The sequence below is a fragment of the Carcharhinus amblyrhynchos genome, chromosome 4 (genome assembly GCF_965287045.1).
Source record: "Carcharhinus amblyrhynchos chromosome 4, sCarAmb.v2.hapA, whole genome shotgun sequence".
Lineage (NCBI taxonomy): Eukaryota > Metazoa > Chordata > Chondrichthyes > Carcharhiniformes > Carcharhinidae > Carcharhinus > Carcharhinus amblyrhynchos.
In genome coordinates this window covers 97,156,239-97,228,327 of record NC_137327.1, presented here as the reverse complement: position 1 = coordinate 97,228,327, position 72,089 = coordinate 97,156,239, and the positions used below count along the sequence as shown (strand labels likewise).

General features: G+C 42.1%; 1 protein-coding gene across 4 annotated transcripts; it reads right to left on the bottom strand.

Annotated features, from left to right (window-relative positions):
- Positions 1-28,459: 28,459 nt before the first annotated feature.
- kctd12b (potassium channel tetramerisation domain containing 12b) lies at positions 28,460-71,471 on the bottom strand. Of its 4 annotated transcripts, none has more exons than XM_080187612.1 (4): positions 70,519-71,471; positions 52,422-52,475; positions 30,343-30,606; positions 28,460-30,080 (listed from the first exon to the last, which is right to left on the bottom strand). In XM_080187612.1, the coding sequence occupies exons 1-4, from the start codon at positions 71,348-71,350 to the stop codon at positions 29,011-29,013; spliced, it is 2,220 nt and encodes a 739-aa protein (XP_080043738.1). In that variant the 5' UTR covers positions 71,351-71,471; the 3' UTR covers positions 28,460-29,010. The 4 variants fall into 4 exon arrangements, 3 of the variants coding, with proteins under 3 accessions (XP_080043738.1, XP_080043739.1, XP_080043741.1); XR_013886526.1 differs by lacking the exon at positions 28,460-30,080 and adding an exon at positions 32,711-33,015 and having other exon boundaries at positions 30,495-30,606; XM_080187613.1 differs by lacking the exon at positions 52,422-52,475.
- Positions 71,472-72,089: the final 618 nt, after the last annotated feature.

Below are 72,089 nucleotides of genomic sequence, written 5' to 3'. Positions count from 1 at the left end.
GCCTCACAGTGCTCAGGGACTTGGGTTCAATTCCAGCCTGTCTGTGTGGAGTTTGCATGTTCTCCCCATGTCTCCATGGATTTCTGAGTGATCCAGTTTCCTCCCATGCTCCAAAGATGTATAGGCTAGGTTGATTGGCCATGCTCCATTGCTGTTAGTGTCAGGGAGATTAACAGGGTAAATATGTGAGGTTATGGGACAGGACCTGGGTGGGACCGTTGTCAGTGCAGGCTCAATGGGCCAAAGGGCCAAAGGCCTCTTTCTGCATTGCAGGAATTCTATGATTCTATGAACTTGTCTGTTCAAATTTCTCCTCTGTCTTTTATTTGAATATGCTTTTATTTAACTGTTATTTTTAAAATATCTTAGAATTTCCATCAATTAGTGCAGCTGCTCTCCAGACACTGCTTAGACAATCCTCTTATGGTGCCCAGATCAGCTGCTATTCCCTCAGTGCAGACAGCATTAACCTTTTGTTCTTACTTAAAAATAGTATTTTAGTCACGTGCATTTAATTTGAAGGATAACAACATGAAGAAGCAATTTTGTTATTACACAAACACTATATTTATCTGAATGTGAGCATTCATCACTTAAATCACTATGATGTAGAATACACTCCACTGGGTTCAACTAAAATCATATTTATGAACAATTACATTGAAATATTTCTGAAGGCTTTGGTGAATGATCAAAAATCCCACAGGAATAGAGAAATACCATCACACTTAACTCTCAGAGTATTTTCCCAGCCTGTATTCAAACAGATGGCTTTATTTATTAATTCCACTTACTGTGTTCTATTTTTTATCCTGTTGGTTCACCTAAAGAAAGGCTACTGGGTCAAACAGGAACGAAGGCAATTCTAATGTCTTACTGAGTGAATTGTTTTTTAATAGTTCCATTCTAATTCTCTGCTTGTACCTAGTGATGCATTTAGGCAGACCTTGGTTTAGTTCCATAGATAGTAATTCCCAGAACAGGTCACTAGTCTGTCACCAGGGGCTTACAGCTTGAGGGGATGCCACTCCACATCAAATGGGGCAGAACAGGGGCAAGACTTTCCGACTGTTAATGCCGGCAGGATTTTCTGGTCCCTCTGTAGTGAACGAAGATTCAACTGAGTGCTAAATTCTTCGTCCTCACTCACAGCGGCGGCGGGTATGAGCAGCTGAAAAATTCCAGCCCAGGAGTGTCTCCCGTTCTTACTGCCAGTCATTGGAGTATGCATAAGGATTTGCAAGTTGACACCCAAGCTGTTTGACCACATTATAAACTCACCTCCATCAAGTCCTGGAGTGGGACTCAAACCCGAGGCTTCTGGCCCAGAGGCAGTGATGCCAGCAATTACACGATATGACCTCCTGATTGTTAATATGCTACCGTGCCAGGCGGATTGGGAACATTCTGAGTTTGTTCCCTGGTATGTTCTGAGTTTGGGGAGTGGTTGGAAATTATAATTAGTTTTAAATCTCCTGATTTAGGACAGGAGATTAAAATCAGTGGGAGTTTGTGTTCCTGCACGCTGCTGTGTGATGTTCACTATTTCTAAAGACCTCCAGAGTTGGCATGGCTCCACAAAATTCTGGCCCTAAGTTTGTATACACATTACGCCATGGCGGCACACCATGTGTACACAATGGTATGTCGGCACAGTGGTTAGCACTGCTGCCTCACAGTGCCAGGGACTTGTGTTTGACTCCCAGCTTAGATCATAGAGTCATAGAGGTTTACAGCATGGAAAAGGCCCTTCGGCCCAACTTGCACACGCAGCCCCTTTCTTTAACCCCTATGCTAGTCCCAATTGTCCGCATTTGGCTCATATTCTTCTACAGCCACCTTACCTTTCTGTGTGGAGTTTGCACATTCTCCCCTTGTCTGCGTGGGTTTCCTTCAAGCGCTCTGGTTTCCTCCCACAGTCCAAAGATGTGCGAGTTAGATGGATTGGCCATGGTAAATTGCCCCTTAATATCAAGAGGACTAATAGGGTCAATATGCAGGGCCATCAGGAAGGAAATTAGACGAGTAAATTGGAAGGAGGTGTTGTCAGGGAAAAGTACCGAAGGTGGCAGATTTTCAAGGAATGTTTGTCTAGAGTCCTGCACGACAATGTTCCGATGAGATAGGGAGGTTTTGGTAGGTTACGGGAACAGTGGTGCATGAGAGTTGTAATGAACCTAGTCAAAAAGAAAAGTAAAGTGTACAAAAGGTTCAGAAAGTTAGGGGATGTTAGGGATCTAGAAGAGTGCACGGCTTGTAGGAAGGAACTTAAGAAGGAAATTAGGAAAGCCAGTACAGGTCATGAAAAGGCCTTGGCAGGTAAGATTAAGGAGAGCCCTAAGGTGTTCTACAAATATGTGAAGAGTGAAAGGATGAGATATGAGGGAATAGGAACTATAAAATATGAAAGTGGGAAAGTTTGTACAGAATCGGTAGAAATAGCAGAGGAGCTTAATGAATACTTTACCTCAGCATTCATGGTGAAAAAAGATCTGGGTGGTTGTACTGCAGGCTTGCGGCAGACTGAAAAGATTGAGTATGTGAACATTAAGAAAAAGGATGTGTTGGAAGTTTTGAATAGCATCAAGATAGATAAATCGCCAGGACCGGATGGGATGTACCCCAGGCTACTGTGGGAGGCCAGGGAAGCGATTACAGAATCTCTGGCGATGATCTTTGCATCGTCAATGGAGACGGGAGAGGTTCCAGATGATTGGAGGATTGCGAATGTGGTTCCTATACTCAAAAAAGGGAATAGGGATAGTCCAGGAAATTACCGACCGGTGAGTCTAACCTCTGTGGTTGGTAAGTTGATGGAGAAGATTCTGAGGGACAGGATTTATGAGCATTTAGAGAAGCTTAGTATGCTCAATAGTAATCAGCATGGCTTTGTCAAAGGCAGATCGTGCCTTACGAGCCTGGTTGAGTTCTTTGAAAACGTGACTAAATACATTGACGAAGGAAGAGTAGTAGATGTGATTTATATGGACTTCAGCAAGGCGTTTGATAAGGTCCCCCATGCAAGACTTCTTGAAAAAGTGAGAGGGCATGGGATCCAAGGGGCTGTTGCCTTGTGGATCCAGAACTGGCTTGCCTGCAGAAGGCAGAGAGTGGTTGTGGATGGGTCTATTTCTGCATGGAGGTCGGTCACCAGTGGACTGCCCCAGGGATCTGTTCTGGGACCCTTGCTGTTTATAATTTTCATAAATGACCTGGATGAGGAAGTGGAGGGATGGGTTGGTAAGTTTGCTGACGACACAAAGGTTGGTAGTGTTGTGGATAGTTTGGAGGGATGTCAGAAGTTGCCGCATGACATAGCTAGGATGCAAGGCTGGGCAGAGAAGTGGCAGATGGATTTCAACCCAGATAAATGTGTGGTTGTCCATTTTGGCAGGTCAAATGGGATGAAGGAATACAATATCAAGGATAAGACTCTTAGCAGTGTAGAGGATCAGAAGGACCTTGGGTTCCGGGTCCATAGGACTCTTAAATCGGCCTCACAGGCAGAGGATGTGGTTAAGGAGGCATATGGTGCACTGGCCTTCATCAATCGAGGGATTGAGTTTAGGAGTTGGGAGATAATGTTGCAGCTTTATAAGACCGTGGTCAGCCCCACTTGGAGTACTGTGCTTAGTTCTGGTCACCTCATTACAGGAAGGATGTGGAAGCTATTGAAAGGGTGCAGAGGAGATTTACAAGGATGTTGCCTGGATTGGGTGGCATGCCTTATGAGGATAGGCTGAGGGAGCTCGGTCTTTTCTCCTTAGAGAGACGAAGGATGAGAGGTGACCTGGTAGAAGTGTATAAGATGTGGAGAGGTATAGATCGGATGGATTCTCAGAGGCTTTTTCCCAGGGCTGGAATGGTTGCTAAGAGGGGACACAGGTTTAAGGTGCTGGGGAGTAAGTACAGAGGAGATATCAGGGGTAAGTTTTTCACCCAGAGAGCAGTGGGTGAGGGGAATTAACTGCTGTCGCTAGTGGTGGAGGCAAATTTGATAGGGTCTTTTAAGAGACTTCTGGATGAGTACATGGGACTTAATAGAATTGAGGGTTATAGGTAAGCCTAGTAGGTAGGGATATCATCAGCGCAACTTGTGGGCCAAAGGGCCTGTTTGTGCTGTAGTTTTTCTATGTTCTATGTTCTAAAGTACTCCATATTTAATAACTTATTAGGGGCCTATTAGGGACAGAAAGGATAATGTGTTTGGGGATGCAGAGGATATGGATAATGTTCTGAATGAAGAAGCTATCTTCACAAAAGAGCAGGCCAATGATGACATTGGGACAGCATGGTGGCATATTGGTTAGCATTGCTCCCTCACAGCACCAGGGACCCAGTTCGATTGGGTCATTGTCTGTATGGTGTTTGCACATTCTCCCTGTATCTGCGTGGGTTTCCTCTGGGTGCTCTGGTTTCTTCCCACAGTCCAAAGATGTGCAGGTTAGGTGGATTGGCCATGCTAAATTGCCCCTTAGTGTCAGGGTAAGTAGCTAGGTTAAGTGCATGGGCTTACAGGGATAGGGGCTGGGTGGGATTTTTGTCAGTGCAGACTCGATGGGCCGAATGGCCTCCTTCTGCACTGTATGATTCTATGATTGTTGTTAAGGAATAGGGATGATAAATATTGCATGTGATAAACATTGTAACAGGGGAAAAATTAAACATTACCTTTGTACCTTTGAAGGCAGATAAATTAATAGGCTCAAAAAACGTATATTCCATGTTGCTAAAAGAAGCAGAGGAGGAATTAATGGAGATTCTGATCATCATATTTTAATACTTCTAAGTTCCAGAAGTGGTACCAAAGGATTGGAGAATGGCCAATGTTGTGCCATTGTTTAAAAATGGAGGAAGGGATCATCTGAGTAATTATGGTTAGCATAAATTCAGTTGTGGGCAAGTTACAGGAAACAATTTTTTTTAGAGGCCATATAAACTTTATTTAGACTAATCAAGGGAAGCTAGCATGGATTTGGTAGGAAATGATCATATCTGACTAAATTGATTGAACTTTTTGAGGAGATGGCAAGTAAAGTTGATGAGAAAAGTGCACTGGATCCAATCTACATGGATTTAGCAAGGCTTTTGACAAAGTTCCATACGACAGGCAAAGTAAAAGCCCTTATGGTCCAGGGGAAACTGGCAAATTATGTCCAAAATTGGCTTAGTTACAGGAAACAAAAAGTACTGTTTGACAGGTGTTTTTGTAACTAGCGGATTGTTACCATTGGGTTTACAGAGCCCCTTATCAATCTTGTGTTTTATCATTTATAGTAATAACTTAGATTTTAATGTAGGGACCCCAATAACGAAGTTTGCAGCTTATTTCAAAATTGGCCAAGTAGGTTGATAGTGATAAGGAAAGTTTCAGATTGCAGGGAGTAATAAATGGTCTGATCGATTGCGCTAAAAAATAGAAAATCAAATCCAATCCAGAGAAGTTTGAGGTAATGCATTTTGGCAGGTGCAACAAGGCAAGGGAATATAATGGGAGGACACTGAGCGGTGTGGAGGAACAGAGGGATTTTGGTAGTTTTGTCCACGGATCTTTAAAGGTAGCAAGACAGGTCAAGGTGGTTCAGAATATAGCATGCTTTGCTTTATTAGCCAAAGCATAGAACAAAAGGATTTCATTATGCTAAAACTGTACATAGCACTTGTTAGATCACCTGAGTACCTCATACAGTTCTGGTCATCACATTACAGGAAAGGTATGATTGCATTGAAGGGGATATTGCCAGAACTGAAATGTTCAGCTATGAGGATATTCTGGGATTGTTTTCCCTGGGACAGAGTAGGCTGAAGGGTGACTTAATGAGATGTAAAATAAAATCATTCAAAGCCTAATAGGAAAAATAGGGATGACCTTAGCAAAGAGATAAAAAAGCAGAGACTATGGGTGGGCTTTTCTGGCTGTGCTTGTCCCAAAACTGAAAAATTTTGCCTGAGATAGATCTTTGCATGGTCCTTGTCCTGCCCACTATGATTCCCATGGTGGGTGAGATGGGAAAATTCAGCTCTCTAGGTTTCAAATAATTAATCAAAAGGATTAGAGGGGAGCTAAGGAAATAATTTTTCACCTGTGTGGTGATTAAGGATCAGAACTCACTGCCTGAAAGAAAGGTAAATTCAGAAGCATTTGCCACATTTAAAAAACAACTTAGATGAGTGTTTGAAGAGCTGTGACCCGCAGGGTTGTAGACATAATGCAGGACGGTGGCATTAGGCTGAGTTGCTCTTTATCGACCAGCTCAACCACAATGGGCTGAATGGCCTCCTTCTGTTTTGATAAATTTTCAATGATTTCTCTGAGACTTGTAAACTTTGTATGTGTACGTTCTCAAAGACGTTGATAATCAGGTTCTAAAAATGTTTTTCAAGCACAAAGACGCATTTCATCTGACTCACAGCTGGAGGTTTTCTTTGATTTAATGGGAACATTGCAAGCCCCTGTTTTGTGCTTGGGTAGATTGAAATGGCACTTCCATTATTGGCATGTGTTAAAATTTACAGGCTGCGATGTAATACCTAATTAGTGGCAGACAACTACCTCATTATTGGCTGAAATGTTAAGATTACAACAATTGGGCTTCAAGAAATTACTGAACTTCAAAGGACAAATATTCTTAATATATGGGAACCTTGCAGTGTTCTTAGGCTTTTGCTCACTGATCTATAATATGTACAGAAAAGGTGGAGTTGATTTCCATCCACTTTCACACTATGATGCTGCCCTTGCCATAAGTAGTGGGATAAATTATGATTTAAAAAAAGAAGTGCATAGGCCATTCTAACAGTCTGGCGTGAGGCTGTAAATAGCATTCGATTGCAGATGGGTTATGGAATTAGGGTGGTGTGAAAATACCTAAGAGGGGAAAATCAGGAAGACAGGAGTAAAACATAGACAGCTAAGGAGCCAGGATTGTTGAGAAAGTAGGGCTGAAAAATGCCTAGGGAAGAAAAGCCCTGGTGCAGATATAAAATTTGCTGCTACTTAAAGGGACACTGGCAGTGCTAGATGAAGCAAGCAAAGCTAGCAGAAATATTGAGCAAGTGAGCAATAATTTTTGATACTACCTATGTCCTTTGCTGGATTGCATTTTTGACAACATATATTGATGCTATCAGCTTTTTCAAGAATGAAAAGTATCAAGTCAAACTCATGGCTCAGATCACTCAGATTCTGCTTTCACCCAGCCAGAACCTGCAGATCTCATGCAGTGACTTCAGAGACCAACCTGGAGCCTCAATGGTTCTGTTTTCACTGAATGAGTAATTATTGAAGAACTCTAACCATAATGAAGTGGAGCTAAGCTAATATGGGATTCTACTTTTAGGGGTGGTTCTCATGGTTGGTGTGGATGCTATCTCCAAAGTGTTAGAAAGTTCCTCAGCTATGTAAGATGAGCATGATTTGTTAAAGTGACATAACAAGAAAACTGAAGTCATTATTATGATCTGGTCACTATGGTTACAATTAATGAGAAGGAACATATTCCAACAATGCAACCTTTCTCAATTGGCTTGTTGGAAAGTAGATCCAGTAGATGGTAATTTCACAATGCAAATAGAGCTATTTATCATGTTGGAAACCAACATGATAAAGGAATTATTTTTCATGATTATCATTTACAAAGTCAACTCTGCCGAATTAGGGCCAGCAACTTCCTGGTTAATGTGATATAATGACAAGACAGGAGCTTTAATATCATTTTCTTTGTACTTTGTTGCTTAGCAATCAATAGCCTGCTGCAGATTTTCCTTCATCTACTGTTTGTATGGCAGCTGTAGCAAATCCTTTCATCATTGGAATTGGAAGGAAGGGAATCTGTATGTGTACATATAGATATACTTACATTTATTAAAATGCTCTAGCCTTTAATAAAACTGAAGGTTGAGCTTTCCAACAATGCTTGTGAGGAAGATTCCTTCAACCAGACATGTAGACCTGGAATTTATGAGCCCCCTCCCCCTTCTCAAGGGTACATAGGATGGGTGATAAATGCTGGTCTAGCCAGCGACTTCCACATCCGGTTAACGAAAAAAAAAATTTCTGGCCGAATGAGAGTCATGACAGAACATTTTCTCACCATAAACTTGAGTTGAATGCTATTATGTTTATGTTGCTATATTAGCTGGAAGATCATCTCCTGCCGTGATTTCTGACAATGGATCATGGGACCACCATTGCATTGCCAGGAGGAGAGAGGTCTTCGTGGGATCAGGAGGTCTTCCTGTGAAGACAATTGGAGCCAATTGATGCTGGAGATAATGCTAACTGTGCAGCTCTGGATGGAGTAGTATACAAAATTCAATGACCAAAATCCAATCAGCGAATGTTTCTTTAACTGCCACATCTTTATAAATGAGCCATCACCCTGACGCACAGCATAATTCACTCCCTTTTTTCATTCACCTACCAACAATCCCCACAAACATGATTTGTACTTCAGATTCATACCACCACATCACTTTCATCCTCACGCACTGCATTGCATTGTTGCAAGCATCACACATGCATCTCACAGTTTGCATGCACGTAATTTATTTAACCATGAAAGCCACATCAGCCAAACAGATTGCACTAAACTCACCGACACACTTTGTTCTCTCAGAGCACAATAAGTGGGAGAGGAGAAGGAGATATAATAAAACAAATGCTATCACCCAATCTCATATTCACAGCCTAGCTCAGATATAGATACTGAAAGTACTTTAGAGGGTGGCTTAGTAGTGAGTTCTACACATGGTGTAACACTAGGCATGAGTCGACTGCAATCAGGGCAGGACAAAGGTAGCCCAAGTGTCAGCTTGATAGAGGGCAAGGTTACTCCTGAGTTCCACTACAGAACATTAGCAATAGCTTCTTCAGCTAATGACTTACAAAATAATACCTAGCATGGACCAGAACAGAAAGGTGCCTTGACGTAGATGCTAATTTTGATTCAAAATGTCACAAAGAGTATATGAAACCAATTTGTATGGGTTAGCCAAGGTGCCAGAAGGTGATCAATACTACAGAATTATAGCCCAGGAAGGTACCAGTAACGATAATCACAATGACTACAAAATTATTCTAGTATTTGTAGGGAAGAATATTTTTCAAAACTTTCAGTGTGGCATTCTCAATGGGAGGCCATAAGATGACTGGTGTACATGCAGAATGGAAATAAATGGGTTATCAGCAGGGTTTGGATTTCAAGTTGAGGTACAATGGAGGATCTTTAGTCTGAAAATATCTGTGCTGTATCTAACCTGGCTGTGTTTGATGCTGCATATCTGAAATCCTAGCACTAACATTCACCACAAACACAAAGAATCTTGTCCGTGTGAATGGAGGATTTACCCATTTACCTTTGACCCTAGAAGTAAAATTGACATTAAAATCTGAGGGATTAATACTGCCAATAACCACAGCTGTACTGCTAAATGATGCCTGCTGTGGAATCAGTGGTGTTTAAGTAGGTGCTTGTCAATATGTCAATATGAAGTTTCCAGTTCCGTTAGTGACATGTTTAATGGTGGATGGTGGGGGGAGAACGACAATGCAATGGGAACCAAAAATCAGTTTCCCGTCAGCATAAAATGATGGCAGGATTGTGCATTTCTGCCTGTCATGGTGAGTCCCTATCCACAACAGAGGCATGAAACCATTTTGCATCCTGTTAATGGATGCAGATGAAGTCTTGGCCCAATCATTGGCACTGCCAGCAGGATTTTACAGAGTGTGGCATGCACATGTCAAGACTTACCTGCAGAAGGCACAGAGCAACTTGCAAGGATTGGAAGTTGGAGGCTCGACTACCGTGGACCATGGAATACCACATGCAGCAGTGGGTGAGTGGAACCTCAACCAGATGAATCTTCTCTGCACAGCAGCAACTTCTAGTTGGTGAATCTTCAAGCAGGAGAGGGCGACTGTAGGAGGTACTGCTGGGCGATGATGGACTGTGCTGGGTGGTGATGGTCTGTGCTGGACGGTGATGGTCTGTGCTGGACGATAATGGTCTGTGCTGGGCAGTGATGGTCTGTGCTGGGCGGTGATGACCTGTGCTGGACAATGATGGTCTGTGCTGGACGGTGATGGTCTGTGCTGGACGGTGGTGGTCTGTGCTGGACAGTGGTGGTCTGTGCTGGACAGTGATGGTCTGTGCTGGACAGTGGTGGTCTGTGCTGGGCGATGATGGTCTGTGCTGGGCGGTGATGGTCTGTGCTGGACAGTGATGGTCTGTGCTGGACGGTGATGGTCTGTGCTGGGCGGTGATGGTCTGTGCTGGACGGTGATGGTCTGTGCTGGGCGATGATGGTCTGTGCTGGGCGGTGATGGTCTGTGCTGGGCGGTGATGGTCTGTGCTAGGCGATGATGGACTGTGCTGGGCAATGATGGTCTATGCTAGGTGATAATGGTCTGTGCTGGGCGGTGATGGTCTGTGCTGGGCGATGATGGTCTGTGCTGGGCGGTGATGGTCTGTGCTGGACGGTGATGGTCTGTGCTGGGCGGTGATGGTCTGTGCTGGACGGTGATGGTTTGTGCTGGGCGGTGATGGTCTGTGCTGGACGGTGATGGTCTGTGCTGGGCGATGATGGTCTGTGCTGGACGATGATGGACTGTGCTGGGCGGTGATGGTCTGTGCTGGGCGGTGATGGTCTGTGCTGGGCGATGATGGTCTGTGCTGGACGGTGATGGTCTGTGCTGGACGATGATGGTCTGTGCTGGACGGTGATGGTCTGTGCTGGGCGATGATGGTCTGTGCTGGGCGATGATGGTCTGTGCTGGGCGATGATGGTCTGTGCTGGGCGGTGATGGTCTGTGCTGGGCGGTGATGGTCTGTGTGGGCGATGATGGACTGTGCTGGGCGATGATGGTCTATGCTAGGTGATAATGGTCTGTGTTGGGCGGTGATGGACTGTGCTGGGCAATGATGGTATGTGCTGGGCAGTGATGGTCTGTGCTGGGCGGTGATGGTCTATGCTAGGTGATAATGGTCTGTGCTGGGCGGTGATGGTCTGTGCTGGGCGGTGATGGTCTGTGCTGGGCGATGATGGTCTGTGCTGGGCGATGATGGACTGTGCTGGGCGATGATGGTCTATGCTAGGTGATAATGGTCTGTGCTGGGCGGTGATGGTCTGTGCTGGGCGGTGATGGTCTGTGCTGGGCGGTGATGGTCTATGCTAGGTGATAATGGCCTGTGCTGGGCGGTGATGGTCTGTGCTGGGCGGTGATGGTCTGTGCTGGGCGATGATGGACTGTGCTGGGCGATGATGGTCTATGCTAGGTGATAATGGTCTGTGCTGGGCGGTGATGGTCTGTGCTGGGCGGTGATGGTCTGTGCTGGGCGGTGATGGTCTGTGCTGGGCAGTGATGTTCTGTGCTGGGCGATGATGGTCTGCGCTGGGCGGTGATGGTCTGTGCTGGGCGGTGATGGTCTGTGCTGGGCGGTGATGGCCTGTGCTGGACGGTGATGGTCTGTGCTGGGCGGTGATGGTCTGTGCTGGACGGTGATGGTTTGTGCTGGGCGGTGATGGTCTGTGCTGGACGGTGATGGTCTGTGCTGGACGGTGATGGTCTGTGCTGGACGGTGATGGTCTGTGCTGGACGATGATGGACTGTGCTGGGCGGTGATGGTCTGTGCTGGGCGGTGATGGTCTGTGCTGGGCGATGATGGTCTGTGCTGGACGATGATGGTCTGTGCTGGGCGGTGATGGTCTGTGCTGGGCGGTGATGGTCTGTGCTGGGCGGTGATGGTCTGTGCTGGGCGGTGATGGTCTGTGCTGGGCGATGATGGTCTGTGCTGGGCGGTGATGGTCTGTGCGGGCGATGATGGACTGTGCTGGGCGATGATGGTCTATGCTAGGTGATAATGGTCTGTGTTGGGCGGTGATGGACTGTGCTGGGCAATGATGGTATGTGCTGGGCGGTGATGGTCTGTGCTGGGCGGTGATGGTCTGTGCTGGACGATGATGGTCTGTGCTGGGCGGTGATGGTCTGTGCTGGGCGGTGATGGTCTGTGCGGGCGATGATGGACTGTGCTGGGCGATGATGGTCTATGCTAGGTGATAATGGTCTGTGTTGGGCGGTGATGGACTGTGCTGGGCAATGATGGTATGTGCGGGGCGGTGATGGTCTGTGCTGGGCGGTGATGGTCTATGCTAGGTGATAATGGTCTGTGCTGGGCGGTGATGGTCTGTGCTGGGCGGTGATGGTCTGTGCTGGGCGATGATGGTCTGTGCTGGGCGATGATGGACTGTGCTGGGCGATGATGGTCTATGCTAGGTGATAATAGTCTGTGCTGGGCGGTGATGGTCTGTGCTGGGCGGTGATGGTCTGTGCTGGGCGGTGATGGTCTGTGCGGGCGATGATGGTCTATGCTAGGTGATAATGGCCTGTGCTGGGCAGTGATGGTCTGTGCTGGGCGGTGATGGTCTGTGCTGGGCAGTGATGTTCTGTGCTGGGCGATGATGGTCTGCGCTGGGCGGTGATGGTCTGTGCTGGGCGGTGATGGTCTGTGCTGTGCGGTAATGGTCTGTACTGGGTATTGATGGTCAATGCCGGGCATTGATTGTCTGTGCTGGGCATTGATTGTCTGTGCTGGATATTGATGGTCTGTGCTGGGCTGTGCTGGGCTATGCTGGGTAGTGAGGGTCTGTACTGGGTGGTGAGGGTCAGTGCCAGGTGGTGAGGGTCAGTACTGGGTGGTGAGGGTCTGTGCCAGGTGGTGAGGGTCTGTGCCAGGAGATGAGAGCTTGTGCTGGGCGGTCAGGACATGTGCTGGATTGTGATGGTCTGTGCTGGAATGTGAGAGGGATTGGGCAGGAGGAGAAGAATGAAGAGATGGGATAGGTGAGGGGAAGGTTGGGACTGGTAGAGAAAAGAGAAAATGTGTGAGTTAGTATAGTGTGGGAAGGTGGTAAGGGCAGTGCTGGAGTGCAACAGGTCAGGTGAATGGGGGGGTGGCAGCTATGGAATTGAAAATGGCCTTGAGGATGAAGAGGGAAAAGGAGTTCAGAGGGAGGGCTCTGTAGTGTCATTTTGATGAGTCCTGATGGGGTACACGCAGAGAATTGTCAACAGGAATGGGTGATGAGGGTTGAAGTGGGCAGCGTGAGCCAATAGTGTGGAAACAATGAGTGTTCGACAACAGTAGGTGAAGGGTGCTGGAGAGAATACGGAATGAGAAGTCAACTCTTGGGGTCTGCTGATTGTGTATTGGAGTTGATCATAGCATGTGTTGTGCTGGGACGCTCAAGACAATAATACACAGGACTGCGGTGGGCAGGGGAGGGAGTGGTGCTTTTTTGGAAGGTTGGTGCATTTACTTAGGTTGAAGAATGGCACCGATATCAGAAAGCATAGTGCAAATATGCTAATGGTTAGAGAGCTTGTTCAAGAATGTTAATTTGAAGTCTTGGTGAAAGATAATACTTCAAAAAAATCAAAAAGATAAATCAGTATACCTACCAACATTGACTCTGCTAAAACCTGGTTAGCTGTCTAAGAGTTAATCAGATTTGCTGGCATCTTCTGATATCTATTTTGCTAGCAAAGGATGTCATGCCTGTGTTTTAACCCTATGCAGTAAATCTGTTGCAACTCAGGTCTGCCATTTTATGCCTTTTTGCCAGTAATGGCTTTGCTTAACTATTTAACTGCATCAGTAATGCAGCAGCCATTTTGTGCCATGATATTGGTTTGAAGGTGAGGAAATATCCGCCTCAGTGGGAAAATGGTGTCCAGTTGCAGTGAATAAATTAATCTCCCTGATTCCCATTCAAGATTAGATTTGTGAGATATTGCTAGATTCTTGTTAGCCTTTAGCTAAGGTGAGACAGGCCTTTCAATGAGATAAAAACTGGTGCTGATATCAAGCTAATCTACTGGTTTATTTTCTCAAAATGAAATAAAGGTATAATTCTTGCTTATTAAACTTGCAAAAGCCAGATGGTAAAATAGGAAACCTGTGTTAGCCTCATGAGTTCCAAAGGGAATCATGAATTGATCGCCCTGTGGGAGGCGTTGAACACGGGTTCCATGGGTAACAGGCTACGGCCTGCCCAGGTGGAATGAGTCACAAGCTCTTTATAAGGCAAACGCTGGGACTATTGTCCTGGTTGGGATTTATGTATGTATGCCATGAACTAGTGGCTTTAATTTGCGTTTAACAATAAACACTGTTCCTTTCCAGTCGGGCTTCCTGAGTTAATACTCAACCTTATGTCAATCTTTTGCTACATGCTAGATTTATTTACAGATAATAAATTACAGTTACAAATTACAAATATCTGCCTTCTGTCTAATCCACACCCAGCGCCGCAGATGTCTCTCTCCATCATCTCTTTTAAATAAAACAAAGTCAATAAGATAAACTAATGAACAGGAGTGAGAACCCCTGGTGGGGCTGTCACCCGGTAATAGTCTCTGTTTATGAAAACAAAAGCCAATAAATCTAATCTGTGAGAGAGGAGGGCTCTCACTCAAAGCTCAGAGAGTGAGTGAATAAATCACTTATAAAGATCACTATCAGTGAGTGAAAGAACAGCAGCAATCTCAAAGTTGATCTTTGACTGTTAATGGATCTAGCTCTCTGACACAGCTTTCTGACCATCTGTCTTCTCCAGCTATTCTGCTTTCTCTTTTTATTCTACCTGGCCTCTATATCTCCTTGGAGCAAAGGAGATTTAGGGCAGATTTGATAAAAGTGTACAGGTTATGACAAATTTCAACAAAGTAGACAAGTAAAGTCTGTACATCAACTAGGGGACATAGATTTAAGGTTTGGGGCGGAAATGAGGAAAATCTTCTTTACACTGCAAGTGATGATGATTTGGGAATAGCTGTCCATGAGGATGCTGGAAGCAGGAACTATCAATAATTTCAAAAGGAAATTGGATAGCCATTTGAAGGAATAAAACTGGCAGGTTTAAGTGGATCGAGTGGGGATTGTGACCGACTGGGTTGTTCTGTGGAGAGTTGGCATGGACTGATGGGTCAAATAGCCTCCCTCTGAGCTGTAAATTATAGGGAAAGTTCTCCCATCTGGGACTAAGGCCAAAAGTGGGGGTAGGTTCAGGGAGTGTTTTCTGCTGTGGAGGCGGACGAGAAAACACATCATATCTTGCGGCTCTCACGTCATTAATTATGCATCCAGGGATCTTCAACTCTCTTCTGTGGTGGTGGGTTTGATAGCATGCATCCCCATATTTAAAAGGCACCTGGACATCCACAATATCAGACCAAAACCAGAAAGATGTCTGCAAGGTCATCCGTTGGTCCATCGCTGCCCTTCAGCAAGACCTCCCTGGCATCCGTCTAGGCCACATGAAGGAATGTTCTGCACCTGCCTAATTGGAAGAAGAGGCCAAGCAGGCAAACCAATGCTGGCATGGGTGCAGGTGGCCAATGCTGCCAGTAACCACATAAGACAACACAGCACAAGAGGAGGATTAACAACCTTTTGCTCCGTCAGGGTAAGTCTCATGATGGTCACATACATGAAAAAGACTCCAACACATCAGAGTCTCAGGACCAGTGATAACAGCATGTCCTGTCTCACAGCCACACTCATTGCAGCCACTTGCAGTGGAGTGAGAATTGTTCTCCTTCACCCTTCAGCAGAGGCAAGAGTACAATCACTGAGCCTTGACTCAGCGAGCCAAGGTTAACTAGATGTTAACTTTATGACAAACAAGCAGATAATTAAATAGCCTGTGAATAGATGTTTTAAAGAAAGCTGAAAATAAACATGGGGATTTGCATGGTATAATGAGAGAAGAAATAGTAATTAACTTCATAAAGAAGGAGGAACAAATCTATGTTTTAAAATAGAAATACAGAGGAATGTTCTGAGCAAAGAAGTGTCACCAAGAGTTGATGTTCTAACCTATAAATTTACTGTAGCTCTGTGACAGTCCTTCAAACCTATCAGGTTAAAACAATTTTAAATGCTTAAATATTCTTCACATTATAATCATGAGGGAGTTTTAACTCCATAAAATCTATGAGGATGAATTAGGGTTAGCTAGCATAACAGAAGTCTGTTGCCATTATTAAAATTGTCATGTACTTAAACGGTTCAATGAATGTATATTTGATCTATTTTAAATAAGCAGATGGAAATTACTATAACCTAAGGACTGCTGTCAATCAAATAACATTTTAGTTCCCTATAGAAATATATCCCCATTGACTAATTCTTGGAGATTTCATCAGGCTCTCACTATAACTCTACATGTGTCAGGCAGAACACACTGAAAACACTGGCGACCCAGCTTTGTTGGGCAATTGCCCCTAATGAAATTTTCCTTTCCTCCAAAACTTTACTTTTAGGTGTTTTGTAAAATCAGTAGGCAACTTCAGGGGTGGAGTTGAGGGCAGGAAATTCCTACATCGAAATTTACTGATTCCCCAGCCCAGATGGAACACAGCATGAAACTGGAGGCTTGTACATCAATCTGATTGAAGTAATCTGATCTCCATATGATTACAAGGATTGAGAAGTTTCTTTAAAGATTGAGGGAAGGTCAGGTCAACCCTTTCACATGCAGGTAGGCACCATATCTTCCTGTTGAGTGGAACAGTGGATACTGGAGATGTTGGCTTTTTGCCAAGTTAAAATATTTTTTGCTTATGATATACTTGGTATTGTTAAATTAAAATAGAATATTTACTGAGACTTCTGAGGTAGGAAGCTATTAGTTTTTTGGAACACATCTTACTGTGGGCTACATCTTATCACAAGGCTGTACAAGAGATAGCAAAATCATGTAACATTGCAGCACTTTCTGTGATGATGTATCTGATAAGCATATACAATCAGAATGAATCCCTTATATTACATTTCCCCTAAGTCTTTGACTTCCATTGCTAGATTGCAAAGATCCAATAAACCATAACTTCAACTCTGGTATGTTGGAGTTCTTAACTTTTTTTCCTTCTCAGGTCCTCATTTTTCCTCCTTTCCTTTGATAAGGACATTACTGTGGTGTATTCAAAGAACAAAAAAAAACAAAGAACAGTACAGCACAGGAACAGGCCCTTTGACCCTCCAAGCCTGTGCTGATCACATTGTCCTAACTAGACTAACAGCCTGCATCCCTCTATTCCCCATTTGTTCATATATCTATCCAGATAAATCTTAAATGTTGCTCATGTGTCTGCCTCAACCACCTCACTTGGCACTGCATTTCAGGCCCCCACCATTCTCTATGTAAAAAAATTACCCCACACATCTGCACTGAACATTTCCCCGCTTACCTTAAACTTGTGCCGCCTTGTAATTGTTGTTTCTATACCCATCATAATTTTATTAAGTTCTATCTGGTCACTCCTCAATCTCCATCTTTCCAGGGAAACAATCCCAGTTTATTCAATCTCTCCTGATAGCTAATACCTCCCATACCAAGCAACATCCTGATAAACCTTTTCTGTACTCTGTCCAAAGCCTCCACAACCCAAGACATTCCCATAGTGGGGATGGAAAGGAAGATGACATCAATGGTCCTCTTGTCTCTCAATGTCCTTGGTATAATCTTAGCATATTGAACTCTCAGAATAATCACTCTCTTATCATAGATGAGAACGTCATCAACTACACTCAGATATCCCCTGGGTTCAGTGTACTGTCTGAGAATGGAATTTTGTGGCATGTATGCTGGCCATTCTTCGATGGAATATTTTCTAACCTGAGCACATTCTTCATCAGATTTCTGTCCATCTCTGATTTCATTTAGTCATTGAGTTGTTGCTTGCAACATTTTTATTGTTATCTGTGCAAAGGATTCTATATCTTCAACAAGAGCTACATCATCCTGATTGACCTTGTAATTAGGATATGGGACAATGCATCTGCAATACTCTGCTGCTTTCCCAGGGCATACTCTCTCTTTGTATCAAACTTCAACATCCTTAATCTGAATCTTTGCAACCAAGGTGTCATTTTTGCTAACTTCTTGTTAGAGTCTTACTAAGGGCTAGGGGCTGTCACTATTCTGAAGTAGAGAGCAAGAATATAAGCCAGAATTCTCCGACCTTTCCTGCAGCTGAGATTCCCCAGTCTCGCTAATGTGAACAGAGATTTGGCTGAGCACCAAATTCTCCATTCTTACAGGCAGCGATAGCGGAATGAGTGAGACCAGAGAATTTGGGCAATTATCTGTGAACTTCTTCAAGCCCATATATCAACTCTTTCTCTACCTCTGTCAGCAAATGGGATGTGTAGTAAACTGATCTGTACTTTCCATCCATTTGCAACTGACTAATAAACACAGCAATACTTTCCCTTAATGTTGTGTCTGCTTGTTAAATTTAGCCTGCTCAACAATAGGATTCTTTCTCAGATTGGTGTGGGTATTATATGCGCAACTTTGCAACAAAGCCCGGTGCAGTGTGATATCTATCAAATCTGTCCAAAGATGCGCAGGTTAGGTTGGTTGGCCATGCTAAATTGCCCCTTAGTTTCCCACAATGCATAGGTTAAAGGGATTAGCAGGGTAAATATGTGAGGTTATGGGGATAGGGCCTGGGTGGGATTGTTGTTGGTGTAGATTCAGTGGGGCAAATGGCCTCCTTCTGCACTGTAGGGATTCTATGATTCTATAAATCTATGGCACCAATTTAGCCATGCTTCTGCTTGGTTGCAGCCTGTGACCAGCTCAAAACCTCCCAACAATAGTAGAGAATTTTCTACAACTGTTCTTTCACGACTGCCACCACATGTTTACCATATTGCATAATTAGAAGTAGCCCCTTATACTACACTGATAGCCCTAGGAAATCTGCTGATGCCAAGACTGGAGGGCATTGATAGGCACTGCGGACGTGAAATAGGTGGGATTGCAATATAGAGTTTTGAATTACTTTCTTTTAAAAATCTTGCATACTCAAGATGAAATTGAGAATAGGAGTCTCCAGTTGCAGATGCCCCAAGACCAGAAATCTCCATCCAAGGTCAATGGGCCTTTAAATGGTGCGCCAAATTTTCTGTCTCGCCCACTACGATTCCCACAGCAGGCGAGGTGGGAAAAGTTTGGGCCTGAAATCTGGGTAAAATTAAGACACAATTACATGTTAGAATCAGAACTTGTTTTCCAAAGTCAAAGTAGAAAGTTAGAGGTGAGCTATATTGTAGGCTTAGGAGCGAATTATGTTTGCAGATTAAATTTATCCTGAATTTAATGGAAGGCTTTCACTAATTATTGTAGATTGCCAATGATTAGACTTTCACAATAAACCTTTGCAGCTGCCATACATTTAAACAATCTCTTCGTTGGTGCTGATACTGAGTATTATTTCATATTAACTGTGTTTCTACGAGTGCCTCCGGCTACAGTGTATATCAACTAGCAATAAGCATACAAATTATGTGTACAGTATGTGTATTAACAATTTGTCACACCAATACTCATTTAGAAGCAGTCATTACTCAGTAATTATTTATTCCCCATAAATCATAGCATTCGTATGAAAGGGTCTCTCCACTGAGGCTGTTGAAAAGGAACAAATAGATGGTAAGATTTGCTTCATTCAGTTTTTGCCTTTTCAATGTAAATATTAAAACGTGTGAAATAAAAACCAGAAAATCTAGGAAATAGCCATAGGCCATTTAAATACTTTGATTGGCCTCTGTGTGGGAAAGCAAACCTTGTCAGATAGATTTATAAATGTACATATTCATTCAAGCTGCTTGTTTTAATCATCAGTTCAATGCTAATTTAGTTCACTTGAGAGTCTCCAGACTTGTCACTAAAAGCTTTGTTGAAAATTTTCAGTCAATAAAATATGTGTATATCAAACTAGAATACGAAAGCATAGGGATAAGAAATAGTTCTGCCAACCTAATGAAGCTAACCCTTCTTGTGCTTTAACACTCCCACTGCAGTTGCCAGCCTCATTTGTATCTTCTCAATGATTTGTCTTCCAAAAATGTATCATTCTTGGCATTCAGTAGTAACTTTGCACATCCATTTTCCTCATCTATGTCAAGCTCCTCTGTCTTTCAAAATTGATCCTTGTTTCCTCTCTCTGCTACTTCAAAAGCCTTTTAAATTAACAAGCCCTTTAGGCCTCCTCAGCAGTTCCTAATCTTTCTATCTGAGAACTATGAAAGTGGAAGTTGTTTTGGCTAGAATCGAGACAATTTTCCCAAAAGCTACTTAGAACTATTTCCCAGATATTAAGATGTGTCTTCCTATTCCTACCTTCTTATATTAATCTTCTGGACTAATCCACCTTAACCATGTATCACTTGTTATCACTCAGTGAAATCCCCTCTTAATTGCCTTCTTTTAAGACCATGAAGCTGGAGTTTCGACAATGTTCTCTCATTGCACATCCCCTTTAAAATTATTTTGGTAACTCTTCTCAGCTACTTTTCTAATGTTTGTTCCTGTGCTTTGGGGGTGTGGTTATCAGTTATAAGCATACACTGATCATTGAAGAAGAATGAGGAATTTGACGTAATTAAGGTTTCAATTGAATGCTACACTTCTACCTTGACTTTTTACTTCATTTCAATGATAGATGGCTGACTGCATTAAGAAAGCAGATCCTGCAGTCACTCCAGTTTCACTTTTTCCCTCTCTTTGATTACTGCTAAAACGTTTTAAGCAAGATCTTCAATTGTGCAAACAAAATGTACAGCTTGACTCATGTGGTTCAGCCCCCAATTCACTAAAATTTTCTGATGCTACAGATCATTATCAGCACCATTCATGGCTGAATAGAGAAGTTAAGGATAGTACCAAATTGGAAGAAACAAATCTGTAAAGATTAGTGGAGGGTCAGAAGATTAGTCAACATAAAGTTTAAAGTTTGTTTCTTAGTGTCATAAGTAGACTTACATCAACACTGCAAGTAAGTTACAGTGAAAATTCCCTAGGCTCTACGGTTTTAAAAGGAGGCAATTGAGAGGAGATTGGTACACGGTACAGATAGAGTAATCCAGAAGATTAATACAGGCAGGTAGGAATAGGGAGATAGTTCAAAGTAGATTTTGGGAAAATTGTCTCTATTCTAGCAAAAACAACTTCCACCTTCATAGTTCTCAGAGAGGAAGATCTGAATTAGGAACTGCTGAGGAGGCTGAAAATCACCACACTCCAATGCCTGTTAGGGTACGCTGAGTAAGAATTTAGCATGGCCAGTGCACCTAACCAGCACATCTTTTGGACTGCGGGAGGAAATCGGAGCACCCAGAGGAAACCCATGCAAACACGGGGAGGAAGTGCAGACTCCACACAGACAGTGACCCAAGCCGGGAATCAAACCTGTGTTCCTGGCACTGTGAGGCAGCAATGCTAACCACTGTGCCACCATGCCACCCATGTGCCACCGTGCTGCCCATAATTTAAGAACCAACAAAATTATAAAGAGGGCAAAAGAAGAATATGAGAGAAAGCTAGCTAATAATAAAAAATTAGATAGACTTAGAAAAGTTCCCAAAGATATTTGATGATCAAGATTTGAACAGAAGGGAGGAACTTAAAACAATCACCATCAGCAGGAGAAAGGTGCTGGGAAAACTGTTAGACCTAAAGAATGACAATTCCCTTGGATAAGATGACCTGCATCCTAAGATCTTAAAAGAAGTGGCTGCAGGAATAGTGGATGCAATGTTTACGGGAGTGGGTGCATGAGTCACATGACCCCCTGCACCCTATCAGGAGGAAGTATTCAAACCGTCACCTACCAGGTTCTGGTAGGAGGGAACCTTTAGTGTGAACTCAGGAGTTGGGGGAACTAGACCTGTATCTGCATTGAGCTTATTTATATAGTTTTATCTTTACTTCAATAAATCACTATTGTGATTCCAGGCTTCCTCATTGTGCAATCTCAGGCTACAATATTGGCAAAGAGGATAAATCAAACTACAGTCGCTAAGGCATCAACATCTGGAGGGGGAAGGGTGAGTTCCTGAAAGAAAAGTCTGCGAGAAGTAAAAAGTTTTTGCACCAACCATAGTCGAGTGACCATGCCACTGTTTGAGAAAATCAGTCCATTTGATCAGGTGGTTGAAAGTTGAGGCAAGTATATCAAAAGACTTTGATACTTTTTCCAAAGCCATCAAAATAACTTCTGATGAAAAGCAGAAAGTTATTTTACTCACGGTTTGCGACCCTCGCACTTAAAATCTCGTAAGAGGCCTTGCATCTCCAGAGACGCTAGATATTAAATCCTTTGACCAGTTAGTCACGCGAATCAGGGATCACTATAACTTCATTATTAAGCAGCGATATAAATTCCACTCAGCCACTAGGACTCAGGGAGACAGTTTGCTAGACTTTGCCAAATGGCCTAACATCCATCCTTAAGTGGTATATTACACAGTCATCTCATACGCTGCATTAACAGTTTGAACATTCAATAGAAGCTACTCGCAGAAACTAATATTTCCCTGGATAAAGTGGTTGAATTGGCTCAAGCGACTGCGTGCACTGAACGAAGAGCTGCTGAATTGCTTGATGGGCAGGACAAGTTATACAAAATTTGGTGGGAACCACTGGCCGTTTGCTTACCAGTAGTGAGGGCCCAGTGGAGCCTAAGAGAAGGAAGAGAAGTCATCAGCCACAGGAGCTTCACAAGTGCTTTCATTGTGGGGAGACCATCCTCAACACAGATGCAAATGTGAACAGTTAATAGCCGGGATTTTACGCCCTCGCTGTCATTTATCTGTCATAACCAATCCTGCCCCATGACGCTTGGCTTCTGACCTTTAACAACAATCATGGGTAATTGAGCAGATTCATGCTGATATGAAACCAGTGCAGTTGTGGTACCTAACTCGAGGGTTTCCCCCATATAAGTGGCTAACTTGGTCGCAATACTGCTTAACCTTAAGGGTTTTATTCCTTCTCTGAGTACTTGTAGATCTGTTCACACACCACTGTGCACTTGTATCAACCTCCATACTCAATGATTGCCTGGGCATGATAAAGACTATTTCAATGGGAACCATGTTATTCAACTGAGAGTCATAGAGGCATACAGCACAGAAAAGGCCCTTCGGCCCATCAGGTCTGCACCAGTAATAACTACCACTAAATGCACACTAATCCCAATTTCCTGCACTTGTCCCATACCCTTGATGTTATGATATTGCAAATGTTCATCCAGGTATTTTTTAAAGGCTGTTAGGCTTCCAGTCTTCACTACCTTTGCAAACAGTACATTCCAGATTCCCACCTCCCTCTGAATGAAAAGGCTTTTTTCTCAAATCCCCTCTGAATCTACTGCCTTTTAGCCTGAAACTATGCTCCTATGTGATTGACCCCTCAACCAAGGGGAACAGCTACTCACCTGTCCATACCTCTCATAATTTATACACTTCAATATGTCTCCCCTTAGACTTCTCTACTCTAAAGGAAACATTCCAAGCCTATCTAGTCTCTCCTTATAGCCCAAATGCTCCATCCCAGGCAACATCCTGGTGAAACTCCTCTGTCCTTCCTCTAGTGCTATCATGCCCTTCCTATAGTGAGGTGACCAGAACTGCACATAGTACTTCAGCTTTAGACTACCCAATGCTCTGTACAACTGCAACATTACCTCCTTACTCTTATACTTTATACCAAGACTGATGAAAGTAAGTGACCCATGTGTCTTTTTTATTATTCTATTCATATCCTCTGCTGACCTCAGGGATTTATGAATAATTACCCAAGATCCATCTGTCCCTCTGAATTACCCAGTGTCCAGCCATTCATTGAATACTCCCTCAACTTGTTTCTTCTTCCAAAGTGCATCACTCTTACTTATCAGGGTTAAATACCTTTTGCCATTGCTCTGTCCATCTGACCAACCCATCTATATCTTCCTGTAACCTACAACCATCTTCTTCACTATTAACCACCCTACCAATCTTGGTGTCATCTTCAACTTGCTTAACATTTCCCAACATTATCATCTATATCATTTATGGATATAACCAACAATAAGGGATCCAGCACTGATCTTTGTGATATGCCACTGTATACAGGCCTCCAGTCACTCAAACAGCCTTCTACCACTACTCTTTGTGCCCTCTTTCTAAGCCTGTTTCTGATCCATCTTGTCAAGTTTCCCTGAATTCTATGAGCTTTAACTTTCTCAATCAGTCACCCCTTATTGGACTTTGTCAAAAGCTTAACCATGTTTAACCAATTTAACCATGTTTAACTAACTTAACCATGTTTAACTTATAAATCTCAGATTCTTCTTCAGAATCTTCCTCTACTTCATTGACTGGAGTCAGGTTTTTTTTAATTGGGTGCATGCTGTCTGCCTCAGTACTGTGCTTGAATGTGCCCCTTTTGTGTTACAATTGAATCAAACAAAATCTTTGCAATTGCATTTGTCTTGGGAGGTGATATCCCCCACATCAGTAGCACTACTCAAATTCCCTGGGCTGATGGCCAATTTTTTCCCTTTGTTTCTGTCCATAATCCAGCTCCTGGGATCTCTGTTCCACCTCCTCTGTCCCTGCCACTTGAGGACGTCATCCAGCAGCTGTTTCCCTCCAAAGTTGATTCGCCTTCCTGCACAGTTTGGCTCAAAAGTACCATTTTCAGCGCTTTTGGTGGCTTGAGATAATTCTATTGTTTTGACCAGGAATATTTTTGTTTCTGCTAAAGGCTTCCTTTGGACATTCAGGTTATTAGCACCACAAACCAAGCAATGATGTAACATGTCACTCAACGATAAGCCAAATTTACAGTGCTTGGTCATTTGCTACAAATGCAAAAATTGTCTCCCCTGGATCCCTGATGGCAAAATTGAATTTATAACATTGCAATATAATAGAGGATCAAGGTTTGTAATGCTCTTTCACTAATGCCACTAACTGGACTTGGTATCTTGAGCATCTGGAGTTTATAAGTTTGGGGACCCCATATCATAAGCAAGATGGCTTTTTGTTTGTGTTCCCCAGAAATCTCATTAGCAATGAAAAGTGCTGAAACCTTTCAGCGTATTGGCCCGTCTTCAATCCCTTGGTCATAAGGATCAATTTTCCTATGGGTGACATTTTTTTTCATTCACAGTTAAGCATAGACCTCTTTCCTGTTCTGGAGATCGATGGCATACCCTTATGGCATTGTTGCCACTTCTTCTGCCCAGACCCTGGAAATTGGTCTCCCCGGCATTTTGTTCTAAATCAGAACAAATCTCAGTCAGAAATGAGTAAATGCTGTTTGCTCCACTACTGAGTTCTCAGAGTGCCAGCAGTGCAGGCTCTGCTTGGACAAATGCCACTATCACATAAAACAGCAAGCAGCATCTTATTTATATGCTACCTGCCTCTCTGGCAAAAGGCATGGTTAGGTTGTGAATCTTGTCACCTGCATCTAAAAAGCAATGCAAACCATACTTTACCCCGAAATGTTTAGATTCCTGTGGGTTTGTTTCCCAAAACTAAAAGTTAAGTTCTATGGAAATAATCAAACAATGTGTCTGGAAATGTTTCTTCCATAAAACCGACCTGGCAAACTCCTCCCAATGCTGTCCTGTTATCATTTCCTCTATACTGCCAAACCACAAGATCCTTTCCCCTTGAGTATCCCAACTCCAATCACCTCCCAAGGCTGCCAATCTGTGGAATTCTTATGCTTCATACTTTGGCGCTCATGAACAAGTGCAAAATGCTCAATATTCCACTTGAAGTCCTGCTAAGTGTCTGGTATCTGATCCCAACTTGAACATCTTGCGTACTATCTTGCCCTGTGTTCTGGGCTTTCAAACATTAAAAAAAGAAACTTACAGTAATAAAGCCTATTAATTTGCTATTAAATATGCAGTACCTGGAGTTTTCCATAATGTTTGGTCCAGTTGGTTTGTTTAGATCAGTTTGTGCAAATGATTTGCACTTCCATGTTTTAACTTTTTTAATTTATTTGCTACCATCCAAGGGTATTCCACACTCAATTTAAAAACTATAGTGGCAGGATGAGTAACCCTTACATCTGTAGGCGACCTGATAATGAAAAGGCAGGACAGAGGAAAAATGAAAGGGATTTTCATGTTGCAGTAGATAGCAGATGATCATAGTTATAAAGAATGCAGGTCTCCTAACATTCCTCACCTTGTCCTATCCAAGGCCTATTTGAGCATTTGTGAATTTTGTCTTTGCCATACATGCTGCATCAGGGAGGTGTATCTGCAGGTTGGAATTAGATTGTGATGTATCATGCATGCAGAAAATTAAACTTTTAGTGCCAGAAATAGAAGGAGCATATGGAGTGCAGAACATACATGCCAATTTGGATGTCTTAGCTGGACACCGTTCCTTGCACCCACTTTCTGCTGCTGAACATTCATTTTTCCGTGTGTCAAACAGTGGATTAAGTGTTGAATCATTCCATCACTTTATTTGTTTCATCGTTCCATACTGGGTTTCACTCTTACCTAACACATCTTCTCTTTTCCCTCACCCCTACAGCATAGTCAAAAATGGCAAATGTTTAAGATTAATTCTCTGTTTGTTAAATTCTGTGTTTTATAAATGCAAAGAGTGTTTGTCTCCATTATTAGGTATTTATCATTAATGCTCTGAAGTTAACCTACTGATCAGATATTTCACTTCTCCCATTAGGCAAGTTCATTAAATAAGCTGAACAGGTGGATGTGAATAATTATTCTAATCAACAAGCAACAACATGAAATTGGGAGCAATCAGGTCACTGTGCTATTGTAACTTAGCACTAGCTATACAATAAAAGTCTAAAGTTATCCTGAAAATTGTTTTCTTTATCATGATTAGCTTTGTTTTCAATTCAAATTGTGATTACATTTAATGTGCAGTCCATTGTTATTGTCAACAGAAGAGGTTAAGTTAGTCCATAACTTTCAATCATTCCACTCTTCTTAATTTCTGAATTAAGAAAGAAATTCTTTCTTTCACTTCAGCTGGCCCTATCAAAAAACTACAACTAAAACATCAAACAAGTGGGAGTAGCTTGGTCATTTGCCCAGTCTAATTTGTCTTTCTAATAAGCAAGATTTCCAAACAGAAATATACTTGTTATGTAAAATGCCAGCATTAGATTATATTCAATAAAATCATGAATCAAATAGAGAATGCTGGAAATATTTAGGGGGAGAGGCAGCATCTATGGAGAGAGGGCATAGTTATTGTTTCCGTTTTGAAAATTATCATCCTTGTTTCCAATTTGCACTATGGCCTCATTCCTCCACAACTCTGTAACCTCTTCCAGCCCCACAACACTCCCATTCTCAACTTTTGAACATCCTCAACTTTGATTGCTGCAGCATTTTACATCATGCCTTCGTCTTAAGTTCTGGAATTCCCTTTTAAGTGCAGGATTTTCCCTATGGTGCTGGGAAACAGAGTCAGGGCTGTTTCCAGCCTCAATCCTCTCCATTCTAAACTAAATTAAAATATTATTTTACCTTACCAGATCATTTTAGACCTTGTTGTTTTGTTTCAGATTTATGAATCCTTATTCCTTGACCATAACTCATTAATAGGATCGTATGAAATTACTCTCTCCATTATTTTAACATATACATCTGTGAAACAATCCTCCAACATTTAAATTGATGATCTTGTAATGTTTGTAAAGGGATCAAAAGAGAACAAATATAGTCAGTAAAGGGAATAAAAAAGACAAGCTAGATTTTAAAATGATTTGCATATAACTGGTGACTATTTGAATTTGCAATGACTACAATATTTGTACAGTTTTCACCTTTGTTAAAGTAGTAAACAACCTAATAAGAAGTTTAAAAAAGAGAATATTTATATTTGGTAGGTAGCAGGGGAAATGAAGAAGGCATATTCTAAGGAAATGACCATTGTTGTTGCAGGAGACAAATACACATGCTTGACATCAAGAGTCATGTTCATCAAAATTATGCCCAGTGGAGGATTCCCTATTAGATGTATTCCAAATGTAGCTGGATGATTCTTGGCTGGGAGAGTTAAGGTAATAAGGAATTACTTCTGACAAGCCAAGTGGTCTTTTACTTTTAACAGCTCCTGTAATCATTCTGTGATTGGCCAGTTCTACTCAAAGGTGTGTTAGGCTGACAACCAAATTTAAACAAGTGTATAAATACATCAAAAAAATTGAATATTCAGCCCACCGGCAGTGCCTATTAAATGTTTAATTTCTTCCAGTAAGGGAAAGTTACTTCAAAATTATTACATTAAAAAATATAGTTGAGCTTTTAATGCTTTATTTTTAATAAATCACAACAGAAAGTGTCAGAGAAAAACCACTAACATCAACCATTGCCACACAACAGGAGTTTGCTTAAAATTAAATTTCTGTTCTGTTAAACCCAGTCACTAAATATTAAACTAGGATTTGCTGAGTTCCAGTATATTTGTTTTTTTGTCAGTTTTAAACAGAAAATAACAAGATTAGAACCTATACAGTTAATAAAGCTGTGTCTACAACCTTCTGAATTTATAAGTTTCCACCTTGTATTTGGACCTGTGACAGACTTGGTGAGAAATATCTTTCATTTTGGAGACATTTAAGTCAATTTTGCAAAATTGCACACCAGCAATTTTATTAAATTATCCAATAATTGAGTATACATGCTGTCTGCTTTTTCTTTTTTGGAGTCTAGTTCTGTATCCTATCAGCTTGTGTCCTTACAACAGGAAGTTTGAACACAGAATGCCATGTCAAATTCGCACTATTTAACAATTGTTAAATAGACTAGATAACCACAGTAAATGGAGCTGTGATGGAACTGGAGCTGATACACCTAATTTCAAACAATCGTCAGTGAACAGACAGTTATGTAGATGATAACATGTACTTGAATATAACGTAAAGCGTAGTGGACATCAGATGGTAAGAAAACCATAAAGATGCTATGCAACATCTCCTGGTCTACTTATTCTTTATATATGTAACATCCAACCACTCTGAAGGATGACAATATTTGACAATAGTGATATTTATATTACCAACTTTTCAACTGTCAATTCTGCAGAAGTAATTTGGCAAGTCAGTTAGATAAGGTATTACAATTGCTTCAGTATTCATCTTATTTCTGATAATGGGTTAAACATCATATTTCTTTAGCAATTCATTTTGCCAGTGCCTCTGCTTCTTTAAAAATGTCGAGGGTATTTTAAGCTTTTTTAAATCTTCTATGCATTTCTGTAGCTCTGCTTCCAATGTCTGTTTCTCATCATTATTTTTATTTTGATCCAATTCTGTGGTTTTATTTAAATTGCTTTGATTTGTGTTTGCTCCTTTGTTGATGTTCTGCTTTTGCAGCTTTTTGTCTTCATCCTCTTGCATTATTTGCACATTAAGTTCTACAGTGGTTGCTCGGTGTGGTGGCTCTTGGAGATTTTTGTTCATGACTTCTAGTCCAGTGGTTACCCCATCCTCTTGCATTCTTTGCACATTATCAACTTCTAGAGTGGTTGCTCGCTGTAGGGGTTCTTGAAGACTTTTGCTCATTGCTTCTGGCCCACTGTTTACCTCAACCTCTTGCATTCTTTGCATACCATCAACTTCTAGAGCAGCTGCCCGCTGTAGTGGTGCCTGGAAGCTTTTGTTCATGGTTCCTGGCTCAGTGTTTACCTCATCATTTTGTATTCTCTGCACCGCATTAAATTCTAGGCTGGTTGCTCGTTGTGAAGGCTCCTGAAGACTTTTGTTCATGACTTCTGGCCCAGCATTTACCTCATCCTCTTGCATTCTTTGCACATCATCAACTTCTAGAGCGACTGCTCGCTGTAGGGGTGCTTGGAAACTTTTGCTTGTGGTTTCAGGCCCAGTCTTTACCTCCTCCTTTGGCATTCTTTTCACATTATCAAGTTCTAGAGTGGTTGCTCGCTGTAGGGGTACCTGGAGACTTTTGTTCATGGCTTCTGGTCCAGTGTTTACTTCTCCATCTTGCAATCTTTGCACATCATCAACTTCTAGAGTGGTTGCTCGCTGAAGAGGCTCCTGGGGACTTTTGTTCATAGTTTCTAACCCAGAGTTTACCTTAGTACGGCTCTCCAAACTAGATGTAACAATGTTATTGCAGTTTGTTGAGCCCTCTGTATCCTTTACAGTTTTATTGACTATTCCCTGTTCTTCAGTCCCTCTAGTCAAATCAGGTGATGTATTTTCAGCTGCAATAAAACACAAGATATATACGGCATTATAGAAATCAGTAGGTCAGTCTATTCAAATAATTATTTATGTTAAAGGGGAAAACTTCTGTGAAATAATTCCTAAATTTTAATAAATTGCCATCTTTGCCTGCATTATTTTTGAAGAATTTGTGAAGAATAACTTTCAACGAAATACATAAACATTTGTTCAAAAATAACATTGTTGAGAAAATGCAAGCTTGGCTATTCTAGATTTCTCATCAATTTCTCACTTCCTCACCTTCTTCAGAGTGCACCATAAGTACTTTGTCTTCATTCTCCAGTGCTTCTTGCATGTTATCTAGTTCTTCTGTGTGTGATTGCTGTGAGAATCCATGAGAACTTTCATTCATAACTTTTGACCCAGTGTTTGCTTCAAAGCAGCTATCCTTATGGGATGAGGAAACGTCATTACAGCTTATTGTATCCTCTGCATCCTTATTAGTTTTGATGACTTCATTCTCTTCTTCTGGAATTATAGTCAGATCAGGTGAAGTTTCCTCAACTATTGTAAAACACAAACATAAATATTGCATTTTAGAGAATAATACACCAAATGATTAAATGACAGTTGTTTTTTGTCTATATTTTTAAAGTGTTCGAGTAGAATAATCTTGGGCTGGAACTTTACAAATACATGTTCAAAGTGAAAAGTTGAAAATATCTGGTTGCTAAAGGCAATGAATCCACAATAAAATTTTATGCTTGTACTTTCAGTTATTGGATGAAATTGATTTCAATGGAGAACAAACCCAGGTGAAGTGTACAATTGGCTGCTGTTATGCAATCATTTGTTTTTCTCTACTGCCAAAGGCCAATTTCATCCCCATTTTTTTCTTCATGTTTCAGTGGTCTTTTTCTACAGAACAGGGCATAAAGTAAGTTTTGCAATGAGGGATTCCCCTCTGCCTTTGCTCCTATACCTTTCAGTACACTATACCTGAGGAAAAAGATGAAGCTGAGTTCTACCTACATTTCTCTGAGGAGTAGCAGTAGTCTGAAAAGCATTCAGAGAACAACATTTTGCTAGCCACAAGAAATGCTGATATGGGAAATGGCCTGACTACCACATCTAGCTACTGTACTAACCGTCCTCTGTACATCTTCCCCTTTTCCCACTAACATGCTATCATATGAGAACCATGCGTGCTATTCATGCTTCACCCAAACCCTAACAAGATCAATGTCAATACACACAACAACTTCAGTACAATCAGAATTTAAATCAAAGATTCAAATTAAGTGGTTTTAATTACCATTTTTCCCTTTGGTGCTAGTATGTTAAGTGTAAACTCTTAATCTAAAACTAATGCTCCTCCAGCAGTTCCAAAAATGGCCAGAGTGTGTGACATGTCTTGTGGCTGTGTATTGACAAGAGCCTCCTGGGCCGAAGGGGATCTTGCCTCATGATAACTATGTTTTGAGTGTATGTGTTACAGTAGCACCTCTTGTGCCGCTTCAAGAGCAAGTTGCTCTGGTGCCTTTTCAGCCACATATGTAAACAGTAAAGGGGGATGCCTGACCTGCATAGGTTATAATCCTAGAAAAGCACTATGATTCATGCCACATCAGTACTACTTAGTACCATCACAGATCTGCACAAAAGTAGTATGATTGGTACCAAGTAGAAAAATAGAGTCTTCTGACTATTATTGTGAAATACAAAACATTTTCTAACTTTTCATTCCAAGTGGAGGTGTTTTCGGTGATTGACAATCCAATGTATTTAATTGAACTGACTGCACCTGGTTCTAGTTCTGATTTCTTTTAGCTGTTTGCCAACTCAACGCTGTCAGAATTGGAATTATCTCCTCTGAAGTTAGCAGAAAGTATCAAAGGAATGTATGAACAGGGTTAAGCTATTCTTGAGCATGTTTCCCTATTCAATTCTCAATTTGCTAATCTCTATCCCATCTCTATTTAATTTTAAGAAGATGTCCACTTATTATGGACTCTCCCACCAGAGAAAATAACCTTTACGCATATATCCCATTGTTTTATCATTTTTAGAACCTCAATTAAATCAGCCCTTAACCTTAGAAATAAAAGGGATTACAAATCATGTTTATAAAACCTGTCTTAAAACGCTGCTAACATTCTGGTCCATCTATAATGAACCATCTCCAATGTCAAAATACAATGCTCCAGATGAGGTCTGACCAAGGCTCCTTCATTTTTCAACTCTAATTCCCCAAGATAAAGACAAATATTTCATCAGCCAGCCTTTCAAATTACTTTTTGAATCTATGCATTAGCTTTTAATGTTTTATGTCTCTGGTGACCCAATCCATTTATTCTCCACAGTTTACAGTTTCTTGCCGTTAAGAAAATATTCTGTTTTGTCTACCTTAGATACAAAGTGAATGAGCTCAGACTTCCCCACACTGACCTCCATCAATTACAGATTTTCTGAGACCATTAATCTATGTCTCATTGTAACATCCTATTTCTATCTACAAGACTATTTAAATTTGTGCCATCTGCAGATGTGGATGTGCAACTCTTTAGGTGTTCTGCCAAGGGCTTAAAATCCAGATATTGGTAACAGAGCTCAGCTCAGTTTAGGTGGTCAGGTCAGTGCTCTTTTCTTTGACATTAGTTGACCTGACCTGTACATTTTTGAATCTGGGGCTGCTGGTAGGTTGAACCGAGCTGAAAGTTGGGGTCCCACAAGTGGTCAAGACGACGACTTTTTGCTGGTCATCCCCATCTTTCTCATTTTCCTGGAAGAAATATTGCATTCTTTCGGCGTACTCCAGACAATCCTCCATACTCGCATCATAAGTTTCCAGTTTCCCAAACAATGGCTTTTTCAATATTTCCCCATCGCTATCTTACTGGGTTCGTTGAAAGGCAAGGTTGTCTGATTTTTTTCTTGTTCCTCATCGCCAATGTAATGGCTCAAGAAGCCCAACTGGAAAGGAACATACTTTATTAGAGACTGCAAAGTAATATCACTACTGTGGTTCTCGACACACTAGTCCCTGCCTGGGATTACTGTTCAGCAGGCCCTGTCCTAGGCCTGCCTGTATTGAGTTCGAGCTGAGTGGGCCACTGCCTGTTACCAGGGAAACTCATACTCAATGAAACCCACGGAGAGATCAATCAATGATTCACCATGAACCTGATGGGAGTTATCAGAATACTTTATTATTATGATTTGGCAAGCTTCTTTTTTTTTCACTTCCTTTTTTTATTTTTCATTTTACAATATTCTTTCATTAACATATCTTTCATTTAAAGTCAAAGGTTGAAATTTACTTTCAGTCTGAAATCTCATTTCTCTAACATTGCTCTGCTCATTTAAACATTTCCAGCCTCCCGTATATGACACTTCTGAAATTGCTTGACATTGGATGGATGATAAACTGATTACACTTTCATCAAAACATATCCATGTATTTCTTATATTTTCCATTCTATGTACTGAAGGAAAAATATAGATTGAATATTTCTTGTTCAAAGCATTCTTGAATTTTATAAAATAAAATATGCCTTTCAATAAATTTGTTTGATATTTTGTAAAATGCGTCAATTTGGGTCACTTTCTTATTACAATTTTTGAATTATGTGTCTGAAAATGGTAATTAACAACCTGACTAGGGACAGGATTTAAGTCTCAGTGCCAGTTTTGTGAATTGCCAAATTTCCCTAGGGGAAATTTAGAGTTCCTACCTAAAATAGATGGGAACTTTTTACTTTATATTTATTGAGAAGAAGTTTGGAGAAGAGCATTGTGCTTGTTTCTAGACTCCTGTGCAATCATAGAATGGTTATCATGCAGAAGGCCTTTTGGCCTAGTGTGTCCACTCTAGCTCTCTGTGTTACAACTCACCTTGTCTCACTCCTCCACCTTTTCCCTGTAGCTCTGATGATTATCCAGTTCACATTTGAACCTTTTATTGAATCTGCCTTCAATGCACTATCTGCCATTGCATGCCTGTTCTTAATGTCATGTTCCAGTATATTATGAACTTATTCATAATACTTCAGAATCTTTAACTAAAAACATTCTGCTAAAATGTATGCTTCAAACCATGTGACCTTTGATGGTATCCGTTCCAGACAGTTCCTAGACTCAAGCAAATAACTAATTACATATGGCTATTCACAGGCATCCAGGAAATTCACACATCCGTTTGTTTAGGATGGAATGTCAACAAAACGGCGATAGCATTCATGTCTAGTCATCTTTCACATTTACCATGGACAAGAGACATGTCAAAACTCAATGTATGTTAGTCAAATGTGAAAGGATTCCCATTAACTTCCCACTGTTTTATGTTTCTCATCCAAATCTGGGTTGGGTAAATTTCAAAGTGTCAAGTGGCAATACAATGATCAATCTGATCACCCAACTTATTTGGGAAAGGACTTTATACTTTGTAACGGGTCACACAGATGAGACAGCCAAGTTTGTTGCCTATTTACTAAACAGCAAAAATCAGATCTGGAGAGGCAGAGGTCAGAGGCAGAAAGCCACCCGATCAGCTGCAGTGAATAAAGCAACCAAGGTAGTAACAGAAATACTTTCAGAGGAGGAGATGGACTCTCCCAAACCTTCAGGTTTATCTGAGAGCTAACCTCCTGGAAATTCAACTAAAGAAACATCACAGCTAAGTGACAAACCTCTGCTTACACTACTTTCATTTCAACTGAAGCATCAGTTCATCTCAGAAATTACAAGTCTACCATGAAAGAGAGACTGGAACAATTATACTTCCTGATCTTATCTGTATCTGATCGTTGATTGATAGTGAGCTGAATATAATGGTTGTCTGCCAGTCTACTGAGTCTGGTTGCAAACTAAATGACCCCGATTATACACTGCCCATTCCATAACATGATTGGCACAGGCAGCCAGGAGTGTACAGTCCATTTTTTCAAACAAAGTTTAAAAAGGCGGGAAAGAAGGGGGTGTGAGGGGTAGCAAGGGGTGGGGGGGGGGGTGGTGGGGCAGATGCCCTTGTGCATTGATAAAACCTCCAAAGGAGGTACTGGATTTCCTTCCTCTCAGCCAGCACTGCAAACCTCATAACCCCTCCCTCCTCCCTAAGCTGTTCAATCCCTCATCATCCGGATTTACCTGAGTCTGAGATCCATTGGCACCATCTTTTGGACCCAACAGCAGCCATTACGGAACTCTGCCGCTGTTGGGACTGCAAGAGCTACTAGCCAATCAGACTGACATGTTGAACTAGTGTCTTCCACAGTTGAATGTTTTTCTTCCAGTTTTGAAACCAGTTGGGGCTGAATTTATGGGGTTCTGTGGGTTCTATATGAAGCATGGGCACTATAGCAAATTTGCCCCTAATTTCAGCACAATGGTCACCCCTTTATGAATTCGTTGAAGAACAATGTGAGATGTGACTGGTCAAAATCCTATCAGATGGCCTTTGAGAAGTTAAAAGCCATTTTGACATATTAGCAAGCTCTGGCAGCACTAGGTTTTACTAAGCCATTCAAGGTGGTCAGTGATGTAGGAGTGGAAGCAGCATTGCTCTAAGATAAGGCTGGTTTGAAGCAGCCTGTTAACTATTCTTCTGGGAATAGAACATAGAAAAACTACGCACAAACAGGCCCTTTGGCCCACAAGTTGCTCCAATGATATCCCTACCTACTAGGCTTACCTGTAACCTTCAATTCCATTAAGTCCCATGTACTCATCTAGAAGTCTCTCAAAAGACTCTATCGAATTTGTCTCCACCACCACCGACGGCAACCAATTCCGCTCACCCACTGCTCTCTGGGTGAAAAACTTACCCTTGATATCTCCTCTGTACCTACTCCCCAACACTTTAAACCTGTATCCTCTCGTAGCAACCATTCCAGCCCTTGGAAAAAGCCTCTGAGAATCCACCCAATTTACACCTCTCAATATCTTATACACTTCTATCAGGTCACCTCTCATCCTTCATCTCTCTAAGGAGAAAAGACCAAGCTCCCTCAACCTGTCTTCGTAAGGCATGCCACCCAATCCAGGCAACATCCTTGTAAATCTCCTCTGCACCCTTTCAATAGCTTCCACATCCCTCCTGTAATGAGGTGGCCAGAACTAAGCACAGTACTCCAAGAGGGGTCCGACCAGGATCTTATAAAGCTGCAAAATCTTAATAATCTTAATTAGCATCAAGTACTTGAATATTAAAAAAGCTTTCAGTCTTATACTTGCTCTTCAACAATTTAAAGTATATGTGACCAATTGTTCCAGGAAAATATTAGCCTATACTGACCACATTATATTCTTAGACAGTTTAGAACAAATAGCCTCAGGCGGTTTATTTTGAGTTGAATGCTGCCTCAAAAATTGTGCATATTGCGGGAAAAGCATTGAAATTCCCAATGTTCTGTCCATAGAATGAAAAAGAATAGAAGAGGAAGAAAACTGAATTATGACAATTCTATGATGTTAGAATTCCTTAAAACCTGTCAAGTTTGGTTGGTTTTGCTGCAGGTTAAACCTTAGGGAATAGCCTCTGCAAAATCTGTAATTGTAAAATGTGACAAAGAGGAAATGGTATTTGTATAGTACGTAATAAGATAGTTATCAAAAAGTGTTGATAATATTAAAATGTGTTGTATATTGAAAATTGTGAAAAAGTAATTTCTTCAGAAAGACATTCTTCTTGGGAAAGAGTGATGCCCCATGTGTTGGGAAAAGCCTATATTTTCTTTTAGGTGATGTTCCTTTAAGATCAAGAGGGTGAATTGGGGTTTCCTGATTATGACATCATTAAGCTCCATAAAATGTCCATGTGACCTGAGATTAACATGGGATGAACAGCGGAGGGAAAATTGGAAGTAAGTTGCAATGGGGTTGGGCCAGTCAGTATTTTCTGTTCGGCAATGCAAAACACACTGAGAATTTAAGTAAAGAGGAAGCAAGCAAAGTTCAAAGAAAATGGAACAGTTTTCTATTTTGCAGTATTCAAATAGATCCTCATGTTGAAGCAGGCCTCTAAAAATAGGAGCCTTTTCCGGCTACATCATTCATTGGATCCCTGTGAGCAATCATTCTCTTACAAATAAGAGGCATCAGGTGGAACAAAAATTTAAAGGGGCACAAACACTCTAAGAAAATCGATATGACAATATCAAAAGCACATAATTCTTTAAAATCTTGGGCCTTTTTAATTGTCCCATTTTTAGATTTATCACAGTCTTTCTTTCTGTCATGTTTTCTTGGGCATTATGGAGTCCAGCATTGCAAGAAAACTCTTCTATCTAACAACTGGTTAGTGTCATGGGCAGAAATTATGTATCCTTGCTGTCTGTGATCAATGTGTTTTGTAAGTGAGGCGTGCAATTAAAAACAGATGAAGCATTGAAAAAATACAGGAAAAGTTGAAAATAGCTCAAACAGTTGAGTTTGACCCTGCAAGAAAGGGTCACAAAATGTCTTTGCAGACAGGAATAAGGAGAATCCCAAGGCATTTTATACATATATATTGGGGAAAAAAGGGTGGCTAGAGAAAGAGTTGGCCCACTTAAAGATAAAGGGAGGAAATTATATGGAGAACCAAAGGAAGTGGGTGGGATCCTTTATGAGTACTTTGAATTGGTATTCACAAAGAGGAGGGACACATCAATTGATGGTGTCTTGGAGGGGCGTGTAAACCCTTTAGAACAAGTCACCATTACAAAGGACGAAGGTGAATTAAAAAGCATTAAGGTAGACAAATCCCCAGGGCCAGATTACTGAGGGAGACAAGCAATGAAATTTCTGGGCCTCTAACAGAAATCTTTGTTTCTTTGGTGAGGTACCAGAGGATTGGAGGATAGCCAATGTTGCCCTGTTATTCAGGAAGGATCACAAGGATAACCTGGATAATTATAGACCAGTGAGCTTGATATCAGTGATAGTGAAACTGTTGGAGAAGATTCTTAAGAATATGATCTATATACATTTGGATCTGAGTGGTCTTGTTAGCAACAGACAGCTTGGGAGGTCATGTGTCACTAATTTAATTGGTTTTTTTGAGGAGGTGACAAAAATGATTGATGAGGGAAGGTTTGTAGATGTTGTCCACATGGACTTTAGTAAGGCCTTTACTCAAGGTCCTTCATGGTAGGCAAGTGCAAAAGATTAAATCTCTTGGGATCAGTGTTGAACTAGCGAGATGGATTTAGAGCTGGCTTGGCCATTGAAGACAGAGGGTAGCGATGGAAGGGTGTTTTTCTGAATGGAGGTCCATAACTAGTGGTGTTCCGCTTTTGGAGTGCAGACTTACCTGATAAAGGAGCGGCACTCCAAAAGCATGTGCTACTAAATAAATGGACTTTAACCTGGTGTTGTGAGACTACTTATAATTGAGGGTGGTGGTGATGGGGAACGAGACAGGGGGCGGGTGGAGTGCTGCTGGATGCTAGTGTATTGCTTGCCATCCACCAAACCCCACCACGACCAACTAAAAAGTTGGTTAGAAACTAAACACAGTGGAAAAAAAGATCTACCCTGCAGTAACTAAACACTGGGCAGCAACAACAAGGACATTCACCTGGAGACTTGACATCCACTTTCACAGCCCCACTTTCTCATCTTAGTTGTCTAAGGTGTGTTAGTGGTGGCCTGCAATTAACATACCAATGAGAAATATTGCTACAACCTGTAAAATTTGGTATGGTAAGCAGAAGAGGTCCAAGGTAGTCACATCGCTGGTCACATACAGTGATGCATCACACTGTAGATTTTTGGGAGCATCATGATGTATGATCACATGAGAGGTAAAATTACATGCAACTTTCAAGCTTAGATGCTTCTGGTGGGTCATCTACTTCCCTTTCAAGTGTGATTATTCTCTCCTGAGTGTTTAATCTGCAATTACGACTGGATTCTGGAATTGAGCCAAACTGTGGATTTAGCAATTGCGGAAGGACTTTTGCAAAGCTTGCAATGTCCATCTGTATTTGTCATTAATATTAAGTAAAGATTAAGCATGAAAGTCTGTAATAGAGAATAAACTGTTAGTATCAATTTGACAGCCAATCATTTTTAACCAATTGTATAATAATTAGATAGGTCCATATCATGTGTAACATCAGTGCAAGCAACTTCATAATGCACAGTGCAAGATGATTTCAAAGATACTGCAAACAAAACAGTGATTGCAACAGAGAAAAATACATTGAAAGATGACAGAGACCTGTTGTATGTTTAACCCCTGAAAAGCAGAGAATAAAACAAAATTGAAAGACAGCATGAAATAAATAGAGCATGATTCTCCTAGCCTCAAGTGGAGCAGGAGACTCAAGTGGAGGCCATGTCGCGGCTTCCTGCTGGGCGCCATAGCCTCCATGCGTCTCCGACCGTTGGATTTCCAGCATCGTCAGTTCTGCGCAGAGCTGTATAAATTATGCTAATGGTCATTTCCATCTCATTAATGGGCCCAGGAGTGAAGTCTCTGGGCCCACTAGCACCTCCCCCTTTCAAGGGTGTTTCACTCTAGTGGGGTTTACAATAGCTCCCCACTAGTGGGGAGCTAGTGGCCCCATCCTGCTGGAGTGAAGGGGGGCCATGGTGGCCTCTCAGGAGGTCTGGGGTAGGGGGGGGTACCTCCTGAGCATTGTCAGCTTGGCAGTGCCAGCCTGGCCCTTGGCACTGCCCAGCTAGTTTTCTAGGTTAGTATGTATGAAACTAACTTGAGGCTTGAATCTGCAAAGAAGCTTGAAATTCCTAGTTCCCAAACAGCTTCAACCACTGACACAAATATAAAAAAAATGAGGTTAGTTATCACGTAACTTTACTGAGCTGCTGATGTTATTTCTTATTAAGTATTCAAAAGCTTATTAGCAGCGCTGAAAAGAGAATATTTGCCTGATGTTCCACATGGACCCAATGTGTTGTCCTAATTAATAAACATCTCACTTGCTAACAGCACAGATCAGTGGAAAAATTGGAGTTGGTATTAGTTTTATTACCTGATCCTATCTATAGAAATAAAATTATGCTTTTTGCTTCATGACAAGAGATATCTAATGAGATAACCCATTTCAGAAAATTAATACTAAAGAGCTCTTGTCACACAAAAATATAGAGTTGTTTAGATGCTCTGAGTATAATGTAATTTGGAATTGATGCATATTTGTTATTTAATCAAGCTTTCATTTTGGTGTAATGGAGCTTGCCATATAATTGAAATCTAATTATATTCTGGTGCCAAATCAGTGACTGAAGAGTTAGATTTTTAAAATTTTAACCATATGCATTCCAAAGTCTATGTTATATGTGCTTCCTGCTTGGTATTAATTGGATTTACAATGCAACCACTAATAATGACTAAATCTCTTGGGAGTTGGCACATCTTTAATTAGCCTGTTCGGTCTCAGGCATTTTGGAGTTAAAATGTTGTGTATTTTTGTTGTTTCTAGTATTTCCTCACTAGCAGCTTTGCATTGGAACAGAGGCACTTAAAGAGACCAATCCGTAATCTCATGGGGACAAATGGGCAATCTACCAAAGCAGCCTGTAGTATTAACATCCTTTCAATAAAGCTGTTTGATTGTTGGAACCTTTGAAGCTTGCAGCCTATCTTTTAAAACCACCACAGAGAAAACTGGCGACGAGGTGGTGGGACCACTCATAGCCATTCCAAAAGAAAATAAAGTGGAAAATGTCTGGCAGCATTACAGACACCTGACAGAATCACTAAAAACTACAATACAGATGAGACCCTTCGGCCCATTGAATCTGCATCGATGCATGAAAGGCCCTGACCTGCCCACCTAATCCCACTTGCCAGCACTTCGCCCATAGCCTTGAATGTTATGGTATGCCAAGTATTCATACAGGTACTTTTCAAAGGCACCGTACCTCCACCACCCTGCCAGGCAGTGCTTTCCAAACCGTCACCACCCTCTGGGTAAAAATGTTTTTCCTCAAATTCCCCCTAAACTTCCTACCTCTCACTTTTAACCTGTGTCCCCTTGTAACTGACCCTTCAACAAAGGGGAACAGTTGCTCCCCACCACTCTGTTCATGCCCCTCATAATCTTGAACACCTCAATCAGGTACCCCTCAGTATTCTCTGCTCCAGAGAAAACAACCCAAGCCTATTCAACTTCTCCTTATAACTTAAATGTTCCATACCAGGCAGTATCCTGGTGAATCTCCTCTGCACTCCCTCCAGTGCATTCACGTCCTTTCTATAATGTGGTGACCAGAACTGCATATAATATTCCAGCTGTGGGCTCACCAAAGTTCTGTACAACTCTATCATGACCTGTCTGCTTTTGTAATCTGTACCCCAATTGATAAAGACGAGTGTGCCATATGCCTTTTTCACAAACCTATTAACCTGCCTTTCTGTTTTCAGAGATCTATGGACAAATACACCAAGGTTCCTTTATTCTTCTGAATTTCCTAGTATCAGGCCTTTCACGGTATACTTTCTTGTCAAATTACTCTTCCAAAGTGTATCAGCTCACACTTTTCAGGGTTAAATTCCACCTGCCACTTATCCACCCATTTGACCATCTTATCTATATCTTCCTGTAACCCAAGACACTCAACCTCATTGTTAACCACACAGGCAATCTTTGTGTCATTGGCAAACTTACTGATCCTACCCCCCACATGGTCACATGTCATTTATGTAAGTGATGAACAATAGGAGGCCCAGTACGGATTCCTGTTATATGTCACTGGTCACTGGACTCCAGTCACTAAAGCAGTCATCAGTCCTCACCCGCTGTGTCCTACCTGTCAGCCAGTTATGAATCCACCTTATCAGATCATCCTGTAACCCATGTGCATTTGCCTTCTTAATAAGTTTCCCATGTGGGACTTAGTCAAAGACCGGGAGATAGAAGAATAAATAATTTAAATCATTGCTACACAAAGACTGGCCCCTGGAAAAACCAAAATATATTCAAAGATTAAGGAGAAAACAACTTCAGAAAGAAGCTTGTGATGTGCTCTACCCAAAAGGATTTGTAACAGCACTGGGAGAGAGGGAACACTGAGTAGCAAGTAGCCTACAACAATAAATTTCAGGCTGGGGGGGGTATTGCAAAATATGAAAGGAAACAGGTTGAGTTCATGTTTTCCTTGTTTTCAGGAGTAAGGAAGCAAGGTAGAGCTAAACATTACATGGCACATGGTGTTCAAGCAGGCCCTTTCCATTGTAAAAATGGTGCAATTTTGGCACCATGAAACTGATGAGAATACAGAGTAATGGAACTCACATACAAAGAATCACAGAATCATTGAATCCCTACAGTGAAAAAGGAGGCCATTCAGCCCTCTGAGCCTGCATTAACAGCAAGCCCACCCAGGCCTTATCCCCGTAACTCCATGTACTTACCCTACTCATCCCTCCAACACTAAGAGTCCATTTAGCATGACCAGTACAACTAATTCTTCACTGTAGGAATTCAATGATTCTATGATTCTTTGCATGTTGGTACTACTATATCAGCCATTGTGTTGTTTGCTTGGACAAGATAGCTGAATCTCTGCAGCCTACGAGCAACCTAGCAGCGCAGTGGCATAGTGGTTAATACTGCTATCTCATAATGCCAGGGACCCAGTTCAATTCCAGCCTTGGGTGACTCTCTGTGTAAAGTTTGCATGTACTTCCCATGTCTGTGTGGGTTTCTCTGGTGTTCCGGTTTCCTCCCATAGTCCAAAAATATATTCAAAGATTCTGGAAAAAACAACTTCAGAAAGAAGCTTGTGATGTGCTCTACACAAAAATATTTGTAACAATACTGGGAAACAGGAAGCACTGTGAGTAGCAAGTACTCTGCAACAATAAATTTCAGGCTAGGCCCTGAATGCCTTTATATGCCCTGTTTGTGATCACTCACCTGACGAAGGGGCAAAGTCCCGAAAGCTAGTGGCATTTGCTACCAAATAAACCTGTTGGACTTTAACCTGGTGTTGTGAAACTTCTTGCTGTGTTTACCCCAGACTAACGCCAGCATCTCCACATCACAGCCAGAAAAGCCAGACGTGAAAAACTATGATGAAAAAGAAGACATATTACAGGGCCACGAATCACCGAAATGAATAGACGTCGCAGAAAGATTTAGGTATGATAAACATAGCCAACAAGAAGGTGATTCGATCACACAGTTTGTAGCTACTGTGAAGAGACCAGATGAACATTGTAAATTCTGGGACGTCATGAATGACAGCTTTAGAGATGGATTAGTCTGTGGTTTAAGGAGTGAGGCTGTTCAAAAGTTGTTAACAGAAGGAAACATAACCCCAAAGAAAGCTTTAGAATTTGCTGTATCCATGGAATTAGAAGCCATGGAAGATAAGCAGTTGAGCTTGAGCACAATAATTCATGGGACGTCAGCTGAAAACTGAACCCAGGCACAGCCTTGCAACTCTCATTGTTATTCAAAAGCAGGCACTCAGCAGCAGATTGTTGGTGCAAAGACTTCATGTGTGGGAATTGTGGCAATAAAGGCCACATTGCTTGTGCTTGTTGGAAAAGAAACAATTTTTAGGTCAGAAATACATAAAAAGCCAAATGCAAAAATTGGAAAGCTGAATAAGGGGAAAAAGTATTCACACAGTAGAAAAAGGGCATGAAAAAGAAATTGAGCTGCACTTCAAAGATGAACTGTTCTCAAATGTACTGGCTATTGCTGGTGCAACAAATCATTACTGGGTCTCTTCTTTACTGGATGGACTAGCCGATGAAAAGGGAGGTGGACACTGGAGCCGCAATTTTGTTGATTTGGCAGCGGACCCACCTTCCCCCCACCAATCTCAAACAGAGAGCCGTCGAGCCCACCTTCTCCCCCCCACCAATCTCAAACAGAGAGCCATCGGATGCTAGGCACTTACCTTGTCTCTAACCCTCACTGGTGAAGTGCCTAAATAGGACTTATATGGAGCACGTCTGTTTCGCGCCAATTTCGGAAGGGCGAAGGCAGTGGCAAAGGGGGAAGTGCCGGTAAGGTTGGGCATGCAGCCCATTAAGTCAATTTAAATGCATGCAAATGCATTTAAACGGGCATCATACCCGTTTCAGGTGTGGTTCCAATCGCGGCCATTTTCGGGCCTTGGTAAAGGGGGAGACAGGCTTGATTGCGCAATTCACCTCACACCCAACTTTACCAAGTTTTCGTGTCTGAAAATGGGCACAACACAATGGTAAAATTGGGCCTGATATCTTAGTTACTGGAAAGAACAGCGAAGAACATTTCTACAACCTAAATGCCACATGACAGGGATTAGAACATTGCGAATGAAGAGTCCAGGAAAACAAATGTAAATTTTTCAGTTTTTGATCAAATGTCTGGATAATGTTATAGATGCAAACTGACTGCACAAGTCGCCTTTGAGAGTCAAAGCCAATACTGAGGCACCTGCACCACAGAATGTCAATCAACTTTGATCTTTTTTGGACTTACTAAAGTATTATGAATGGTTTGTCCCTAATCTGGCTAATATTATTAAAGATCTGGAATTGCCAGTGTTAGACTGGGGTAAACACAAGTCAGAAGTCTCGCAACACCAGGTTTAAGTCCAATAGGTTTATTTGGTAGCACAAGCCACTAGCTTTCAGAGTGCTGCCCCTTCATCACGTGAGTGGGAGTTCTGTTCACAAACAGAGCATATACAGACATATACACAATTTACAAAATAATGGTTGGAATGTGTGTCTTTACAGGTAATCAAGTCTTAAAGGTACAGACAATGTGAGGGGAGACAAGGTTAAGCACAGGTTAAAGAGATGTGTATTGTCTCCAGTTAGTGAGATTTTGCAAGCCCAGGCAAGTCGTGGGGGTTACAGATAGTGTGACATGAACCCAAGTTCTCAGCTGAGGCCGTCTTCATGTGTGCGGAACTTGGCTGTCAGTCTCTGCTCAACGACTCTGCTCAACGACTCTGCATTGTCATGTGATGTGAAAGGCATCTTGGGGAACGCTTACCTGAAGATCAGAGGCCGAATGCCCACGACTGCTGAAGTGTTCCCCGTAAAAAGTCCGACAACGCCAGTCCAACGCCGGCATACCCACATCACAAGTGTTCCCCAACAGGAAGAGAACACTCTTGCCTGGTGATTGTCGAGTGGTGTTCATCATCTGTTGTCGTAGCGTCTGCATGGTCTCCCCAATGTACCATGACTTGGGACATCCTTTCCTGCAGCATATCAGGTAGACAACGTTGGCCGAATTGCAAGAGTATGTACTGTGTACCTAATGGATGGTGTTCTCACATGAGATGATGGCATCCATGTTGATGATCCGGCAATCTTGCAGAGGTTCTTGTGGCAGGGTTGTGTGGTGTCGTGGTCACTGCTTTCCTGAAGGCTGGGTAGTTTACTGCAGACAATGGTCTGTTTGAGGTTGTGCGGTTCTTTGAAGGCAAGAAGTGGAGGAGTAGAGGTGGCCTTGGCGAAATATTCATCTTCATTAATGACATGTTGAAGGCTCCGGATAAGATGTCATAGCTTCTCCACTCCAGGGAAGCACTGGACAATGAAGGGTACTCGGTCTGCCGTGTCCCATGTTTGTCTTCTGAGGAGGTCACTGCAGTTTTTCACTGTGGCGCGTTGGAACTGTCAATTGATGAGTCGAGTGCCACATTCTGTTCTTTTGAGGGTATCTTTCAGCATCTGGAGGTGTCTGTTGCGATCCTCCTCATCTCAGCAGATCATATGTATGTGGAGGGCTTGTCTATCGGGGATGGCTTCTTTAACGTGTTTAGAGTGGAAGCTGGAGAAGTGGAGCATTGTGAGGTTATCCCTGGGATTGCAGTACAGTGAAGTGCTGAGGTGGCCATCCTTGATGGAGGTGCGTGTGTCCAAGAATGCAACTGATTCCGAAGAGTAGTCCATAGTGACTCTGATGGTGGGATGGAACTTGTTGATGTCATCATATAGTTGTTTCAGTGATTATTCACCATGAAAGGAAGAAAATGTCATCGATGTCTCTAGTGTATAGCACTGGTTGAAGGTCCTGTGCTGTGAAGAAGTCTTGTTCGAACCTGTGCATGAAGATGTTGGCATATTGAGGTGCGAATTTGGTCCACGAAGAAGCAAATGAGTTGTAAAATTGCATCTGGAGATTGGCAGTTGTCAGCGTTGAGTACTGAGACGGTTGCAGCAATGTCATCGTCGTGGGGGACGCTGGTGTAGACTGCGAGACATTCATTGTGACAAGGAGTGCTTCTGGTTCAACTGCTCCACGCGCTGAGTTTCAGTAGGAAGTCCATAGTGTCGTGAGAAAAGCTGGGGGTTCTTTGTACATGGGTTTCAGGATGCCCTCGATGTAGCCAGAGAGGTTCTCCCACAGGGTCCCATTGCTCAATACGATGGGATGGCTGGGTGTGTTTGTCTTGTGTGTCTTCGGGAGGCAGTAGAGATCTCCAATGCGGGGAGTACATGGGATGAGAGCACGGAGGGTGCTCTGAAGGTCCGGATCAAAGGTCTTGATCAGTCTGTTGAGTTGACGGATGTGTTCTTTGGTCGGATCTGTGAGATGAGTTGTAAAATTGCATCTCCAAATGCAATTTTACAACTCATTTGCTTCAACCTGGACCACAATGTCTTCACCTTCAACAACCAGTTCTTCATCCAGACACATGGAACAGCCATGGGGACCAAACTTGCGCCTCAATATGCCAACATCTTCATGTATAGGTTCAAACGAGACCTCTTCACCGCACAGGACCTTCATTCGACGCTATACACCAGATACATCAATGACATTTTCTTCCTTTGGACTTATGGTGAATAATCACTGAACCAACTATACGATGACATCAACAAGTTCCAACCCCCATCAGACTCACCATGGACTACTCTCCGGAATCGGCTGCATTCTTGGACATACGCATCTGCACCAAGGATGGTCACCTCAGCACTTCACTGTACCACAAGCCCATGGATAACTTCACAATGCTCCACTTCTCCAGCTTCCACCCTAAACACGTTAAAGAAGCCATCCCTTACGGACCACCCCTCTGTATACACAGGATCTGCTCAGATGAGGATTGCAACAGACACCTCCAGATGCTGAAAGATGCCCTCATAAGGGTATGGCACTCGTCTCATCAGTCGACAGTTCCGAGTACCATAGCAAAAAACTTCACCAACCTCCTCAGCAGACAAACACGGGACATGGCGGACAGAGTACCCTTCGTCATCCAGTACTTCCCAGGAGCGGAGGAGCTATGATATCTTATCCAGAGCCTTCAACATGTCATTGATGAAGGTAATCATTTTGCCAAGGCCATCCCCATACCTCCACTTCTTACGTTCAAAGAACCGCACAACCTCAGATCATTGTCCACAGCAAACTACCCAGCCTTCAGGGGAACAGTGACCATAACACCACACACCCTGCCACAGCAACCTCTGCAAGACATGCTGGATCATCGACATATATGCCATCGTCTCACGTGAGAACACCATCCACCAGGTACACAGTACATATGCGTGCAACTCAGCCAACGTTGTCTACCTGATACGCTGCAGAAAAGGATGTCCTGAGGCATGCTACATTGGGACGACCATGCAGACTCTACAACAACGGATGAATGAACACCACCTGACAATCATCAGGCAAGAATATTCTCTTCCTGTTGGGGAACACTTTAGCGGTCACGGGCATTCGGCCTCTGACTTTTGGGTAAGCGTTCTCCAAAGTGACCTTCACGAATCATGACAACGCAGAGTCGCCAAGCAGAGACTGATAGCCAAGTTCCGCACACGAGGACGGCCTCAGCTGAGATCTTGGGTTCATGTCACACTATGTGTAACCCTCATGGTTTGCCTGGGCTTGCAAATTCTCACTAACTGGAGACAATGCACATCTCTTTAAACTGTGCTTAATCCTCTCTCCACCCGTGTTGTCTGTACCTTTAAGAACATAAGAACATAAGAAATAGGAGCAGGAGTAGGCCATCTGGCCCTTCGAGCCTGCCCCGCCATTCAATAAGATCATGGCTGATCTGTCGTGGCTCAGTTCCACTTTCCGGCCCTCTCCCCATAACCCTTAATCCCCTCTCTTATCAAAAACCCATCAACCCGCTTCTTGAAAATATTTAGCGAGGCAGCCTCCACCACTTCAACGGGTAGAGAATTCCAGAGATTCAACACCCTTTGAGTGAAGAAGTTCCTCCTCAACTCCGTTCTAAAACACCCCCCTTTTATCTTGAGGCTGTGCCCCCTAGTCCTACTGTCTTTTTTGAGCGGGAAGAGTCTCTCCACCTCGATCCTATCCATCCCATTCATCATCTTATACGTCTCAATGAGATCTCCCCTCATTCTTCTAAACTCCAACGAGTACAAGCCTAGTTTATTCAGCCTCTCCTCATAGTTCAACCCCCTCAACTCCGGTATCAGCCTAGTAAACCTCCTCTGCACTCCCTCCAAGGCCAAAATATCTTTGCGCAGGTGCGGCGCCCAAAACTGCACACAGTACTCCAGCTGCGGCCTCACCAATGCCCTATACAGCTGCAGCAAGACCTCCCTACTTTTATATTCAATCCCTTTCGCTATGAAGGCCAGCATCCCATTTGCCTTCCTGACCACCTGCTGCACCTGCAAGCTGGGTTTTTGCGACTCATGCACAAGGACCCCGAGGTCCCTCTGCACCGTCGCCTGCTGCAGTTTTTCGCCACGTAAGTAATAGTCCTTCCTACCATTCTTCCTACCAAAGTGGACCACCTCACACTTGCCAACATTAAATTCCATTTGCCATTTCCTGGCCCATTTGCCCAGCCTATCTAGATCCTTCTGCAGACTCTCCACACCCTCCGCACAATTTGCCGTTCCCCCAATCTTGGTGTCATCAGCAAATTTCGACACCCTACACTCGGTTCCCTCCTCCAGATCATCTATATAAATGGTAAAAAGCTGAGGCCCCAGCACCGATCCCTGGGGCACTCCACTAGTCACCATCCGCCAATCCGAATATCACCCGTTGACCCCCACTCTCTGCCTCCTATTTGACAACCAATCCTCTATCCACGCTAACACCCTACCCCCAACTCCAAGTCCCCTGACCTTCTGCAATAACCTCTTGTGAGGTACTTTGTCAAACGCCTTCTGAAAATCCAGAAAGACCACATCCACCGGCTCTCCTCTATCGACCGCCCTAGACACATCCTCATAGAACTCCAGTAAATTTGTCAGACACGGCTTCCCTTTAATGAAACCGTGCTGCGTCTGCTCTATCAAGCAATTCCCTTCAAGATGCCTCGCAATTTCCTCCTTAATGACGGATTCTAACATTTTACCTACCACAGACGTTACGTTAAACTAACCGGCATGACTACCTGTAAAGACATGCATTCCAATCATTATTTTGTAAATCATGTTTGTGTCTTTATATGCCCTGTTTGTGAACAGAACTCCTACTCACCTGATGAAGGAGCAGCGCTCCAAAAGCTACTGGCTTATGCTACCAAATAAACCTGTTGGACCTTCACCTGGTGTTGTGAGACTAATATTATTAAACTTTTACACAACCTATAGGGCCCTATTTTACCATTTTGATTCGAAGTGCTGTGCGGACTTGAAACTGAGAGTGTTTCAGATCTGACTTTTAGACCCATTCTCAGGCACCCCCATATGCACTCTTCCTGAAAAAATATCAGGAATTCCGAATTGCGCTGCAGAAGCCTGTGGCTGGGGCTCAACGTGCCTGAAATCCTGCAGCTCTGATCGGCACCTCCAACTGCACATGCGCAGAAAAGAAATGATAGAATAACGCTCCCCTGCCACACCCCTCCCAGGCTAGATAATGTCTCCTCCTGGCCCCCACAGACATTTCTCCACCCCTACAACATTACTGACCCCCTATCCCCCACCCTCTCTGCTACCCAGACCAATCACAAGGCCTTCTCCACTTCCCCCATCCGCCGATCTCAGGCAGAGTGGCAGCAGACCACACTTCCTCCTCACTGATCACAGGCAGAGAGAGAGCTGTCAGATCCACCTTCCTCCCTCCGCCGCCTCTGATCTCAAGCAGAGATCAGTCGGACACTTGGCATTTACCTCTTCACTAATCAGACTTTTGTGGAACATATCTGTTTTACGTCTATTCTGGATGAGTGAATGCGGTGGTAAAGGGGGAAGTCACATCAAAGGGGAGATGTCCATATGAAAGGGGGAAGTGCCTGTAAGATTAGGCATGCAGTCCATTAAGTCAATTTAAGTGCATGCAAATGCATTTAAATGGTCTTCACACCTATTTCCGGCATGGTCCTCATCACAGCCATTGTTGGACCTTGATAAAGGGGAAACTGGCGCAGAGGCGGGTGCAGATCACATTACTCACCTCACGTCCAACTTTATCAAGTTTTCACACCTGGAAAAGGGGTGCGATGCAATGGTAGAATCAGGCTGATTGTGTCAAAATAGAAAACGGAAGTGGGTGGATCAGTGCGAGAAAACCATACTACAACTAAAGAGATACATCCAAAGTCAGGAGGCACACTTTTGATCCGAATTTACCCTTGCAACTTTCATGTGATGAAACCCTGAACAAGCCATATTTCTCGAGCATTTGAGGTAGAGAGATTCTTCCCGCTTAGAAAGGATAGCAAGACTAGAGGGTCGTTTAGATCGGAGTTGAGGAGGAACTTCTTCACTCAAAAGGTGGTGAATCTCTGGAATTCTCTGCTCGTTGAAGTGGTGGAGGCTACCTCGCTGAATATATTTAAGTCACGGGTAGATAGGTTTCTGATAGACAGGGGAATTAAGGGTTATGGGGAGAAAGCGGGAAAGTGGAGCTGATCCACTTCAGATCAGCCATGATCTTACTGAATGGCGGGGCAGGCTTGAAGGGCTAGATGGCCTACTCCTGCTCCTATTTCTTATGTTCTTATTTCTCTTGGAATCATAGAATCCCTACAATGCGGAAGAGTCCATTCAGCAAATCTCTGACAGAATATCTTACCCACGCCCTCTCCCCTGCACTATCCCTGTAATCTCACACATTTACCATGGCTAATCCATCTAACCTACACATCTTGGGACACTAAGGGGCAATATAACATGTCCAATCCACCTAACCCGCACATCTTTGCAATGTGGGAGGAAACCGGAGCACGTGGAGGAAACACATGCAGACATGGGTAGAATGAGCAAACATACACTGAGACAGTTACCCAAGGCTGGAATCAAACCTAGGTCCCTGGAGCTGTGAGGCAGCAGTGCTAACCACTGTGCCACCATGCTGTTCTTTCTGGGCGCAAAGCCAATTTGCATACTTATGTCTTCATTAGAGTGACATTAATGCATCCCGCATCTTCCAGTCTCCCGGCTGCTTTCCCAATCACCCCCAGCCGACGTGAAATCACTATTAGTCTCCACCTGTGCCACCTCCCCCTCCCCCCCCCACAGGTGTAAATCTCTCTGCTGTCAAAAAACTGACAGAAAATGAGAAGATTGCAGTGCCAAACACATCGAAAAAACAGGTGTGAAACACATCCATTTATAGACACTCCAGGAATGATCATACTAGCCGTTCACTCTCCCACTACAACAAAGTCAGAAAATTTGGTGAAATCTCTGTTCACTGCAGCGGGATGGGAAAACCCCACTGGCATGAACAGTCATAACATTCCCATTTTAGATTTTTGTTTGGGGAAGAGGTGTTGGAAAACTGGAGAGAGACAAATGCATTGCCATTATTTAAGAAAGGCAGCAGGGAAAAGGCAGGGAACCTTTAGAAACGCAAGGACTGATTAGTGATAATCAGCACAGCCGACTAAATGGCTATTCTCCTTCTGACAATATTTTAGCAGACTGGTATAAAATAGACTTGTATAAAGTTCTTATACGTGTAGTTCATCAAAGTTGTTCATTTCTTTGGAATAAAGTTGTCATTGATTATGTAAAAACAGCACAGAAATTTTACACCATGCATTGCATTTAGCAGCATTCAAGCCCTACTCAAGTTTTAATTTGCAAATCCTAATGTGACAAATGCCTTTTTAAGACAGAGATTGTGACACAAAAATTAGTGTTCTCCAAAACACCTTGCTCAGGCATTGTGGAAGTCTTTCACAATTAATCAATTTTAAAGCATTGTGAAGATCAGTTAAAAATGTACAATGAACAAATATAAAAATAACCCATTTTATGAGCTTATGGATTTTCACCTATAATACAGAACACCATCAAAGGTGAAAAGTATAAGAGAGAAAATAATTCTCTCCTATGAATGGACACCAGACTTGAATTTTAAAACTCTCTAAATTGTAGCAGCAGGGAACAATGATGGAGGAAAGAAATTCCAGTTTTGAGGCACTGGAAAAGAATAAATTTGCATTAAATATTAAACATGATAAAGAAACCAGTTCTGTTAATATGTAAGATATGTTTCACTATTGTGTTTATTTACCTGCTCTGGTGAGCTGGTTGGTGACATCAATCTGATTCCAGGAGTTGGGAGAACCTGTTCAGAAAAAAAAGGCACAGCTTGATAGCTAATTAAAATAGTTTAGTTACACCTACTGCAGTAAACAATACCATGCAATCACATTAGTACTTCCATCCTATTTGTTATGTATTCTGTTTGGATTGTGTAGGTCAAACAGTAACTTCCATATTATTCATAATCTCAGACAGTGCACATTTGGATATTGGCACACACTCAAAAACTTTCCTAGGATTTTAATATCATGCCTAATTATATAAAATCCTCAGAATTGTGTTGCAATGAAATAAATGCTCATTGATGTTTTGGTTATCAGTTTCTGTGGTCTTGATTATTTAGATTTTCTTATCCAAGTTTCTTTTATTATAGAATTAATTTCGTATGTGCAAAATATTGATTCTTAGTTGCATTACAGTAGAATATATTATTTTTGATGGATGCAGTGTGCAGCACAGGGCTAAACAATATGGGCAGGGGTGGGTATGGATGTCACACCCCTTGGTATAAATCAGATTGGCATTTCCACCCAGGGGCTAATCTGATAGGCCAGCAGTTTCACCATTACTGGCAGCACCAGGAAGGGGTCAATGGCGGCTATTGGGTTATTGGCATAATAAGGAGTCCAAGGTCTAGGATATTAGGTAGGTCAGAGACAGGGACAGTGGTGAGGAATGGGTGGTTTTGAGAGGAGTGGGCAGGATGGAATGGGGTGGTTTAATCCAGGGTGATAACGTGATCAGCAAAGGGCATCCCCTTGAAGAATTAACCCTTCTTCTTTCCCCTCCTCTATCCATTTCAGGTTAAAAATCAAGCTTTCCACTCCTGTATTATGGATAGTGTATTAAAGGGGTTAATTGGCATGATAACATACCTAATTGAGCCATCACATGGTCTTTTAAATATGGTGGGCGGTTTGCCAAAGGAGGTGAGCTCAGAGATGGGGAGAAAAGTGGTGTGATGGATGCCCATTAACTATTATGTGCCAGCACCCCCCACCCTGGCCCCGTCCATGGAAACAGGTAAAATTCAACCACACAGTAAAATCCAGAAGTTAAGTGGAATTGTAGATTAAAGAGTGTTTGCATAAATCTTAAAGTGTTTGTAAGTGCAATAATTCAATGAGAATTCTAACTGGTCAAAATCAGGCCACTTCAAGTGTTATTATTTGCTAATTCACATATTTGAATCAAATACTGGTTCTACACCTCCCCAATTGAGTTCTTCATTGAGGTCAATCAGACATACAATTAAGTGTGGTGTAAATTAAAGTTCAGCTCAATCCTATCAGTTACATCCCAGGCACTTACAATTACCTGCATAATGCATGACATTGTATTACATCACAATAGCATTATAGACATCAGTTCATCACAAATTACAGTGTTTGTATTATATATTTTAAAGAGTTGCAGGTTGCTTTAAGAGCTGATCACATGATTTGACAGTGATATTATTAGTGTTGGAAGAGGCTGCTGTTTTACTTTTAGTTTTGTGTTCAGTGCAGAGCAGAAAACATCTATTTCAATAAAACCTGTCTTGTGTTAGTTGAATCAATGGGCCCTATTTTACCATTTTGATTCTAAGTGCCTGGTGGACTTGAAACTGTTTCAGATCCAACTTTTAGACCCATTCTCAGGCATCCTTACACGCACTCTTCCTGCAAAAATATCAGTGAATCCAAATCGTGCTGCACAAGCCTGTGGATGGGGCTTAGCGCACCCAAAACCCTGCAGCTCCGAGTGGCACCACCTACTGCGCATGCACAAAACAAAATGATAAAACGCTACTCCCTTCCCCCTCACTGATCCACTGGTAGAGAGATCCACCGTTCCCCCTCTACCCTACCAATGGCAAGCAGAGTGACCCCCTTCCCCCTGACCCTGGACCCTCCTGCATAAGGCCCTCATCCATTCCAGACTCCGATGGCAGTATGACACCTCCCTCTTTCTCCCCTTTCCCCAATCATTGAGGCATTGATCCACCAATCCTGTGCCCCAACCTCCTCCCTCCCTATCAGCTCATCTGCAAGTGCTCACTTGCCTTTCTCTCAATGCTAACAAACAAACTGCATGTAACTTGCTGGAATGCTCTGCCAAAGTGCCTGCAGCTGATCTGCCAAACGAGGGGCAACGCCATAAAAATCCAAGGATGGACAGGCAGGCAGGCATGCCTGCACAAAATGTGCCCACGACCAGCCTCCATCCTCCCCACCCCCCCCCCACTATTTGCTGAGGGCAACCTGGGGAGGCTGCTGAATGTGGTAGAGACAAAATGGAACGGGAATCCTCATCCCCCCAGAAGGAGGTAGACCCAGGAGGGCTGATGGCAATGCGACCTGGGAAGCAGTTGCTAACTTGGTCAAAGTCATGACACTGGCCCTGTGAACTGGGAAGCAGTGCCACAAGAAGGTCAATGGTAGCAAGGGTGAGTGCTTAACTTCATCTAGCATCTTCCTCCAAATCTCCCCGAGATCCTCCCATCCCTTCCTATCCCCCAAGCACCACTGAGCTTGCCCTCTAAGGGCCACCACCTGACACTCTGCAGGAGTCACATCATCATTTCTTTCATGGCTACATCTATCACCACAGGAGAAACCGACCATAACACCAGACAGAGGGCAAAGACAGAGGGCGGTGAACCAGACCTCCAGGTCCTCACCCTCTTTGAAGAGCGGGTCTTGGAGCTGTCCAGGGAAGGGAAGATGCGGGCTGTCAGTGACAGCATGGTCGGGCTGCAGTCAAGAAGACAGCACCTGTCAATCCTCCACTCAATTTCAGGCAACTTCTCCGGGGCATGAGTTTTGGTGTGAGGAGCAAGGTTTAAAGGAGATGTACGAGACATTTATTTGCACAGAGAGGGTAGTGGATGCCTGAAACTCGCTGCCAGGAGAGGAAAATGCTGCTGACATCTCCATTAGGAGTCTGGAAGGATCCAGTCGCATGAAAGTTCAGAGCAGCCATCAATTTGATAGCTACCAAGAGTGGGTGCCCCCCATCCGCCTCTCGGTCCCAGGTCCTACAACAAGTTCCACAGGTGTTGCACTGCCTCCGTTCAGCGGTAGAGCTGTCAGCGGCACACGTGTCCAACATCTATTCAAAAGACACTCGTGCACAGAACTATTGGGGTCACTGTTCCCTCCTTCTCCTGCATCCCCCACTCTGGGCATATGGAGGGTAGTTCCTACTTCTGGTGGTCACCTCCGTCTATTCCAGCAAGTGGTAAGGCCTGGGCCTCCTGTGCCTGCAATTCTTCCTCCTGCTCCTCTTCCTCCGCTCAGCAGCAACCAAAAGATCAATTGGTTGCATCGCAAAAGCCATCTCGTCACTCCGAAGGGGCGGGGTGGTGGGGGGGGTGGCAGTTTTGGAGATGGAGAGGAACACATGAATGCATGCTTGCCCATAAGCCCATCAAAAGTCACTGTCCATACCCCCCAATTCCCCCAGCCACATGCTCTCCAAAATCACAGCGCCACCCCCCCCCCAATTTGCCAGCCACATACTCCCCAAAATCACAGCCCCCCCATTTCCCAAAGCCACATGGTCCCAAAAATCACAGCTCCTTGAAAAGTTGAGAGGCTGCAGCAGTGCAATTTGCAACAGCTTTGTGCACATCCTTCAGCTGGAAGAGTGCTGAATGCACTAGGACCCAGCAGCATCCATAAGGCACGAGGTAGGTGCAGAGACCTGGGTCCGACCTGCAAATTGGAAATCAGACACCCTATTAAGCAACAGGCCCCCACCCCCAAATACTTGCAGAGCCCCCACCGACCCAAGAAAGAAAATGGCCATAACGAAAGGACTTCCATAAGCAGCAGAGAGCTGTCAGAGACTGGGCACTTACCTCCTCACTAACCCTTACTGATGGAGTGCCCAAATCAGACTTATATGGAGCATGTCTGTTTCACGCTGATTCCGGATTGGCGAACATGGTGGTAAAGGGGGAAGTGCTGGTAAAGTTGAGCATGCAGCCCATTAAGTCAATTTAAATGTGGCTATTTTTGGCCCTTGGTAAAGGAGGAACCCATGCCAAGGTGAGCAGATTGCACTACTCATCTCATGTCCGACATTACCAAATTTTCGTGCCCAAAAACAGATGCAACTTGATGGTAAAATTGGGCTCTATGTGTGAAAACCACATCTTTTCTTTTTTTGTTGAAAACCTCAATCCCTAATAGTTAGGGAACTACAGTTTGCAGATCAAGTTTGTTAATCAATAGCATATATTTTTAAAATAAAGGATCCAATCTAAACTATGATGAACACTGGGTGGTTACATCTTAATAGAAAGTTACTGTACTAAGTAAAGGTATGTAGTAAGAATATTGTCTGCACATTACCCTTATTTAATAATACAATGGAAAAATGAAGATTGTAGGATATCAACAATAAAAAAAATTGAAAGAACTTTATCTGACTGTGCAGAGCATCCACAATCAGATAGGCAAAGCAAACACAAAAAGAGATAAATGGTTTAAATCTAATCAATATTGCAGAGGCATAGATACAAGGTGACCAAGGTTGAGAAATGAATACTCTAAGGTATACACCATTTTGAAATGACAGGCAGAATGGAAGAGAAAGAGGGATAGTTTTAATAATAAATGGTGACATCAGGGAGAAAAGGTCTTAGCTCAGAAAATCACAAAGTTAAATCAGTATGGGTGGAGATTATGAATAGCAAGGGCCAGAAAATGCTGATAGGAGTTGTTTATAGATCTGCTAACAATAACTATACTGATATGGGGGCTAATAATATTGAGGAAATTAAGATAATTAGTATCATCAGTGAAAAAGTACTGGAGAAAGATTCAAGGGACTAAAATGTGACAAATCCCCAAGACCTGTTGTCTACATCTTATGGGTTCTAAAAGGATAGCTGCAGAGATAATGGATACATTAGCTATGATTTTCCAAAATTCCCTAAATTCAGGAATGGTCCTGGCAGATTTGAGGTTGACAAATGTGACACCCCTATTGAACAAAAGACGAAGAGATAAAATAGGGAACTACAAATCAGTTGTCTTACATTAGTCACCAGAAAAGTGTTGGAATCTACTATTATGGAAGAGTTAACAATGCAATGAGAAATGCATAGAATGATTAGTATAAAGTATGATTTCACAAAAGGGAAATTATGGTTGACTAATTTATTTGAGTTTTTTTGAGGATGTAACAAGTAGGGCAGATAAAGGGGACACAGTCAATGCAATATATTTGGATTTTCAAAATGCTAAGGTGTCACACAAAAGTAAATACAAAAGATAAGGGAACATAGGATTTCAGGTGATATATTAGCATGGATAAAGGATTGATTAATAGAAATGCAAAGATTAGGGATAAATGAGGGTTTTAAAGTTGGCAGGCTGTGACCACTGGAGTGCAGGAAGGATCAATGTTGGAGCCCTTAGCTAGTTATAATCTACACCAATGACTTAGAAATAGAGGCAAAGAGTAATGTACCTAAGTTTGCTAATGATACAAAGATAGATGGGAAGCTCTGAGGAGGACACAAAGAAGATGCAAAGAGATTTGACAGTTAAGTAAATGAGCAACAAAGTGGCAGATGGAGTGTAAAGTGTACAAGTAAAAGGCTATTCACTTTGGTCACAGGAATCGAGAAGCAGAATTCTTTTTAAGTGTTGATGTTTAAAGAATGTGCTTGAGCAATGAATAGAAAACATATGGAAAAACACCTGGCCTCCCGATTTATTCATAGGCTCCTCCAGATCGCCAGCTTCCCACCTGAAACTGCACTCCTGGTGCTCGGGAATCTAGGTCTAAGGGGTGCAGTTTCAGGATAAGGGACTGATCATTCATCAAAGAGTTGTGAGTCTTTGGAATTCTCATCTCCGGAAGGTTGTGGATGTATAATCATTGAACATATTTAAAGATGAGATAGATTTTTGGGCTCTCAGGAAATCAAGGGGTCTAGGGAACGACCTTTGTTTTGTTCTCTTCATTTTGTTTTCTTCACAAGATTAGACTTTGAATCAACTATACTAACTCATACTTTGCTGGTTCAGAACCAAGTGGAAATTTTAATCTGGCAACCTAGTGGGCTAGGAACCTGGTCTGTTTGCTGACCTTTGCATGAAACTGGATTGTGCTAGGTAGCTTTGCACAACCCTCCAGAAATATGGGTTGGTATGTTGGCATCAATTGAAGCATATTTCAATAAACTTTTAAATTCAGTGGCCAGTGAGCACAAGGCAGGAACATAGCATCAAGTGAGGGGCTGAAGCAATCTCATGGAAATGCTGCAGTACATACTCAGTATTTGTATCACCTTTCTTTATAATGAGCAGGTGGGAAAGGGTTTGTTCATGGTACTTTTGCTGAATTTTTTTCAATCATGTTAGGACTGGAAGCATTATGGTTGTCTTTGATTGGTCCTTGAATGAGGACCAGCACACTAAGCAGCAGCCATTGTTCATAAGAAACCTGTAAGTGGGAAACAGATGGTTTATGCAGAGGGGGGCAGCAATGCAGGGAACAGCAGAGTCTTAAGATGGTACTTTAAGTAATACATTGCATACAAGCAGAGGCTGACATTATATGACATATCCAAACAGTAGTGTCTCAGGAAGTTTAGGTTGTTTTAAGGTCAACCTGCCATAAGATGATTTGTTCCCTGATGGATCTGTGGTCACACATCACCATGGCTATCAAAATGACCACCTTTCTCAACTGTTTTGCTGAGGATTGCACCAGCAGGAGGAATATGATACAGAACTCCTCATCTTTGGATGATGCCAAGAAGGAAAGGTAAGGAGGTGGAAGATGACAAGGGCAATGCACTTCAGACTGATCACATTGCCATCTGGAATAACGTGGATGCCCTTATTAAGCAAGGTTCACTTAGGTTGCACTACTGGACCCATGACAAAAGCACATGCAATGGCCATTTTCTCTCCAAACTCCTCAATACTGCTGATAAAAAGCAATCTTGTAAAGAACCTTTTGCATATCCTCCGACTCATCCCTATTAATTCATGTTTTCTGATTCATCAACAAAAACTGAAAAGGTGACTTGCCACTCAGCAACCATGAATGGACAAGATGGGAAAGAGATGCAACAGAATAATAATTATCTGATTCTATTAAACAACAGAAACATTATGCTGGAATTCTCCAACCTTGCCCACGGCTGAGATTCTCTGGTCCTGCTGCAGTGATTAGAGCTTTGACTGAATGTCAAATTCTCCACAATTACTGGCAATAGTGGCGTGGCGAGTGAGATCAGAGAATCCCTGCCTGTATTTTACCACACACATGTGCACATACCTTTATGCCAATAGAAAGTAAAGCTCTTTCTTTTTCTACTGATCATATGTGGTATAACACCTGTGACTGTGCTTTCTTCCTGTTTGCAACAGGGAAAGTCATTGCAAGGCTCCTTGTCAATTACCTCTTCCTAATGGCCATACAGTTCCTCCAAACTCACAGTGAGATTTTCATCCATTGAGATGTACCACATGATTTTCATTGTGTGGTAAATTCAAGCAAAATGAAAAGAGCAGCAACCGCAGTACAAGACCTTTATTGATGCCACAAAAGTCTCGGACTCTGTCAGCCATCAAGGGTTATAGAATATCCTCATCAAATTTGACTGCCCTCAGGAATTTGTTACCATCCTCCATCTATTCTATGATGACACAAACCATCATCATCACCAATGGAACCATTACAGATTCTGTTTTGGTGGAGACTGGGGTCAAACAAGTCGGTGTCATCACACTAACCCTCTTCTCCATCTTCTGCACTGCAATATTACACTTCACTTGTGGAGATGTGGAGATAATTTACAAAGCAGATGGGGACTGTTGAAAGTACGCCACATTCAATCCAAAACAAATGTTACTCCAACTTCTGTCAGTGAGCTCCAGAATGCAGATGACACTTGTACATTTGTTCAGTCAGAAAATGAGCTTAATTTCTGAATGAAATGAAAAAACGAGCCTTTCAGAAATACCTGGAAAACGAAGATCCTCTTCCAACCAACATCCACAGCACAGCATCTATCTATCCCTTTCCCTACTGCCCCATTAAGATCAGTAGCAAGACCTTGCAAAATGTGGACTATTTTCCATATCCTGGGAGCCTCCTCTTGTGAAACATAGAAATCGAAGACAAAACTCATCATTGCTTCCAACATACCAGTTCAATCTTCGGTCGACTGAGGGAAAGGGGACTAGGATCTTGAACCATTCAAATGTTATGATTCATCAGGCAGCAGAGGTCTCTACATTCCTATATGCTTTAGTGACTTGGATGACTAACAGCAGACACTTCAAAATATTGGAGAAACATCAGCACTGGTCCCTTCTCAAAACCTGAGACAAGAGAGGTAGTCCAATAAAGGTGTCCTCTACCAAACTAATATGCTCAGCATTGAGGTGCCGGTCAATTAAACTCGGTTCACTGGGCAAGAAACGTCATTCATATGCCTTACACCACACTACTGAAGTGATTGTTCTATTCAGAATTCAGTTGTAGCAAGAAACTCTCAACTCCAGAAATGCTTTAGCGATGTCCTCAATTCCCTGAAGAGGTTCATATATCCCCACTGACTCATGGGATTCCCTGGAATGTGACCAAGCAAAGGGGAAGGTTCATTTGGGATTGCATCAAACACTTTTAGGAACTTAGTGAGGAACACATAGAGGCAAAATTGATGCATCAGAGAAAGAACACAGGTCTGCAAATATTTCATCTACCCAACCCTTTGAGCACAAACTGTCCTGGGCATTGCAGAGTCTGTAGATTGGGCATTGGATCCAGCAGTCATCTCAAAACCCAACAAACTCAAGTCAAAGCAAGCCAACTGAGGGAGTGCTAAAGAAGGTGCAACCCTTGGATCTTGAGCAGCAGGTAGAGACAGGTTCCTCAGATTCCCACTCTGACATAAGAACTAGGAAGAGGAATAAGCTCCAGTCTGCTCCGCCATTCACTACGATCATAACTGATCTCATCTCGGCCTCCACTTTTCCGTCTGTTTTCCATAACCCTTCAACCCATGAATAATTAAAAATCTGTCTATCTCCTCTTTAAATTTACTCAATGTCCCAGCATCCATTGCACTCTGAGTTCCATGGACTCATGACCTTTTGAGAGAAATAGTAAAATCACAGCTATATATCTGAGTGGGCCCACCAAAGAGTTGGTAACTGAACTGATGCATTGTATACACAAATTCTGTAACACTTTCAAAACCCTTCATGGTATCATCCATCCCTATCTCTGTAATCTCCTTGAGCTCAACAACTAAGGTATCTGCATCCCTCCAATTTCTGCCCTCTGAGCATCCTGATTTTACTTGCTCCACCACTGGTGGCCGTGCTTTCAGCTGCCAAAACACTAAGCTTTGGAACTCCCTCCATAAACAACTCAGCCTCTCAGACCTCCTTTTGGTATCATTACTTTCTCTGTGTTGTCAGTGATGACGGTTTCTTGCATGCATAGTACAAATGTAGCTGTGGAGCCTGATTGCAGACTTGCATAGCTTTTCACAGTACAGGAAAGAATGAATTTTCTGATATTACTGGGCTGCCCAGTCTCTCTAGCTTGCCTTTTGTCCTTTTCTGCTGTGTTTCTTGCTGTTCAAAGGTGAAAACAGCACCACCTGAGATTGTTCCCCAGATAGTTCTTTCCTGTGCATTTTTCTCTCATTGTGTGGTTGTGCCTTATTTCCTGAAATTCTCCTTCAAGGAGTCCTTGAAACCGAACAGACAGTATCAAAGTTTTGGCTGTGAATGAATGACTGTTTTAGGTATTTTATCATTGGTTATACCTCCAGCTCTCTTTCTCAAAGAGGAGTGCAGCCTATGATACTCTGGGACTATGTCAACATTTTTTACATGTCTAATCCATTTAAACTGGGTTCTGAAGATGACTGCTTCAATCAGAGGCATTTCTCAATGTTCAGCAGTTATCCTCATATGATTCCCATGATGTTCCAAATGCGTTTCATATGGATCCTTTCCAGTTGCTTTATATGTCTGCGACAGATCGTCCATGTCTCACAGGTATGTGGAAGGTATCAACACACAGCATGGTTGACACTTTATTTCTTCCATAGTCACTCTATAAATGAATAAATTCTGAGCTTGCTTTGGCAATTCCATCCAGCTCACATTAATGCAGACATTTCTGAAGATTGTACTTCAGAGATATGTGAAGTTATCCAATCTTTAAGTTTGTCATTGACAGTTATCGGAGGTGGGGCATAATTAGAATTTGACAGTGGTTGGTAGAGTATCTCTGCCTTCCTTAAGCTAATAGTTAGCCCAAAGTCATCTGCTGCTTTTGAAAAACGGTCGATGATCCTTTGAAAGCTATGTTCGAGGTTTGATACGAGGGCAGTCATTGGCAAACTGCAATTCCCAAATCATCATATCTGATCTCTTAGTTAAGGATTTCAGTCATCCAAGGTTGAAAAGATTGCCATCTGTTGTTAATTCGATATATATTCGATCAGCACTTCCATAAAACTCCCCAGAAAGCAGAGCAGCAAACAATATTAATTTATGCTAGAATCTCACCAGATATTGCAACAATGAGATTCCTCTGTGATTGTCACACACAAGTCTGTGCCCTTTTTTTTGCACAAATGAACAATTGTGGCATTCTTAAATTCCTGGGGAATGATTTGTTAATCTTGCAAACTGTGATATAATTGAATGCATTTGTTGGCTTGCTGGAATCCCTCAGATTTGTAAATATCGCCTGGAATTTCACCTGAACCTGGGGATTTCCTTGAGGGTAAGGATCTGATAGCTTTGTCAACCTCCATAACAAAGGGTTTTCTGTTTATATTTTCACATTCATATATTTTCTATAGCTACCCCGTTTACAATGGATGGTTGGTATCTGTTTAAGCATGGCAGGCCACACCAACTGCACCAGTTCCTCCTTTAAGACATTCCTTAAAACCTATTTCCTTGACCTAGTTTTTGGACATCTGGCCAAATATATCTTTATATCGGTCAGTGTCAAATTCCCATTTATAATGTTCCTGCGACGTGCCTTGGGATATCTTATTACTTTACATAAATGCAAGTTGTTGTTATCATTGCATCTTCAGGGTCCAGTGTCTCTGAGGAATTGACAGCCATGAGCTCCACCAATTTCTGCTGGATGCCTGAAGGCCCTTCATGCATAAAAGGCATGCCTGACGCCCTTCAGGGATAAAAGAGGTTCTGCGAGGTAGCAATATGTTGCACATCATCATTATGAAGATAATCCTATTTCATTGGTTGAAATCAAGTCAGTATAGCTGAGTGCTGTATGACATAGGGTTTGCTGATATGTTATTCTGTCACTCAGTAGATGAGAGCTCTCCATTTCCAATGGTCAGGGGTAAAATTCCAGATATCCAGCGCCGCCTCCTCTGCACTTGTAAACCAGGAAATATGTGGAAGCTGATCTCAACATTTCTCTCTCATGTCCTTCTGGAGAATGAACGGATGGTGTGCCTTTGCTAAGGTGACCATGAGGTAGATGCTTAAAAGTGGATGAGCAGATGGGAATTTGAGGAAGTATATAGAAAGAGAATGAGAGCAGGTTTAGGGCAACTGGGTGAGGAATGGTGTCACAGTGGTTAGCACTGCTGCCTCACAGCGCCAGGAGCCTGGGTTTGATTCCTGGCTTGGGTCACTGTCTGTGTGGAGTTTGCATGTTCTCCCTGTGTCTGGGTGGGTTTCCTCCGGGTACTCCGGTTTCCTCCCACAGTCTGAAAGATGTGCTGGTTAGATGCATTGATCCAAACAGGCACTGAGTGTGGCGACTAGGGGAATTTCACAGTAACTTCATTGCAGTATTAATGTAAGACTTACTTGTGACTAATAAATACTTTACTTTACTTTACTGACTGGTGTGTCATACATTCCATAAAGCATAGTGAAGCAATGGGATGATATGCACAGCAGGACATAGGTGAATGTGCAACAGTACTCTGCTTTTTTGATTAGATCATTAAAGTAATTCCTGTATTGAATCTATAAATGTTGCACAATGTCCATATGTCATTATAGCTCATCTCCTGAATGGCTTCCAGTCATGCATTCTGGGTTTGATATTTCCTAATCTTCATAGTTCCCTGCATCACGTCAAGGCAGGTGTTATTGAAACATGGCATAACATTTCCTATTCCACATCCAATGTTAAAATTCATCTTTCTTTTGTTGTAAACACTAACTCCTCCAAATTGCATCTTTGAATTGGCCCTTTAAGTACTGAAGTTGAAATCACATAGTAGAGATCTTCAGCTTGCCCACGGCTGTGCATTGAATCCAGAAATGCCAGTGAGCTGATTGAGTTACAAAACCATTGACAAATGCACTGAATGTCTTACATCATTATCAGAATGTCCCCCCTACCCCCCAACAACCCCCAGCCTCCCTCTCCTCCAAGTAAATAAAAGCTTGGCTTCTGTATTGCTAAGGAATTTTCAATCTAACTGGTTAATGGAACACACAGTGAGTCACTTGTTCTGTTAGTTTCCAGATTTCTTAAAAGTGCACCCTCATACTTTGACATTGCTTCCCTTGTCACTTTATTCATGTCACTTTGATATTACCATACTACTATTACTTCAAATCATCAAGATCCCCTGGGCTGAAGCTCCATCTACTATGAAATCCATTCTGTTACAACTCGTCATTTTTAAAGCTCATTTTGACTTTAATTTACTTGCTGAAGGTCTTTCTTGACTAGTGAGTAAGTCCCATACCATGGGGCAATCTGTAAACTGCACTATTTACATATATGTGCGCCCTATGCAATCAGGAATCACAAGATCAGAGGTATTGGCAACCAGTGCCATTAGTGGGTAATATTTTCATTTAACAGCAGCAATACTTCTTCAATTCCTCTTCTGTGGAAATTTCTGCCTTATCCTTTCAATGTAACCACATAGACTAAATCAGTACCATGTAAGACTGTCTTTAAGTAAGATTTTATTAAAGCACAGGGAAACAACAGGAGATATCAATTATGGATGGAAACTCACCTATCTCCTTCACTGTTTGCCCTCAAATAATTTTATATACAAGTCATATGCACTTGGCTCAAACATTAACACACAAGACTAGAGCATTGTGATTCACAATCCAGATTGAATAGCATAGAAACAAAAACAACACAACTTAAATTTGATAAACTTCCCACGTTGATAGCTAAAATTTGGCAGGATTGTTTGTTTCACTGCATACTTCAGATTGGGTCAAAGTATTGTGACGATACTGTGCCTTTTAGAAATGTATTTGTGTCATGGTACTTGTGCAGTTTTGTTTTAGAAGTCAGTTCTATTTACCCGGTGTCACTTTGTCCATAACCAGCAGCCCACATGTTGATACTGCAGAAGTCTAATTGACCCCAATTGCTCGAGGGTTTTTTAAAAATCTAGGTTAATGCAGTTTTATTATTTTAGTGTTTTCCCTTGGAGTTTTTCACAGTGAGGTTTGATTAGGTTGATTGACAGGAAAAAATCATGTGACTGGGTAGGGCTAGGCTCACAAAGAAACAAGAACAGTTGTTTTGCATCTTTACAGATCAATATCTCTCTTTCAAGTTTGAAGTCTAGGACCTGCCAGAAAATAGGTCTTTTTGTCTGAAATTCTGCTGTTTAAAGATATATATTTTTCTGGAGCCTGCTGTATGGGAGTCAGAAGCCAGGTGTCTTTCCGAACCTCTGTCCAGAAGTGTTAAAAGGCTGTAAGCCGAGCACCCACCTAAGCCTATATGTTTTGTGCTGATTCTGAAGTATTTATGTCTGTGGCGAATTCACTTAAATTGAAATTATAGATAGCTAGCAGTTAAGAATTCTACCTTGTCATGTTTAATTATTTCAATTGGTAAAAGTTATTTTAATTATTTTTGTAATATTTTAACTAGGTCATCAAAAATTGTTTTAATAAAAGTTTCCTAATCGGTCAATGGAATCACACCAGGAGTGAAACATGGTCACACTAATGCCAAAATCAGAAAACATTGGCATCTAGGTTAATTTCATAATATACTTTGGAGTTTCTGATCTGGTCCATAACAGTATGTAATAGGGCAATGTTGTCCAATCTGATCTGGAAATTGAACTTCATCTAATAGGTGACATATTTTAAAAATGACCTGCTTTCTGGCTAACTTTATAGGTAAATGAAGATTCTGATTTTTTTCTATTCCTACCTTAAAGCATCAAGCTCATGTGAAAATGTATTTAATTCAACTGAGTCTTCATTTGGTACTGATCCATCCGGTGCAGATATCATCTCTGGTCTGTGTTGAGTTGACTGAACTCAATTGGGCTAGCAGTTTGAGAGGCATAATTGCTCTGTTTATTTCGATGTTAGCAAGGAGAAAAAAGGCAAATTACAATGCCTACTGCTGATTATAGTCCAGGTGCCTCTCCTAGAAACAGCATATACATGAGCTGGGTGATATGCTTGATGGGAACTGTGATCAACATTGACATCCTATTTGCCCACAAGCTGAGTTTCAGGAATACCCTCTCCCTAATGATGGCGGCCGAATTCACCTGCATAACTGTTTTCCTCAGCCACACTCCTTGTCCAAGAGTTCCAATAGTCTTCCAGTATCTTTTATAAACTCAAGTTCATCTAATTGGGTATGCTTCACGTACCCTATTCTATACCAAGTTTCACTTACCCATCAATCCTCCACTTGATAGCTCTCATTGACTCTTAGTCCCTTAATGCCTACAATTACATCTTCTTGTTTAGATCCCTTTTCATAATTGTGCCCTTCCGATCTGAGTAATCGCCTCCAAAAACACTCAATCTGTGATCTTATGTATCCTCCACTGTTTTCATGCCATGAATGGTGATTGTGTCATCAATCATCTGGGCTCTGTGTTCTAGACTTCCTCCCTAAGGTTCTCCACCTCCTTCTTTAAGGCCATCTTAAAGCCAAACTATTTGGCAAGGTTTATGACACCAGTCGATAGATTTCTCTAATTAGGTCTGTGAGATAACACCTTGGGATGTGTTTTAATACATTAAATGTGCAATATAAATACAAGTTGTTTTTGGCCTCAGCTTGTACCACAGAGGCTGAAAGATTGTATTCTTTCTTCTCCTTGCAGTGAATTTTGATCAAAGTGACTTATCGTAGAAATGAATCATGTTTATGTTCCTTCTTTATTCATTCGCAGGATGGAGGCATCAAAGGCTGGACCAGCATTTATTGTCCATCCCAAATTGGCCTAATTTCAGGTCATTTGAGAGTCAACTATATTGTTATGGATCTGGACTCACATGTAGGCTAGACCAGGTAATTTCCTTCCCTAAAGAAAATTAGTGAACCAGATGGGTTTTTACAGCAATCAACAATGGTTTTATAATCATTAGATTTTTAATTTCAGATTTTTTTTTTACTTAATTCAAATTTCATCACCTGCCATGGTGGGATTTAAACCTGGGTCCACAGATCTTGTCCTGGCTTTATGGATTATAGTCCAATGAAAATATCACTATGCCACCTTCCTTTGTATGTAACTTTCCTCAAAACTTTGACATACAAAGTAAGCAAGTTAAAAATGTATCATGGTCACTGGAGTAACAAACTGTTGAAATACTTTAAAAATATGGATGAAACTTTCACACAAACTGAAGTGCAAAATGATAAAAGAGAAACAGTAACTAACCACTTAGATGTCACCCTACACAGAATGCACAGAGAAGAACTAGCCTCTTTCAAGTAAATTGTTATCTAAAACTTCACAATACAGTAACGTATAGTGACCTCAAAAATTTTGCTATTTTGCCAAGTTTCCTCTTTAAATTTTATCATAAACGACACAGTTTGGAATTCGATGAAAGAAGGATATTACATTACTCCCATACAAACACTTCCAATAGCTACGCATGGGTTTTAATTATATATTACAAAAAGGATGTGTGTGTTGTCTGTAAAAATTCAAGTATAAGTAGAGCACAGGCTACAAATGCTAGAGCCAGAAACATCAATTCAGAAGGGAAGTGTCAGGAACAATGTCAGTTTTGAACATGGAATATAGTTAACATTTATTTGCTTTTCCTTTTCTTACATATTTGCTAACCTGTAAAACGTAGGATGGTCTAATGCTCAATTTTATAAAAGACAATCTGATAAAAACAAAAATTTCACAAAAATATCACTAGAGGTGAGACTGAGAAGGCCCATCAGACTCATACTCTTAAACCTGTCCCATGACCTATATGCAAAAAGAATCATGTATCAGCAGGTGACAAAACTTAATTTCATTTTTTATACCAGAGTTCAGGGCAATGATACAGGAGGATGGGAGAAGGGATAATTAGAGCATCACAGGAGACAGAAACAATGTATTTAGTCTACAGATATTAAAATATTCAATGCAGCCTAAGTGTGTCAACTGCTGCTTGCACAAGAGATTGTTTTTTAATCTAAGCCTCAGCTTGCAAGCAAGATAAATTACTCACAGTTTAAATGACACATCTATGGAAACAACTTGGGTTAAAGAGGATTTCTCTAACAACAATAACATTTCAATACATTGCCAGTAACATTTACAAGTTGGTTATCAACAGTGTAACCAGCGTATACCATTAAAACATTTTTTACAGTAGAAAACACAAAATCAATTATTTTAATGTTTCATGTCAAAAGACTGACAGTAAGTCTCTTTTCAAAAGATTTATTTAATTAATAGCACATAAAGCACAGACTGACCATGTCGAAGTAGCAGTGGCTTATTAAAAATAAGTTCTCAATGGTGTTAGATCAGCAAATAAATTTTAAATATTCTTAATTCTAGATCAGTTTAAATTTGGTCTCATATTTACGCTACTTTCATATAACTTTTGAGTTTAAAATTCCTGCTGAACAATCATGAATATCCAGTCATTGCACTTGCAGCTGTAAGGTGCCATAAGAGTCCATTAGAGTAGCTGATCTTTCACTACTTTCAAGAAAAGCAACCTCTGCAGCTTATTAAATAAATATTCAGTTTTTAAGTTCTATTTGAAACAAGCCTTCATGCTTACTAGCCATCTGTAAACTCAGTTCCTTACTAAGGATAAATAATCAGATTTTGAATGGTTTTGTCATTAAGCTAACTTAATCTTAAACTTTGTAAATATCTTATTTGATTGCAGTTAAAAAAGTAATTTCCAATAGATTACAAACTTGTGTATAAAAATGACAACTGACATTTAAGTAAATATACAAATTAAACTGTGAAGACTTTGGCACTGATCTAGTCACAAAATAGCTTTATTTTTAAACAATATTACATACGCATATAAGAAACATCAACGTTTATTTGGATAGATCTGCACAAACGTCTGACAGAAACCTATTCAGAATTATCCAAAATTTTACAACAGTTATTTCACTTTGAGATCTGAATTTATCTTTTTAAAGGCTACGCGTTATTTGGCAAACATTTATTATAAGATACAAATCGTATATCTTAGAGCTCAGTACATCACTGTCGGAAAATGGCAAATCTCTATAAAGTTCACTGTTTTGCATCCTTGTGTCAACGTCAATAGGAATATAGCCTCCGCCACCACCCGCCCCCCCATCCCGCCCACCGCCGCATTAACCTGTCCTGTAAATATTCTTGGAAAGGAGCACATAGGCAGTTTGTTGTTCATAAAATAATGATGGTTCACTAATTCGCAACTGACATATACAAAAATCAGTTTTTCTTTACACCGCTACCGTTCATTTTCGGCTCAGTTTCTTTGTAACTGACCAGTTTTTACAAAAATGCCTCAAACGCTACCAATCTGCTGAAGGCACCGGGAGATGTGCCAATACCCAATGTGTACCAAACATATGCCTAGACTACAAAACTTTGTGCTCGTTTACTTAAACAGCATTGTGTTTTTGAAATAAAAAGGCAACAGACAATAATTTAAAAAGTTCATCCATCGAAATAATTGGAAAGCGTGGTAAAGTAGGTGAGGCAGCAATGGCACATGGAGGAGCACTGAGGGGCAGTTCTAGGGATGGTGGATCGGGTTTAGATCTAATCATTTGGGGAAGAGCAGGCAGAGGTTGGTGATACACAGGTCACTCACGGTAGAAAATATATTCGGTGTAGCTGGTCCATATCTTGTCATCGGTCTGATCATGAGCGAAGGCGCAGGTCCCGGTGGAGTTACAGGACACCATGTGGAAGCCAGCCTCTGCTAATCTGTCAAATGCTTGCTCCAGGAAAGTAAACTTCAGGTAGTAACGGGACGTGTAGCGCTCGGGAGGCCGGTCCGGATCCCTGCTCTCATTCAGAGTCTCCCCAAATACCTCCTTGGCCAGAGCCGTCTTTCCGCACACCATGATCCTGGCTACTCTTCTGAATTTGGCGTCTGTCTGGCTGTCTCTGCCCAGTGTGTAAGAGCCCCGGTAACCGATGGTGATGAAGCCCGCTCTCCTCTCGCTGCCAGTACCGCTGGCAGTAGCCGTGGCCGAGATGATGCTTCGAATCGCATCCGTGCTCGGCGAGCCATCCTCAGTGTCACTGGGGCAGGCGTCGTCGTTGATGGAGTTCTGTTTGCTGAGTTTGGGACTCAGTGTTTTGACTAGTTCGGGAAGTGCGAAGTACTCGGCCTCCCTCTGCAGCCGGCTCCTCTCGGGGAAGTGATCGGGCAGCACCAGCTGCTGGTCCCGCATGTAATCCAGAATGTAACGGAACAGAAAGCCGTCACGGTCGATGAAGAAGCGTCCCTTCCCGTCCCTCGCCAGCCCCAAGCCGCTTTTCCGCCCGAACATCTGAGATAGGAGGGAGTCGGGCACACTGAGCAAGGTGGAGTAGCGGGTGATGTATACCTGCCCGCCCACATTCAGCTCCACAATCTCAGGGAAAGGTGGCTCCTCGCTGCCCATGATTGAGCTGGCGTTGTCTGGCAGAGCCATGGCCGCGCGCGCTCTGGCTCCTCGTGCTCTCCCTCCCCGCAGTGGCGGGCTCCTCGTGCTCCCGCTCCCTCCCCGAACTCGCGAATTCCTCGTGCTCTCTCCCGCCCCGTTCTGCCTCTCACTGAACTTTAAACAGAATAACAGCGCGTGTCGCGCCAGAGTCGCCGCTGACCTTGACGTCAGACAGTGGGCGGAGTCTGAATGAGCGAACCAATCAGTCGGGAGCTGAGCGCTGTTATTGCAGTTGTCACCTGCATGCATCAAAACCTCCAACAAAACGCCTTCCCCTCCTTAGCACTGAGGAGGAATTCATTTTCATTTACAAATTCGAAATACTGCAATTATTAGAAATCTGAAATAAAAAATGTAAATGCTGGAAATACTCAGAAACTCGACAACAACTGTGGAACGTTTCAGCAGACCTGAAAAGTTAACTTAGAACATAGAAAAACTACAGCACAAACAGGCCCTTCAGCCCACAAGTTGCACCAAACATATCCCTACCTACTAGGCTTACCTATAACCTTCTATCTTACTAAGTCCCATGTACTTATCCAAAGGTCTCTAAAAAGACCCTATTGAATCCATCTCCATCACCACTGCCGGCAGTCGATTCCATGCACCCACCACCCGTCACGTATTGATGAAGGCACTCGTTTAGGAAATACTCTGCACAGAAACCAGAACTAGAGGGCACAGTACTTCATTATTAGAGGCTACAACATCCTGTACAATCGGT

What these genes read in the sequence shown, in the direction of transcription:
- kctd12b (XM_080187612.1), bottom strand. Translation starts at nt 71,350, where the DNA reads ATGGCTCTGCCAGACAACGCCAGCTCAATCATGGGCAGCGAGGAGCCA. An exon ending in CACCGAATATATTTTCTACC is followed by an intron (nt 52,476 to 70,518) that starts GTGAGTGACCTG and finishes TTTTCTGAACAG; the next exon opens with GTTCTCCCAACTCCTGGAAT. An exon ending in TATGGTGCACTCTGAAGAAG is followed by an intron (nt 30,081 to 30,342) that starts GTGAGGAAGTGA and finishes GTTTTATTGCAG; the next exon opens with CTGAAAATACATCACCTGAT.